This window comes from Electrophorus electricus, chromosome 15, assembly GCF_041902795.1.
Source record: "Electrophorus electricus isolate QZ-2024a chromosome 15, ASM4190279v1, whole genome shotgun sequence".
NCBI classification, from domain to species: domain Eukaryota; kingdom Metazoa; phylum Chordata; class Actinopteri; order Gymnotiformes; family Gymnotidae; genus Electrophorus; species Electrophorus electricus.
Window position 1 is genome coordinate 19,348,546 of NC_137511.1, and position 69,395 is coordinate 19,417,940.

The 69,395-nt window shown below is 43.1% G+C and overlaps 5 protein-coding genes across 13 annotated transcripts in view; 4 read left to right on the forward strand and 1 right to left on the reverse strand.

The window, feature by feature from the left end:
* Positions 1-4,196: 4,196 nt before the first annotated feature.
* On the forward strand, positions 4,197-6,031 carry pnmt (phenylethanolamine N-methyltransferase). The gene is made up of 3 exons (XM_027009226.2): positions 4,197-4,409; positions 4,677-4,884; positions 5,461-6,031. The coding sequence occupies exons 1-3, from the start codon at positions 4,226-4,228 to the stop codon at positions 5,897-5,899; spliced, it is 831 nt and encodes a 276-aa protein (XP_026865027.1). The 5' UTR covers positions 4,197-4,225; the 3' UTR covers positions 5,900-6,031.
* An 11,520-nt stretch (positions 6,032-17,551) lies between these two features.
* LOC113576889 (uncharacterized) lies at positions 17,552-31,143 on the forward strand. Its single transcript, XM_035533777.2, has 22 exons — positions 17,552-17,802; positions 18,431-19,640; positions 19,730-20,135; positions 22,751-22,833; positions 23,263-23,320; positions 25,552-25,620; positions 26,042-26,098; positions 26,413-26,469; positions 26,752-26,808; positions 27,009-27,065; positions 27,345-27,401; positions 27,602-27,658; positions 27,861-27,917; positions 28,118-28,174; positions 28,454-28,510; positions 28,711-28,767; positions 28,970-29,026; positions 29,227-29,283; positions 29,484-29,540; positions 29,741-29,797; positions 30,010-30,066; positions 30,714-31,143. The coding sequence occupies exons 4-21, from the start codon at positions 22,762-22,764 to the stop codon at positions 30,054-30,056; spliced, it is 1,044 nt and encodes a 347-aa protein (XP_035389670.1). The 5' UTR covers positions 17,552-17,802; positions 18,431-19,640; positions 19,730-20,135; positions 22,751-22,761; the 3' UTR covers positions 30,057-30,066; positions 30,714-31,143.
* Positions 31,144-37,548: 6,405 nt separating this feature from the next.
* LOC113576844 (serine/threonine-protein kinase tousled-like 2) lies at positions 37,549-47,145 on the forward strand. Of its 2 annotated transcripts, none has more exons than XM_081697196.1 (21): positions 37,549-38,583; positions 39,345-39,489; positions 39,857-39,928; positions 40,168-40,231; positions 40,733-40,776; positions 40,887-40,979; positions 41,544-41,636; positions 41,787-41,879; positions 42,477-42,587; positions 42,728-42,864; positions 42,988-43,140; positions 43,225-43,291; positions 43,475-43,572; positions 43,702-43,783; positions 44,134-44,177; positions 44,282-44,371; positions 44,907-45,076; positions 45,179-45,317; positions 45,449-45,560; positions 45,641-45,748; positions 45,850-47,145. In XM_081697196.1, exons 2-21 carry the CDS (start codon positions 39,397-39,399, stop codon positions 46,021-46,023), a joined length of 2,037 nt encoding a protein of 678 aa, XP_081553322.1. In that variant the 5' UTR covers positions 37,549-38,583; positions 39,345-39,396; the 3' UTR covers positions 46,024-47,145. The 2 variants fall into 2 exon arrangements, with proteins under 2 accessions (XP_081553322.1, XP_026864979.2); XM_027009178.3 differs by having other exon boundaries at positions 37,550-38,583; positions 44,086-44,177.
* A 310-nt stretch (positions 47,146-47,455) lies between these two features.
* On the reverse strand, positions 47,456-52,552 carry becn1 (beclin 1, autophagy related). Of its 5 annotated transcripts, none has more exons than XM_027009177.3 (12): positions 52,484-52,552; positions 51,903-52,033; positions 51,612-51,676; positions 51,471-51,529; positions 51,233-51,323; positions 50,843-50,979; positions 50,427-50,621; positions 49,793-49,939; positions 49,336-49,485; positions 49,016-49,076; positions 48,493-48,635; positions 47,456-48,292 (listed from the first exon to the last, which is right to left on the reverse strand). In XM_027009177.3, the coding sequence occupies exons 2-12, from the start codon at positions 52,027-52,029 to the stop codon at positions 48,124-48,126; spliced, it is 1,344 nt and encodes a 447-aa protein (XP_026864978.1). In that variant the 5' UTR covers positions 52,030-52,033; positions 52,484-52,552; the 3' UTR covers positions 47,456-48,123. The 5 variants fall into 5 exon arrangements, 3 of the variants coding, with proteins under 3 accessions (XP_026864978.1, XP_026864976.1, XP_026864975.1); XM_027009175.3 differs by lacking the exon at positions 52,484-52,552 and adding an exon at positions 52,349-52,477; XM_027009174.3 differs by lacking the exon at positions 52,484-52,552 and adding an exon at positions 52,219-52,477.
* LOC113589805 (uncharacterized) overlaps positions 52,537-69,395 on the forward strand; it is a 35,167-nt gene continuing 18,308 nt past the window's right edge. The window contains exons 1-9 of one of the 4 annotated variants that reach the window (XM_081697195.1): positions 52,537-52,916; positions 54,433-54,508; positions 54,627-54,680; positions 54,944-55,024; positions 55,222-55,310; positions 55,941-55,977; positions 56,106-56,206; positions 56,540-59,584; positions 59,680-59,762. In XM_081697195.1, the coding sequence (XP_081553321.1) occupies positions 54,435-54,508; positions 54,627-54,680; positions 54,944-55,024; positions 55,222-55,310; positions 55,941-55,977; positions 56,106-56,206; positions 56,540-59,584; positions 59,680-59,762 (3,564 nt within the window). In that variant the 5' untranslated portion in view covers positions 52,537-52,916; positions 54,433-54,434. The remainder of the gene's footprint in view (positions 52,917-54,432; positions 54,509-54,626; positions 54,681-54,943; positions 55,025-55,221; positions 55,311-55,940; positions 55,978-56,105; positions 56,207-56,539; positions 59,585-59,679; positions 59,763-69,395) is intronic. The other 3 variants (XM_035533876.2, XM_081697193.1, XM_081697194.1) reach the window with 3 other exon arrangements.

Consider the following 69,395-nt stretch of genomic DNA (forward strand, 5'->3'; position numbering starts at 1 on the left):
CATCCATGTCGTTTGTAATTTCTTATTTCTTATCACTATCTTAATAATAATAATAATTATTATCATAATAATAATAATACATGAGATTTATATAGTGCTTTTCAAGAACCCAAAAAGGTTAAAAAAATATAGATATACAATAAAAGAGGCATCGGAAAACACAATAGACATAATAATACCAGGATAAGGACGTTGAATAAGACATGGACAGAGCACAGTGGGAAGTCGGGGATAGATTCAGCTTGAGGAAGGTCATAGGGTGGAGAAGATGTGCTTTAAAGTTAGCTTTCAATATGGAGAGAGAAGTAGACAGATGGACACACGAGGGGAGAGAGTTCCAGAGGTGTGGAGCACATCTGGAAAATGCTCGGTCACCGAAGCTGTGAAGATTGGATGTAGGAACAGTGAGGAGTCCAGCAGAAGAAGACCTGAGACAGCCAGTGGGTTTGTAGTGAAGGTCAGACTGATAAGGTGGCGTGAGAATGTTGAGGGCTTTGTATGTGAGAAGGAGGATTTTGTGGTGGATGTTTGATGGATTTTAGTCCTGAGATAGATCTGAGCATCATCCATGTAGCAAAGAAAGTCCGATTTGAAATGACATATGATATGTCTGAAGGGGAGTATTTACATGACAAACAGGCGAAATCCCAGGACTGAGCCTTGTGTGACCCCTGGAATGACAACAGAGGTGGAGTAAGTGTATTGGGAAGAAGGTGAACCAGTCCAGAGCAGATCCATCAATGCCCAGTTCATGGAGGCTTTACAGGAGCAGAAAAAGGATATTACGCGCACCCTCATCTGCAGACAGGAGAATGTCTTTGATGACCATAACCAGGACAGTTTCTGTGATCTGGAAAGGAAGGAATTAGGACTTGAGTAGGTCAAAAAGATTGTTAGTTTGAAGGTAAGCTTGGAGTTGATTGGTAACAGCTCAATCAATAATTTTGGAAAGACATGGAAGATTAGAAATGGGGCAGTGGTTGTTAAGATTAGAGTTAATTTAAAAAAATATATATATATAACAAGGATGACCAGAAGTTTTAAAAAAGAGGAAAGATTAATGTAGATATTACATTATTCATGCAATATTACACAGATTTTATTTCATAAGGAAGCCTTAGTGAATTTGCAATGCAAAGTTTAAGAATTTAAATCTCAAGGTTTGCTCAACTCATAAATCTGACTGCAGCACAACTTTTTTTTTTAACAGTGACAATATCAAAAGCCCATGATGGAGATACGAGATACGAGTATTCTACAATCAAATTGATTACGGACACAATGTAAACTGATTGCTGATAAAATGCAAACTGAAATGATATTCTGATGCAAAAGGTTTGCTCATCTCATATAAAAACATAGAGAAGCTTCTGAATGCAACACAATCTTTTGAACTGTAACAAAAGTCAATGGAAAAACATAAAGTCTTAAAGTGTGCTACAACTAAACTGATTAATGACACAAAGTAGAATGATTTTAATTATTTAATGAATTCATTTAATGTTTCTAAGAAATGGCTTTAGATATTTAAGCTACTGATTTTAATTATTCAATCTAAATGCTCCTCCACATATTTTACATACTGACCTCTTCTGTAAGTAACATCTGTCAAGTGCTTGTGGTCCAGTCATAATTCACAAAATCTGGCCATCATTATAGCAACAAATATCAACTCATAGGCCTGGCCAAAATAATTTATTGGTACCATTCTGCATGGATTTCACTTTAACGCTGTTTTCAGCAACATCCATTATTATACTAGGGTATCTTTTTTCCATCCTAATTAACTGCACACCACTCCCTAATGTGTTCTGGCTGGATGGCATCAGGTCTCCATGGGTTACCTTTGGGTCATCTCTCCGGACTCCTGCGCCGGGGAGGGCACCTCCTGCTCATCGGGGCCCTAGGAGAGAGCTTCTACCTGGGGGCCCCCGGCCTGCGGATCCCCGTGGTGTCCCTGGAGGAGTCACAGGTGTGCTCCAGCCTGAGGGTCTGTGGCTATAACCTGCTTCGGCTCAGCGTCTATCACCTGCCACCAGACATGAAGCTAGGGGTGGATGATGTCACTGGGGTGTTTTTCGCTGAGGCCAGAAAACCATAGCAATCCCCTGTGAGGATTGACAGCATGTGGAGAGGATGACCTTGGCGCTATATTTTTTTTAATCGTCGTAGTTTCATTAATAGTGTGTCCATAATAAATGCTTAATGCTAGTCCTTCCTTAGCATCCCAACTGAGTGTTTTATTGCAGATAAATACAGTGAGTTTTCTGCCTTCTTTAGCCACAAAACTACTGCTACAAGAGAAAACATTACAAGTAGTTTAGCCCATTGCTTGGTCACACTGCCATCACATGTCAGTTTGAGGAAGTTATGATGACGTTTTATTAAGTGTTTGTTGCATGGGCTTACCTTGATGTTGTAGTTGACTTGTAACTACATTACACATGGTTTAGCTGATTATTACTTGGGTTAGAAGGCAAGGCAAGTTTAGTTATCTAGCATGTTTTAGATGCAGTGGCATTTCAAAGTGCAGAAGGCACTGTCATCGCATTGTTGCATGTTGTTTATTATACATGTTACTCTTTTGGAGAATTGCTGAGATAGCTTGGTAACCCACAGCATTACCCCATCACTTCTAATGGCATCCTGTTCTTCCTGTGTGTTTAACCTCCTTCCTGCATCACACATTATACATACAGTAATTATGTGCAGGTATCATTTTTCAAACCAGCTAAATCACGCATGTCCAGCATCTCTTAGGTTTAATGAGACAAGGTGAAGTTAACTATATTAACTCCGACCGGCTGAAACCTTTAGCTAGCTAACTAGGTTATCTAGGTCATTATCATTAGCGAGCGTTCTGGTCAAGCATTGTGTATGCACTGTAGTATTCTGCATCAGTTCATCAGTGACAAAACCAGAGTCTAGGGATGTTGGTGCTCAGGAAGGAATCAAATAACAATAACACAGAAAACGAACAAAAGATGAACACAAACAGGAAAACTAAACACAAGATGTAAACTAAGAGCGGGTAGTTAAAAGGTGCAATGACGGCAAGAAACTAGTGACAGGCACTAGTACTCATGGTAGGCAGAGCACTGAGGATGCGCACATGAGACGAGTTTATTGAAAAGTTCAGTGCGCTTATATTTTTAAGTAGATCGTGTCACGCAGCCCTCTGCCTCTGTAACCCTAGCCAGAATGTACAGCCCTCAGGGTCCACAGCCTACTTCCCAATACTATATGCTATACTTTATTTATGATGGGCAAATTAAATCACCATATTTTACATCGGGTTCAAGTGTCAAATATGTGTCAAATGAAGCAAGATTGACATTTACTGTAATGAATCTCATAGACTTGAAGCTTACAAAATGACAACACCATAGCTGTTCTTAAAAGACAAGGCCACACTGAAAATGCACTTACTTGCCTAAATTACATTTCATTTGTATAGACCCTTTTGTTCCATTGTGTCACTGTTCGGCAGGAACAATGGCTAATGCATTAATGACATTAGCAATCTGCCAGACTAGTTTTTGGTTGTGTTTATAGTGGAGTGGAAGTTAAAGTTGTCAGAAAAGGTGGCAGGGTTTCCATGAGTAGCAGAGCCTCCATTTAGTATACAAATCAGGTAAAAGAGCATGTCTTCCTTATTAATGTTCTCATTGTTCCCACCGTAGCATTAGGATGTGAACATCTGGCGCATTATTGCTGTCTTGGGGCACTCTCCGCCCAGAGTGCTGCTCTCTACTTAATAACTTGGGTAGAAAAAACAAAGCTAATGGGCAGCGATGGGTCCTTTTGTTGCCTGAACTGAAGAAGGCCAGTGGACAGATGGGGCAGATAGAAATCCAGGAGGACCAGGAGCAGGAACGGCTTGGCTTGGCTGGCTGGAGTAAAAAGCCCCCCACATGATGCCATCAGTGCCTGGGGTCAGGCAGGCAGGCAGGCAGGCAGGCAGGGGGGTCTGAGAGCTCACAGGTTGGCGGCCGCTCAAACCCGGTTCTCTATCTCCATCTCAGGAGATAAGGATAAGAGACAGGGAGACCACAGCTTGGCCTTGGGCAGCGAGCAGCAGATGCATGACAGGCTAATCTTAGCTCCACAGACAGGAAAACCATAGGGAGGGTGCTCACACGCAAGTATAAATGTGACCATAAGCTGTGTGGGCCTGCGGTGCACAGACGAAGAGATGGAAGGAGAGACGGGAGAAGAGCAAGGGATGAAGGGATCGCATGGAGGAGAGAGTGGGATGGAGGGAGTAGCTGCCATGGAGGCTTGCTACCAGGGTTTCAACCCTGCAGCTTACCTGCAGTACAACTACACAGCACCCCGTGCTGACTTCCACCGCCGAGACAGCATTGTGCCCTGGAAACTCAGCTGCCTGCATAAAGCTTTTACAGAAGGTGTGCCTACGTGTGTGTGTGTGTGTGTGTGTGTGTGTGTTTGCAGTTCATACCTTGCTTAGCAAATTCTCAGATCTGTAGTTTCTCTGTTTGTACCTCTCAGTTAAAATATGTTTGGTTAGATAAGGCAGCTGAAAAACCAGAGTGTGCTCCTCAGTGTGGGAAACGGGAAAACATTGTTTTTCCGTTTTTTTCTCCTTGTGTTGCAACTGTTTTGTTTTAGCATTAATCATCCCCACCGTTATTTATTCTGTACGGTCCCTCCAGAGGGATTGAGAGGAGAGGTTCTGGTGGATGTGGGGTCTGGCCCCACACTGTACCAGGTGATGAGTGCTTGCGAGCACTTTGATCGGATCATCCTGTCTGACTTCCTGGAGGTGAACCGGAATGAGCTGCTGAAGTGGCTCCAGGGTGGTGAGGGCAGTTTAGACTGGACGCCATACCTACAGCATGTGTGTGAGCTGGAGGGACGAAGGTGAGGCTGGCCGAACACACTGACAGAATAGCAAATAATACACTCGGTTTCACAGTCAGGAAGGATTTCTGGATACTTACATCGTTTCAATGACAGGAGGGCGATAAAGCAGCATTATTGTGGTACCGTAAAAACACTCACCCTGTAAAACGTTTAACTGGCCAATCATTCCATGGTTGGTTATTATCTGTTCTCAGACTGATGGTGTGTGTTCAATTCTTGTTTTCCAAATGCCATGTCTTCTTCAAGAATAGGCTAAAGACCAATTTCATTTTTCTATATGGACTGTGAATTATTAGGATGTTTAATGATAAAGCATGCATGTTTTAAGTGTTTGTAGCTAGTGTTTGTAACATGTTTTAAGTGTTTGTGACCTGGTGATCCACTGTGCTGCATGCTTTCGAGTGTACACTGCTCCAAAACACCAGATCCAGCTAATAAGATCGTTATCAAGCCCTTTGTGAGCCGATTCAGGTGTTTTGAGGCAGGAAGAGCTTGAACCCATGAGCAGCAGGTTGCTGGGTCCCTGGGGCTGGACTCGAGGACTTTAAGGAATCTCATTGTGCTGGTGCCCAGTCCTACTGCCTGGAGGGAGAAAGCCGAGCGACTTCGCTCAGTGGTGACCGATGTGCTTCCCGTTGATGTACATCAGCCCCACCCTCTGCCCCCTGGAACCCTGCCCCACTCCGGAGCCGACTGCCTCGTCTCTTCCTTCTGCCTCGAGAGTGTGAGCCCCGATCTGGCCTCCTTCACTCGGGCCCTGGGTCATCTCTCCAGACTCCTGCGCCGGGGAGGGCACCTCCTGCTCATCGGGGCCCTAGGAGAGAGCTTCTACCTGGGGGCCCCAGGCCTGCGGATCCCCGTGGTGTCCCTGGAGGAGTCACAGGTGTGCTCCAGCCTGAGGGTCTGTGGCTATAACCTGCTTCGGCTCAGCGTCTATCACCTGCCACCAGACATGAAGCTAGGGGTGGATGATGTCACTGGGGTGTTTTTTGCTGAAGCCAGAAAACCATAGCAATCCCCTGTGAGGATTGACAGCATGTGGAGAGGACGACCTTGGCGCTATATTTTTTTAATCGCTGTGTGTCTATTGATATAATGGTTAAACAGTCTATTGGTTTAATTCAGTTTGAATAAAATCTAAATGTTCGTGAGACTGTGTTTAATAAAGAATTAATAAAGCTAACCTTTTACACAGGTGTCAGATCCTTTTTGAATATGCATGAAACATTTTGTTGTACATCCTCTTAAGCTGCTTCTAGCTCTAGGAAATGTGATATTTTGCAAAGAAGCACCACTTTGTTTGGATGGTCTATTTTTCATGATAAACTAACTATTCACTAACTGTCAATCAAATTTCAGGCGTCAACCATGAAATGTATCATTGATATACAATAATATACAGATGAGGCAAATGTTCCAATAAGGCAAGAAAGCTGTATATCTAAGTTATCTGTGTATGTTCTCAGCTACATGTACTTCTAATCTATATAGTAATTATCAACTACTATCAACTACAATAACAATTTTATGAAACATATACTGCCTAGAGAAATTTAAGGTGGGGATTATTGACATTTTGTCCATGGATTGTATAATTTATACTTGGTAATAAGGGTTAATATTAATAGATGAACAGAATAAGGTAGTCTTATTGGTTTCACCAGGTCTGAACAGACAGGCTGTGGAATGGAGCTTTACTTTAATGAGCATATTGGGTTTCTCAAAAAAAAAAGAAAAAGAAAAATGGAAGAACTTGGGGCAATTTTGTCTAAATGATTCTGTAAAACAATACAACCAGACACAATATTTTGCAACTGTAACGAGAGTAGTGGAATTCTACATATGAAAGGAAGGTCTTCATATAGAACTAACCAAAAACAGAAAATACAAAGCCCAATGGCAAAGGCATAAATACTGAGTTGAAGCAATTAGGCATGAGGTAGTACTTTCACTTCACCCTGCAAGAGTGAAGAAAAGGAAAGAAAAACCTAGGGGTTTTATTCCGTACTAAATTTCTAGAGGATCCTTTGTAAACACCTAAGGCTTCAAGACTTTTTTTTGGGACTGGGAAAGTGATACTGAGAATTACAAGATTACATTATAGCATTTTGTGAGATTTTTGCAAATCACCGAATCTACCTGTCCCACACTGGGACACCCAGCCAAACCAATTCCTGCACTTCCACCAATTGAAGCAACCAAGTACTTCCCAGGTCATCATGTCCCACATTTTAGCTATTTCCTTAACTTGCGTCTCTTTGCTCCTGCCCTCTGGCTGGCCAGAGATCTTGAAGTGCAGATGCTGCTGAATCTCATTGTCCTGAGTGTCACAGAATGCTCCAACCCATGAGTCACGTGGTACGGCTTGCCGTGTGCAGGGGGTTCATTTGTTTGTAGCCTCACCCTCCACGAGGGCACACACCTGTACAGGGTTTAGACGTTAAATGTTTGTATGTCTATTTAACCCGCTGTCAGTGTGCACCTCGTCATTGGTCATTGTTCGTGTTGATATTTACCCATGTTAAATGTCTATGTTCGTGGCGCCTTGTTAATATCCACATCATTCGATATTATATGTATCCGTACGAGTTATATGTATCCATGTTCACTTATTACGTTATGTGAGTGCCACCGTTTTCTGTGTTATATGTAAATAAACGTCTGTCTGCGTCGCAGGAGTCTGTGTGTCCTGCTCCGTGCCCTGCGGCACTCAGGCTGTTACAGTGAGAGCACTGGATTGAACACCTGTGGGGAGAGGGCATGTCACTCATCAGGCCCCCCTCCTAACCCTACAGACTAACTTCCTTCACAAAGAGCACGTCATTACTTCTAGACTCCCCCACATCTTCCTTCACTCTAGGTCTCCTTTGACTCATTTCCTAACCAGCTCAGTTTTTGGTCTGCCTCTCAAATAGTCCACCGGTCATCCTTCTGCTATTCACACTGCCTTGGGTTCCTAGTCCAGCCCTCCAGTATATTTCCACTGAAAGTCCTAAAATTTATGCTGACATACCTGTTCCTGTGCCATACCTAGACCTGGGTGATGTGTTCTCTTCCATCAAAGCCACCTGCTGACCTGTTTTATTGACAGGTTACTCCACATGGATAGTTCAAGTTCGATTGCTTTTAGAGCTGCACTCACTGTTAACTTATCTTTATTATTGTTATTTTTGTTTGGAATTGTAAGCATGGGCACCATTTTCAGTGTTGTCTATTTCCTCAGTTTTTCCTATTAGGGAAGATCTCTTTTTGTTTTTCATTATTGTTTTGTACAATATACTCCATCATCGGACATGATTTTTTTTTGTATGCCTTTGTGTCTCCATATTTTGTTATGCCACATCCTTTCTGGGTGTGCAAATAAGGTTGTGGCCTTCGAGGCACTCAAGATCACCTTCACTACTGCTCCTGTCCTCCAACACCCAGATCTAAGAGTGGAGCATTCAAAGAACGGAGACACTTGAAGGTACTCAGCACCCATTTGTGATTATCACAGACCACAAGAACTTACAGTACTTGCAGACTGCCACAAGGCTCAAAGTCAGACAGGTATGATTTTCTTCTACTGCTTTAATTTCTCTGTTACTTACATGCCAGGTTCTAAGAATATAATGGCAGAAGTCTTTTTTATCAAGTCAGCCCCTAGGCCAGACCCACATGCCAGGAGCCTATCCTTCCCCCCTGCTGATTGCTGGGGTCCATCGACTGGGATCTGGACCATGCAATCACCCAGGCCAACCCATGTCCACCCTGTATGTACCACCTTAGTGTCGTCCCTCCCTCATAACCTGGGCACACACATTTCTGGGGATGCCCAGGGTCAATGCATACAGGTGAGCTGTTGCTAGCATGGTATTGGTGGTCATCCAAGCAGAGGGAATCGTGAGATACATTGCATCATGTGCCATCTGTGCACAGAGCAAGACACTCCATACCCATCCTGCAGGCTACTACTACCTGACCCCGAAAGACTATGATTACCATCGTGTTTTTGCAACTGTTTCATATGAGCTGTTCCATGTGAGCTGTCAAACGACAGGCCAATCTCAATTCTTCCATTTATTACCAAGATCCTAGAAAAAGCTGTAGCTCTGCAGCTAAGCTCATACCTGAATCAGAACCAGATACATCAAGTCTTTCAGGCAGGGTTTAGGCCTAATCACAGTACAGAAACTGCACTAATTAAAGTAGTTAATGACCTGTTGTTGGCTTCTGATCAGGGTTATGTCTCTTTGCTTATATTGCTTGATCTGAGTGAAGCATTTCACACTATAGAGCACAACATTTTACTAGATAGACTCAAAAATGTTGTTGGGATTAAGTGAACAGTCCTTTCCTTGTTTAAATCTTATCTAGCTGGCCACTACCAGTTTGTTAACATGAATGGAGACTTCTCAGCATACAACAAGGTTAGCTATGGTGTCCCACAAGGATCTGTTCTAGGGCCTTTGCTTTTTTCTTTATATATGCTATCTCTGGGTGACATTATACATAAACACTGTTGTCATTTCAACTGCTACACTGATGATACTCAGCTATATGTCTCAGCGAAACTAGAGGACATATATCTTCTTAGTATTATTGACGAATGCATAAAGGACATTAGACAGTGGATATTGAGGTACTTTCTCTCACTTAATCATGACAAAGCAGATGTGCTTCTATTAGTCCCAGAGACACCTAGGTCCTCACTCTCTAATTACTCAATGAACCTCAATGGTCTCACTATCACATATTCCATAACAGTTAAAGATCTTGGAGTTATTATGCATCTCAGTCTCTCGTTCAAAGCGCATGTAAATATTCTAGAACTGCCTTTCTCCACCTTAGGAACATTTCAAAGATTAGGAACATGCTCTCCTCACATGATGCAGAAAAGCTAGTCCATGCATTTATTACTTCAAGATTGTACTACTGGAATGTCTTACTATCTGGCTGCACCGCTAAGTGCCTAAACAAGTTCCAGCTAGTTTAAAATTCTGCAACCAGAGTTCTTATTAGAAATAGAAAATGCTATCCTCTCACTCCTATCTTATCTACTTTACATTGGCTCCTAGTAAAATTTTATATTGATTATAAAATACTTGTAAGAACCTACAAAGCACTGAATGGTCTTGCACCACAGTACCGTAGAGAACTCTTAGTGCATTATGAACCACCTCATCTGCTTGGATCAAAAGGTGCAGGCTCTTTACTAGTACCAAGAATAAGAAAGTCTACTGCAGGGGGTAGATGTTCGAGACTCAGACACAGTCTCAATATTTAAGGCTGGCTGAAAACCTATCTGTACAGTCAGGCATTTTATTAACTACTTCCCATCTTAGGTAAAGGTGTAGATCCGGGGGTCCAGGGGCATAGAGTTATGGTAAACTGGGATGTTATGATGCTGTCACTTCACTTCTCTTTTGTCACTCAAGTTTGTGGACTGAGAGTGGTGGAATGCTGACGTTCCAGGGTGTCATGCCCACAGACCTGAGTGTTTCCCGTTTCCTGGGCAACCTCGTCACTTCCGGGTTTTCGTCAGTCTCCATGGTTCTGTGTCTCCTCCCCTTTGTCTCTAGCTGTTCTGAATTTGTCCCTAATTGTAGTTCTATATAAATCTTTTTTCTGCATCTCTTGTTTGTTGGTCAGTGTGTTTTTGGTAAGATCCCGTTTGTCCTTGCTCCTCGCTCATATGTGTTTAATAATTTCCCATTCGGTTTTCTCTTGTCTCTTCGCTCTGTTTAGGTTTCCTTTCCCCTGTTCATGTATGCAAGTGTTGTCTGGCTTTCCTATTTAGTTCTGTTACCTGTGCCTTCGTCTTGGATATTGTTTGTTTATCTTACGTTGCCTGGTTCTGTGTATTCCCCACTAGTTCTAGTTATAGTCCTCATCGTTATTCTTATGTTCACCTATCTGTTCTTTGTTTTGTTTTGTGCTGGTCTGTTTCTGTTATTAAATTTATTATTCATTTATTCTATCCTGTCTGTCTGTTGTTCATATTATGGCATCCTTAGTTAGTTCCGTGAATCATAACATCCAAGGCACCAGCAGTTCGCACGTGTGTTCGCTCATCACCCCTCCCATGTTACAGAATGACTGACCAACTAAGAACACAGTGAGTGCGTGCCTCTCCGGTCAGTGGTCAGTTTGCTGTGATGATGAGTTCTCTCAGAGGACCACCCTGGACAGAATAAATCCCCTGGTGCTGCGGGTACACAGGCATCTCATCGTTCCCGGAAAAAGCAGGATCACATTTATTTTGATGATGACGAGATCCCAGGTAAGTGCTAAGAGTCTGCCATTCTTGACCAATGCAGGGGGGAGCAGCCTGCAGCACAAGACATGAGTAGGCGGAGTGAATGCACAGACCATCCATGGCTAGGCACTTGGTGTGCACTAAAGCGCAACTGCAAGCTCCATATCGCTCGAATGAGCCTTAGGAGCCACCAAGAGGGTTCTGTGTCTGTGCGCTCCTCCAGGGTCACCCATCCCGTAGCTGTGGCTATCGCGCAAGCCACCCTGTCTGTTCCGGATCCTGTTCCCGGCATGACAGATGCTGCATATTCTGTTCCTGTGACTAAGCATCTGGAGCCATTGGACCTGCCGGCGCACCCACCATTGACCATCTCAGCTGTGCCCTCAGAACTCTGGGACCAGCTATGGGCCAAAGTTGCTGCACTACTGGACATCCAGTCAGGCTCTCTTCCCGGCGTGGAGGACGCCTCCCAGCCAGGTCCAGTTCCCAGCACGAGACGCCGCCCGTCCTGATGCAGTTCCCGGTGCGAGAGATGCCGCCCATCCTGTTCCAGTTCCCAGCGCGAGAGATGCCACCTGTCCTGTTCCAGGTCCCAGCATGATGGACACCACCAGTCTTGCTCCTGATCCCAGCATAGTGGATGCCACTCGTCTTGCTACGGTTCCTGGCCTAGTGGAGGCTGCCCGAGATGTCCCTCAGCCTATTCATGTTTTTTCTATCAGGTCTGTTCCTGCAGCTGTGCTCCTGGACCCGCCGCTGACTGGTGTAGCCCAGCCTCCGGACTTCCCGTACCTGCCGCTGACTGGCGCAGCACCACATCCAGACCTCCCTGTGCCGCTGCTGAACAGCACTGCTGTGCTCCCAGACCCGCCGGAGACTGTTGCAGCAGTGCATCCGGACCTCCCGGATCCGCAGCAGGACGCAGTAGCTGCACCCCTGGTTCCACCACTGATGGCTGCGCACCCGGACCCGCCGCTGGACGCTGTGGACCCACCATGGAGCCACCGCTGACTGCTGCGCTCCCGGACTTGCCGCAGAATGTTGCAGCAGTACCTCCGGACCAGTCCGGTCCTGCTTCTGGTGCCAAGGACACCTCACTGCTTGTTCCTCCTTCTGGAGTGGAAGACGCTAGGACAGTTTCCATACCTCGTGTTGGTCCCAGCACTCTGGTTAATTCGCATGACTCTCTTGTGCCCAAGAAGGCTGCTACAGGTGTGCTCCCTGAGACAATTAGGACTCCTTCGGTCACACCTTGCAGTTGACCAGTGACTCCTACGACCTCTCGGTCTCGTGTGACTTCTCTGCTTCCTGAGGCTGTTGTGTCTACCCCAGTGACTGCTTCTCCTGTTACCTTAGCTCCTGTGTCACCGTGGTTGCCTGTTCCTGGTTTTGTCCATGTTCCTGTCCATACATTCATGCCTGTTGTTGTTGTTACCATGTATAAACTCGTTACCCTGCCTTGTGGCATTAGTGTACCCCTACTTGTCCCAGTTCCTGTAGCCATGCCGGTTGTATGTTTTGTTTCCTGTACTTGTCAGTCATGGTTCGCATAATTGTCCCTCTACCCATTCCCGCAGTTATGCCCCAGACCAGCAATTCTCCTCTCCGTTCCTCTCGTGTCTCTGTGCCCATGTCCAGTCCAGACCAGGTCTCAGTGCCCATCTCCAGTCCCAGCCATGTCTCCGATCCCAGTTCTTATCCCCATCCAGCTCTTGTCCCTCCTCTTTCCACAACCCCTGTTCCTGTCCAGAGTTTTGTCCCGAGTCCCATACATGCCCCTGGTCTCGTCACAAACCCTGCCCGTAGTCGTGCCCCAGGACCTGCCCCTACTCCTGTGTCTGCCCCCCCGCTTTGTCTTAGCCCCTATGTCTACTTCTAGTGTTGGTCCTTCGTTTGTCCCTCGTTTTTGTTCCGGCTTCTGGTTTCTTTTCTGGCCCCTCCTCTTTGGATTGTTTTGCACTTCAGGAGTCGCACGTTAAGGGGGAGGAGGTACTGTCACTCCCGCAGACTTGAGCATTTCCCGTTAACCGGGCAACCTAGTCGCGTCCAGGTTTTCGTCAGTCTCCATAATTCCGTGTCTCCTCCCCTTTTTCTCCAGCTGTTCCGAGTTTGTCCCTAATTGTAGTTCTATTTAAACCTTGTTTCTGCATCTCTTGTTTGTAGGTCAGTGTTGGATATTGTCTTGGATGTTGTTTGTTTATCGTACGTTGCCCAGTTTTGCGTATTCCCCGCTAGTTCTAGTTCTAGTCCTCATCGTTATTCTTATGTTCACCTATCTGTTCTTTGTTTTGTGCTGGTCTGTTTCTGTTAAATTCATTATTCATTTATTCTGTCTTGTCTGTTGTTCACATTATGGCATCCTTAGTTAGTTCCGTGCATCATAACATCCAAGGCACTGGCAGTTCGCATGTGTGTTCACTCATCACCCCTCCCACCCCCTGATCTTTCATCTCAAAAGACTTAAAAGTTTAGAAGACCATTCAGATGCTTAACCAATGGGTTTGGATAATTATTTAGATCATTATTATGCTTCACCAGTGACTAGGTAGTGTTTATGGGGTGATGGGTTAGGATTGTTTGTCTTAGGTTTTTCATAACAATGGTATATCTGATGCCACAGAAATATTTCTCAGTAAAAAATATATAAACATTAAACCTGAAATATTGAGTTCTTCAGTCATAGTGAATCAGTCATTCTTTCACTGGGTGGCAGAGGTTAAAGAATGTCTTCAAAAGTAACAAACTGAGCATCATACAATTTCTTTTTTTTAAATCAAGTGTAAAATGTTCTAGGGGCCACTGTTGCTATGTACTAATGTTTAGCTTGATAATGACCTGGAAATGCTCTATTCAGTCTACTTGGAACTTGTGACTGGAAATTCTTCTGCTTTGCCACATATAGATGGCTTGTTTGTTAAATTTTAGTGACTCTTGTTCTAATTGTCTAAAAGCCAGCATGCGAGATGTGCACTGCATGAATGTGGTACGTGTGTCCTCTTTGGTACATTATTTGGTATTGTGATGATATCCCCTCACATGCAACCTCTTTGGTACATTCTTTGATTCTGTGATGCCTCCCTGCCAACAGGCTATTAGGTACCTTCTGCCAATCCAGCAAAATGAAAGTCACCATCCTGATTTCTTGCCTCTGCTTCTTGACAGGCCTTTGGTATAAAATAAGAATTAGGCAACATTCAGGTGCAGGCGCCTTATTGTTGGCTCAGTCTGCCACACACAGGCCCATGTAGCACTCATTGCAGTGTGTAAGATCTGTTGGTTAAAAAAGAAGTATAGAATATCTTCTGACCCTGGAAGAAATAGGTAGTGTTAGTACAAACTTCTATGCATGCTATAAACTAAACAGAGGTGGAGGAAGAGGCTGATATTTTACTTGTAGCATCTGCAGGGGATTTGGTATTTGCCTCATTTACGGGGCTGGCACCTGGAATGTTTAATTTCTTGGCCGCATGCATCATAAGGACTGTTCCATTTAAAAAGAATGCGGATAATCCTTAAAACGTGGCGGAGAAATGCGTAATTCTTTTAACCAAACTCCGAGGAAGCGCCAACATATCATTCTCATGCTCTAATTTCCCAGATGTCTGTGCGTCGCGCACGAAGCTGCTACCACAACATTGGAGCATCCCCGGCAAGCGGGCCAGCGGGGGCTCGTTTATGAATGCAGCCTAACACAGCGTTTGGCTTAAATGTCGTCTATGTTTCCAGCGTTTGACTTAAATGCCGTCTATGCTTCCAGCGTTGTCATGGGATGTCATGAACGAATTAACTGTCATTAAATGTAAAACGATCAGTGTTACGAGTGCCTTAACTATAGTTAGTATAGTGTTTGACTTAAATGTAGCCCATGTTTCCTGCATTTGGCTTAAATGTAGCCTGTATCCAGCGATTGACTTAAATGTAGCCTGTTTTCAGTGTTTGCCTTAAATGTAGTCTATGCGTCCAGCGTATGACAAATGTAACCCATATTTCCTTCAATTCACTTAAATGTAACCCATGTTTCCTGTGTTTGTTGTAAAGGGATATCATAAATGAATGAACTGTCATTAAATGTAATATCGTTATGAGCGCCTTAACTATATTGTTAGTATAGCGATCTCAATAGCCAAACACATCAGCTAACTAGCTAGTTCATGTACATTTAATTAGCTGTCTAATGTCAAGTTTATTAACTAGATTAATCTTAGGTGGGGATTCATGGAAAAGACTCATACTATAGGGCTGTACTGGGCCCTAGCAGTAACCCTCAAACATACGTAGCTAGCCTAGCAGTTTAAAAATCACCTGAAGGGTGACCGTTTCTTAAAGGAGCAGCTGTAGATGAAACGGGTAGGAATTGTAATTTGATCTTGTGCCTTTAACATAAGTAAGTAATTGGTGACGGATTACGTAGTGAACATGGTCTTTTAACGGGGTGTTGTTCCCGAGTAAGTAGCCTCATAGGACTTTTATAATGTTAATGTGGCACATCTTTGAAAAGAAAGATGTGCCCAAGGTAAATGTCAAGCAGAAATTTGATACATGGCAAAGGAACAGCGGATAATCTGTCCTGAAATACAGCCAAGTCTTTGATATATGTGTGGTATCATATAATAGCATTTTAAAGATTTAATTTCATGCATTGATTGGCATAGTCCACATTAATGTTGCATAGCAACTAACTGGATACATAACCAATCTATGACCACATAGGAAAGTGACTCAAATCTGAATTTAAAAGATTGCATTCGTACAGCCCAGAAAAAAAAATCAGATCTGTGTCAGTCACAATAAGGCAATAAATAAATAGATCACTTCTGGGTGTCACTTCAGCCTAGCAATATGAACATAGCCAAAATTAAACAAATTGCAAGTATATCTGCATATCTGACAGCTCAGAAGTTAAAATGAGCAAACTATATAGCTGATGAGCACATGTAATATGAATTTAAAAAGAGCATGGTGTGTTTTGTTTTGAGAAGCTGAAAATACCAGGATTTTTATTGTTTCTTTGGAGTTTGTGTTTGTGTGTGCTTTCTTCTACACTGTTTTCATATTTCGTCAATTAACATTATACCTCTTACATTAGTCCTGGTGTCACTGTCAAAATGATATAAGTAGCTATTGCTACTTGTTCACAGGCCATCAAATAGTGTTAATGGTGGACTCTTTTCTTTGCCTGTTTTAGGGGAGGTAATTGTGTTATAGTCTATATACAAAATTTCTTACATTAAGTACTGCCTTCTTCCATAGCTTCATTATATTTATAATTTGTTTCATTATATTTATTTTTGATGAGATCTTCTTAGTAGACTGAGCTGACTTTAACACCTGCCATGTTGGCTTACTGACTGTTATGATGTATGACAATTGATAAGCATAAATCATTGCCATTATTTCTTTGGGAAACCAAGCTCACACGAGAATCCACCCAATCTTTAGGCTTAAATAGCCTAAAGACCAACTAGTGCACCATGCATTCTAGACATTGTCTTATTCAATTTAAAGTTATATGTAAACTTCATTCCAAGACTAGTTTACACAGGATATTCCCAGATATCTGACCAGTCCATGACACATGCAACAAGCATGAAGGTACATCCTACATTCTTCTACAGCGATGTCACATGAAATATTACATAGAATCAGATTCACCTATAAAGGTGGATGGCATTACAGAGCTCAGAGGTGTGTGTTTTTCTTCTCCAATCCAATTGCACACCTGTCCCCGCTAATTGTGTGTCTATTTAAAACCCACAGGTACATGAAGACAGCACTGCACATTAACTGACGAGCCCTCAATTTTGCTGTTGAACGTCACTGGGCTGCCTTAGACCCTTCGATTACTGTGTGTTTTTTGTTTATTTAGTGCTTCTGGTTCTTTATTATCTATGGATAATAAAATGCACTTCCCTGCAACCCTGCCTCTCGCTTCCTCTGAGCTGCCTGTGTCACAAGCAGATGTGTTCATAACCTCCACATTAGCAGATGTGTTCATAACATCTACATTAGAATACTGCAACCTAGAATACTGCTGTTTAATAAACTTTCTTATGAGGAATTAAAAGGTGAGCGTGCATTACTCTTATTCATTCCTCTTAAATTTTGTAGCAACAAAGATATTTTAAAACATTTAAATATGAAATGAAGGGGACAGACACAAGTTAGAAGGATCCTTATGGAGGCTTTATTACAGTTCAAAATATAATCCAAAAAATGAGTCATGGTGAAAGCAGAGATCAAAAACCCAGGAATCCAGAATCAGCACAGGCAGAAGTACACAAGTCACAGTCCAAGGAGCACCAGAAGGAGGAACAAGTGAGAGTAACAAAAATTCAAGATAAAACCCCCCAGAAAGAGCTGTTATTATATAAGTCAGAGGCCAGAAGAGAAAGTCAAAAACACCATGGATAACAATCAGAGAAGCAACGCTCAGGATCACAGTAGAGGAGCATCCAGCAAAGCTTCATGTTTCTGGGGAGATGAAATCATATAGGGAATGTATTAAGAGGTAAGGGGAATCTGGTCTGGGAGAGGAGTGTTGCTATGGGAACAGCGAGATTTCGAGGTATGAGGACCTCTGGTGTCTGAAAACAGGAGTTCTACTGACAACCCCTGACAACTGCCTTTCATAGTGGAAGGACTTACTTTCATAGAGCACTTACTTTCCATACAGCAAGGTGAGAATTCTCTCTGTGCTAGGAATTTCTCTCCCAGGTGAAGCATATTTCGCTGTTCTCCCAATGACGCACGATGCATGATCTGTGCCACTGCTTCCTGTTTTCCTGTTTCGCGTGAATGCCATTGTTTAGCCATACTAGCCCTTACTGTTCTCTTACTGCTCTCTAACTGTTTAGCAGTTTTTTCTCTTAAACTTAACTGCATTCTACCTGAAAATTGGCAACTTCCTCTAGACATCGAAGACTACCCTATATACATTAACATTTTCCATCATTCCGTTCTTCTTCAGTGTGCAGAGTGCAACATGTTTAGCTATTCTTCATCCACCATTTTCTGTCGTTGTCACGATATTGCCCCTCCCCCTCGAAGTCTTCGTGGGTGTGTGTGTGTGTGTGTGTGTGTGTGTGTGTTTGCATGGTCACGCTCTCTCATGTATCTCACCCGATCCTTGTTCTGTGTCATTATCGTGTATGTATATAAGTCTCTTGTCTAGCCGTGGATGTGGTCGATGTTTAACCATACGCTCAGCAGCGAGCTATGACATCTTTGTTGAGTGTTCTAATAAACGTATGTCTCTGTTTTACGCAACTGGTCCCCGCAACCTGCTCTACCTCCTTAATGTGACAGAAACATCGACTGCCGAAGGATGTCTGGGACAAAAGGCAAAAAGAGGAAGGGGAAGAAAGGGCATAAATGCCCTCCAGCAGCCCTCGCAGGGAAACCCTCCATACTCCTGGCCACACTCCAGACACAGCATGGGAGAGTGCCGGAAGAGGATGTTTGGGGGGCCCTGAGTGTGGTCCAGGGTCAGACTCTGCAGAGTCCTACAGACCTACGTCAGACTACCAGGACTGGTATGGTACCGGAACTAGTAGCCAGAGTTGGACTCAGCAGGGTCCTATGATCCCTATATGGACAACCAGTTCCACGAGTTGGACTCAGCAGGGACCTACAATCCCTATATGGACTACCAGGAGGGCTATGCGGATCATGGAGAGAGTAGAGAGTATAGCGACGTTAGTTTCCAGTCGGACTCCGAATTCAACCATGTGGGGGATCCATTGATGGAGGTAGAGGAGATCCTCCATAAGGATCCTCCCTCTGTTATGGACACCGCGTCAGCAGACTCCAAGAGCGACAAGCCTTCGACACCCAAGGCTCCGCCCAGGGTGTCCCGCTCTGGAGCCAGTAAGTTACCACATATGACTCACAGAGAGGCAGCGTCATCGTCTCATCAGAACACTCCCTTACCTAAGGAGCACAGCCCCAGAGCTCATGCACCTATGGCTAAGCCTCGTAGAGGCAAGAGGGAAGTGTCACCGCTGCCCGCCCCAGAGAGAGAAGCAAAACAGCTGGTGCGCCTCCTGGCCAGTTCACGCCTAAGCCGGAAAGCCTATGCCACCCGATCCATCGAGGGGCGGTCCCCCACAGGCCAGTCGGATTTCAACCCAGCCGACAACTGGGGGACAGGCTGTTGATTCAGGTCGCTCAGTCCTCCTGCCTCACTGTTTGGCGTCGGTTTCAGGGCCATAGGCTGGCATGCCGGGAGTTGCGCCGCTGGGTAGGGGCTCTGTCATGATGCAGTCCCTCCCCCTCGAAGTCTTTGTGTGTGTGTCTCATGGATCTCACCTGATCTTTGCTCTGTTTCATTATCGTGCACGTATATAAGTCTCTTGTCTAGTCGTGGATGTGGTCGGTGTTTAACCATACGCTATTCTGCGAGCATCTTTGTTGAATGTTCTAATAAACGCATATCTCTGTTTTACGTAACTTGTCCCTGCATCCTGCTCTGCCTCCTCAACTTTACAGTCATCCTTCGGATTCTAGAAAGGACCTAGTAAGACTCAGACACAGTTTCAATATTTAAGGGTAGGCTGAAAACCTCTCTGTGCAGTCAGACATATTATTAACTACTTCCTATCTCAGGTAAAGGTGTAGATCTGGCAGTCCATGGGCATTGAGAGTTCTGGTAAACTGGGACATTATGATGCTGCCACTTCACCTCTCTTTTGCCACTCAAGTTTGTTGACCGAGAGCAGTGGAGTGCTGATGTTTCAGGGTACCTTCATGCCTCTGCCCATCTTTGCACATTATAGTTCCCCAAATTACACAACACCGTACCTGGACATGCCTAATATTCTAGTCTCTCTTTCTGCCGAGGTACACCTACCCCTGATATCATGTTGTCAACCCGTCTCAGCTGCCATGGCTCCTCCCACCACCCCCTGATGCCCCCTGCTGTAGCCCACCACACCTCTACCCCAGCCATCTACTTCTCTGTTGCCCTTGACGGATGTTCCTGTGTTGGATGGGTTTCGGACACGCACACACTGTCAGGACCAGACTACCACTTCTAGAAAACCAGATTAGACATTGATTGTTTATTTTTTCACTTTTATTATTTATTTATTTTTCTCCTTATTGTTTATATTGTTACTATTGTGGTGTCTGATGAAGATGCACCAACAACTTTGAGTCTTGGCTCCTCTCCAGGTTTCTTCCTCATGCTCTATAGGGAATTTTTCCATGCCACTTGCCCTTGGCTTGCTCACTGGGCACTTGGACTTGGAAATTTATAAAAATTCTTTGTGACAACAACTATATAAAGGACTATATAAATAAGCTCTTTGTGATATTGAATGAGGCTAGTGTCACAAAGGTCTTGCAGCTGGAGGCAGAGGGCAAAATCTGTAATATTCCTTACTGATAAAGGAGGGGGCAGGCAGACAATTGCAGAAACACATTTAGGCTGAGAAAATAATTTTGTCAGTCACTAAGAAAGCACCTGCTATGACAATGTGAGATTCCTTTGGGTGAATGAATGGCTCTGATAGGGCAATCAAGATCCAAAGCTCTGGCATTTGTAAAGGTGTAGTGTGTGGTTACGAGGAAGAATGTGGAATCCCGATGGACCAGTCCTGATGCATGCTTAACGTAATTAGTGTAAAACACATGATTAGTAATTTGGATGATTTGCTGCCAGCCCTTTCTTATAAGCCGGACATTAAGGAAATGCTTATTTGGTAACAGTTTATTGAAGGGCTCTGTTTAGAAGGCTATATGTCAGCTACATAAGCCGTTCCTGACAACTGACTTAAACATACCTAAACATTTAGAAATGCTTAATCCAAAAACTACAAAAGCAATTTTTGTGATCTTTGATATCCAGTTGACATTACAGCTGTGTCGAGTGACAGATATTTTTTTAGAGTATGCTTAAATAATTTGTGTGAAAAACATCAGTTCAACCTTTACATTACAGCATTACCTTACTTGCCTTACCTTATTTACCTTACCTTTACATTACAGTATTACTTTACTTTCCACTAGTAGTTAAACAGTGTCAGAGACTTAGGGGGCCCCTGGTGGAAAGTCGGAGTATGAGGTGGCAGCAATTTACACTTCACAGCCTCATGTGGTCACTTCTTTGTTATTTTTCCCACTAACCCTAACCCTAACCCTAACCCTAACAGGAAGGAACAGAGGAACACATTTTTACAACTCAGGAGGAAATTCACCAACTGTTAAACTTTACAGCCACCAAGCTTTGAAGGCAGACAATGTGGGGCAGTTCGTGCTCAGTGGTTAATGTACTGGACTAGTGATTAAGTGGTTATGGTGCTGGACTAGTGGTTAAGATACTGCTCTATTGGTTAAGATACTGGACTAGTGGTTATGCGGTTAAGGTACTGGACTAGTTTTTAATTGGTTAATGTGCTGCACTAGTGATTAAGGTACTGGACTAGTAATCAGAAAGTTGTCAGTAAGTTGCCACTGTTGGGCCCTTGAGCAAGGCCCTTAACCCTTAATTATTTGAATTGTATTTAGTCATAATTGTAAGTTGCTCTGGATAGAAGCGTCTGCAAAATGCTGTAAATGTAAAACCTTAAAGAGGAAATTCAGCATCTGCCAAAACCTTTCCATGCAGCTGAACTGATGACACCCTTCAGAGTGGAGAAACGTTTTCAGGAAAATAGAACATATTCAGTCACCTTAACATACTACAGCTAGATGGTTCCAGCAGACCTGGATGATAGAAACAGTGAATACTCAGATTTGTGATCTGTAATGGTGTAATGCTGCAGTGTACTGGATCAAATCTCTAATGACCCACTATATGGTCTGAATTGGATAACAGCATCATCGAGTCACACAAGAGACTAAAAACAAAAACAAAAAAATAAATAAAAATGACAGTACAAATAAAAATGACAACCAAGGGTTATGAGCTGTGTAGCATGGTCCCTAAAGCCAGGAGCAATATAACTGAGGACCGGCACTGGGTGTAGAAGTCACGCTCTCAGACCCAGAGCTACAACCTCTTGGGTGTAGAAGTCATGCTTTCAGACCCAGAGCTACAACCTCTTGGGTGTAGAAGTCACGCTCTCAGACTCAGAGCTACAACCTCTTGGGTGTAGACTCAGAGCTACAACCTCTTGGGTGTAGAAGTCATGCTCTCAGACCCAGAGCTACAACCTCTTGGGTGTAGAAGTCACGCTCTCAGACCCAGAGCTACAACCTCTTGGGTGTAGAAGTCACGCTCTCAGACTCAGAGCTACAACCTCTTGGGTGTAGAAGTCACGCTCTCAGACTCAGAGCTACAACCTCTTGGGTGTAGAAGTCACGCTCTCAGACTCAGAGCTACAACCTCTTGGGTGTAGAAGTCACGCTCTCAGACCCAGAGCTACAACCTCTTGGCATCATTCTGTTTACTGAGCCATTCATTATCTCATTTACTCCTTTGTCATCTCTCTACATATAAGCAATTATGTGTAAGAACTGTTTTTCTAATGTAATCTATTCTGGATTATCTAATGGGGGATTAGCATGTAAAACACCTGCATACTAGTGTAAACCAGACCCATTTAAAAGGAATGAGGAACCTTTTTAGGATTAATAATGTGTCTCAGATTTCCAAGTAGATCCACCCATATCTCCTTATAAAAGGTACACTTGTGATGCTGAGAGCCAGTGGAAGTGGCCTTGCTGGAAGACTCTGTGTACCTGCCTGCAGTGACTTTAAACTACAGGTAAGGATCAGCCCACCACATATACTTATGCAACCTACCGCACAAGATTTTAGTGGATGTACACTACCACACAAGCTTTTAGTGGACATACACTAACACACAAGCTTTTAGTAGACATACACTACCACACAAGCTTTTATTAGTAGTTCACTACCACAAAAGCTTTTAAAATTACATGATTACTTTATTTTATTTTATTCAGCAATAACTAACACCTTGAGATTTGATCACTGATTTACAGATCATTCAAGATATTTCATACATTTATTATTTTGTTCAGTTATGTTGAAACAATACAATTATTAATTAACTGGTTATAAGATGTGTGTCCTGACCCTTTCCTTCATGCATGAAAAACATTTAGCATGAATATATCAGCATATGGTGTCATTTTTGTAAAAGCCTGTGTCTTTTATTATGGGTCGGCAGTTTGTTGACATGCAGAATTTAATCCTTCTGAGGGTGAGTCTGCTGCTGCTAATAAATGGTGAGTTGTTTCTTGCTCCACCATATCAGTCTGACCTTCTTCACTACAAACCCACTGGCTCTCTCAGGTCTTCTTCTGCTGGACTCCTCACTGTTCCTACGTCCAATCTTCACAGCTTCGGTGACCGAGCATTTTCCAGATGTGCTCCACACCTCTGGAACTCTCTCCCCTCGTGTGTCCATCTGTCTACTTCTCTCTCCATATTGAAAGCTAACTTTAAAGCACATCTTCTCCACCCTATGACCTTCCTCAAGCTGAATCTATCCCCGACTTCCCACTGTGCTCTGTCCATGTCTTATTCAACGTCCTTATCCTGGTATTATTATGTCTATTAATACATCTATTAATATGTCTCAAGCATTTGGGGTTAAAAGTTTAAAATGAGGCAAAAAGCAAAACCTTTCGAATTAGGATATTTCTGGAGAGGTGTTTTATACTGGACTTTGTTCAAGAACGGTGTCACATGTATTTTGTCCCTCATTTTAGGCGATCATAAGCATTTCTACATACTTAATCCAAAATTCACTTTAATATGATAGAATATAATATTCCACCCCATATGCATTGAAGTCTAAACATATAAAGTATGTCATCTGTCCTGATTTGAGATGCTTTGTGAAGCTTTCTCTACATGCATTGTCAGTTTTGCTTTGTGTTTGGTCTGATAAGGAGAACTCTGGAAAGTGTGATCTGTGTGAAATGACATGTTTTAATGTGCCAAATACAATATAATAATAATAATAATAATAATAATAATAATAATAAACTTTATTTGTATAGCACATTCTTAAACATTGTGTACAAAATGCTTTACAGAGAATAGAATGAATGGAGGAGTTATACGTCTTATTAAATCCTGAGATCTATTGCCTCAGAAAGGTGTTCGCCACAGTAGAGAGAAGAGAATGAAAGGCTTTAAAGAAGACAGGAAAATAACTAATATAATTTAAAATTAAGTTTTAAACTTTAATTAATGAGTACCTTTATTTAAAGGTCATTTAAAACCACATTTCTGCCTATCAAGAAGGTAAGAGTGCAGAAGCATTGAAAACAGTCACACAGTTAAAAAGAGCAAAGGCTTTTGGGTAAGGGGTTTACTCTTTTTAACTGTGCAACTGTTTTTAATGCTTCTGTCACTCTTATCTGCAATAATTCTGCACTAATTATCTGCAATAATTAAGATGCTTTGCATCCTCTCAGGGATTAAGTAGAGACTGATATCCTTTCTGACTGAGAGGACGCAAAGCATCTTAATTATTGCATTTTTGATTTGCAACAACCACAAACACTTATAGCAACACAGTTTTATCTCAGTCCCTGAGAGGATATCAGACTTCTCACAGTCATTAACAGCTTTGGCAGCTCAGTCATCTCTCATTCCCTGAGAGGATGTCAGTATTTATTACTTCCCTGACATGATGCCAGTATTTACTTGTTCCCTGAGAGGATGTCAGTATTTATTCATTCCCTGACTGGAGGCAGGGCAGTTATGAAAAAAAGTCTTTGTAATTTGCTAATGTTAATGTACCATATATGATATGATATCATTATTACTGGACTATTGCACCTGAAATTTACCTGATAATGTGTCTCAGATGTCTATTCTGAACGGTGTATCTGATGATATTATTATCTGATATTTAAACTAGAAATATAAGATAAGGGAATTGTGTGATGTATGATCATTCTAAGTAAGTCTTTAAATGCAATTAATGCGCAGTCAGGCAGGGGTGGACACACAAAGTCAAAGATGGTTTATTAAAATCAGGAACAGAAACAGGACTTGACATAATCAACCAAAAGCCAATAACCAATGGAAACAAGACTTTAACCAAGGGAGGTACTCGATATGAAAACAAAGAACAAACCTAAGTAACAGGGCAACATGAAATATAAACAAGAAGCACAAAGAGGATGAAAACGACAAACCATTAAGGAACAGAAAAAAGAAGGCAGGAAGGTTAATAAGGATGACCAGCAATGCAAAACAGAAACCCAGAGGCATTATGTACACACACAAGGTAGCTAAGAGTCTGTCGCTAGAGGAGGGGCATTGATTATTAAATGAAACACTATGAGCTATGCTATGAGCTTTCATCACCATCCCTAATCCATGACCAAAAATATTAAAATATTATTTAAATTTTCATTTATTTTATAAGTATCTTATTGCTGGATAATTTAAGTTCTTGCACTTTTAATTAATTATGCTTGTTTTAATCAATTTCCAGACATCAGCACGGCTATAGTCCCCACTAATGGCACTATGTCTAGCGTTACGCAGTCCAGAAGCACTAACGGTAAGTAATCACCTCTGACTTGGTGGTCACATATGACTTGCATCATATGTATTCAGGCTCAGTCAAGTCTTCTGAATGTAATTCACTTCCAGCGTCAACTGTAAGAAAATAACTCTTCAGTCTTTTGTTTCAAAAGTCAGTACTGAAAAAAACATGGTGCTCATTAGAGAAGATCTCTGTTGCATGTTTTTATCAAAACATTGTGATTATCAAGACTATATATAAACTATATAGCATTAAAATCAGTGATTTTTATGAATTCTTTATAATCTCCTTTATGTCACCTGTATGTCAAAAATACACTAGGCTCAAACTGGGTTTAAACCATGCCAAACCTGAGGATCTCATGATTAAATCCAATGATTCATGAAGATTTATATTTGTTCATGCTTGCTAATGACTTTTAATAACTAATTTTCAGCTGTCAACACCATAACACCTACATTGAGGAGCACCACTATCACATCAATAAATAATGGTAAGTAAACAACTCTCATTTGAGGTGTTATGTATGACCCTGTAGTGTTTGTATTCATGTCTTGTGAACTTTGCACATATTATGAGTTCCTTGCAATCTTCAAAAGTCGTATTTCCATGGAATAAATTATTTTACAAGTCTTAAAACTGGGATTAAAATATTGTTTTCATGTCTTGTTTGTATGCAATAAATACACTAGGCTCAAACTGGGTTTAAACCATGCTACAGCTGAGGTTCTTGTGATTAAATGCATTGATTCATGAATATTTTTATTTATTCATTTTGACTAATAACTTTTAATAACTAATTTTCAGCTGCCAGCACCATAACACCTACATCCAGGGGCACCACTATGCCATCAGGAACCAATGGTAAGTAAACAATGTTCATTTGAGTTGTTCTATATGACTGTGTAGTGTTTATATTCATGTCTTGTATGTATTGTATTGTTGCTATTAAAGGTCTTGTCAACTTTGCATATATTATGAGTTCCTTATAATCTCATATATATCTCTTCTGTATGTAATAAATACACTAGCCTCAAATTGGGTTTAAACCATGCTACATCTGAGGTTCTCATGAATAAATGCATTGATGTATGAATATTTATATTTATTCATTTTGACTAATAACTTGTAACAACTAATTTTCAGCCATCAACACCATAACACCTACATCCAGGGGCACCACTATCCCATCAGGAACCAATGGTAAGTAAACAACCTTCATTTGAGTTGTTCTATATGACTGTGTAGTGTTTGTTTTCATGTCTTGTTTGTATGCTATAAATACACTAGGCTCAAACTGGGTTTAAACCATGCTACAGCTGAGGGTCTTGTGATTAAATGCATTGATTCATGAATATTTTTTTATTCATTTTGACTAATAACTTTTAATAACTCATTTTCAGCTGTCAACACCATAACACCTACATCCAAGGGCACCACTATCCCATCAGGAACCAATGGTAAGTAAACAACCTTCATTTAAATTGTACTATATGACTCTGTAGTGTTTGTATTCACATCTTGTATGTATTGCATTGTTACTATTAAGGTCTTGTCAACTTTGCATAAATTATGAGTTCCTTATAATCTCCTATATGTCTTATGTATGTAGTAAATACACTAGGCTCAAACTGGGTTTAAACCATGCTATAGCTGAGGGTCTCATGATTAAATGCATTGATTCATGAATATTTTTATATATTCATTTTGACTAATAACTTTTAATAACTCATTTTCAGCCATCAACACCATAACACCTACATCCAGGGGCACCACTATCCCATCCAGAAATAATGGTAAGTAAACAACTTTCATTTGAGTTGTTCTATATGACTGTGTAGTGTTTGTTTTCATGACTTGTTTGTATGCAATAAATACACTAGGCTCAAACTGGGTTTAAACCATGCTACAGCTGAGGGTTGTGTGATTAAATGCATCGATTCATGAATATTTTTTTATTCACTTTGACTAATAACTTTTAATAACTCATTTTCAGCTGCCAGCACCATAACACCTACATCCAGGGGCACCACTATCCCATCAGGAACTAATGGTAAGTAAACAACCTTCATTTGAGTTGTTCTATATGACTGTGTAGTGTTTGTTTTCATGTCTTGTTTGTATGCTATAAATACACTAGGCTCAAACTGGGTTTAAACCATGCTACAGCTAAGGGTCTTGTGATTAAATGCATTGATTCATGAATATTTTTATTTATTCATTTTGACTAATAACTTTTAATAACTCATTTTCAGCCATCAACACCATAACACCTACATGCAGGGGCCCCACTATCCCATCCAGAAATAATGGTAAGTAAACAACTTTCATTTGAGTTGTTCTATATGACTGTGTAGTGTTTGTTTTCATGACTTGTTTGTATGCAATAAATACACTAGGCTCAAACTAGGTTTAAACCATGCTACAGCTGAGGGTCTTGTGATTAAATGCATTGATTCATGAATATTTTTTTATTCATTTTGACTAATAACTTTTAATAACTCATTTTCAGCTGTCAACACCATAACACCTACATCCAAGGGCACCACTATCCCATCAGGAACCAATGGTAAGTAAACAACCTTCATTTAAATTGTACTATATGACTCTGTAGTGTTTGTATTCACATCTTGTATGTATTGCATTGTTACTATTAAGGTCTTGTCAACTTTGCATAAATTATGAGTTCCTTATAATCTCCTATATGTCTTATGTATGTAGTAAATACACTAGGCTCAAACTGGGTTTAAACCATGCTATAGCTGAGGGTCTCATGATTAAATGCATTGATTCATGAATATTTTTATTTATTCATTTTGACTAATAACTTTTAATAACTCATTTTCAGCCATCAACACCATAACACCTACATCCAGGGGCACCACTATCCCATCCAGAAATAATGGTAAGTAAACAACTTTCATTTGAGTTGTTCTATATGACTGTGTAGTGTTTGTTTTCATGACTTGTTTGTATGCAATAAATACACTAGGCTCAAACTGGGTTTAAACCATGCTACAGCTGAGGGTCGTGTGATTAAATGCATCGATTCATGAATATTTTTTTATTCACTTTGACTAATAACTTTTAATAACTCATTTTCAGCTGCCAGCACCATAACACCTACATCCAGGGGCACCACTATCCCATCAGGAACTAATGGTAAGTAAACAACCTTCATTTGAGTTGTTCTATATGACTGTGTAGTGTTTGTTTTCATGTCTTGTTTGTATGCTATAAATACACTAGGCTCAAACTGGGTTTAAACCATGCTACAGCTAACGGTCTTGTGATTAAATGCATTGATTCATGAATATTTTTATTTATTCATTTTGACTAATAACTTTTAATAACTCATTTTCAGCCATCAACACCATAACACCTACATGCAGGGGCCCCACTATCCCATCCAGAAATAATGGTAAGTAAACAACTTTCATTTGAGTTGTTCTATATGACTGTGTAGTGTTTGTTTTCATGACTTGTTTGTATGCAATAAATACACTAGGCTCAAACTAGGTTTAAACCATGCTACAGCTGAGGGTCTTGTGATTAAATGCATTGATTCATGAATATTTTTTTATTCATTTTGACTAATAACTTTTAATAACTCATTTTCAGCTGTCAACACCATAACACCTACATCCAGGGGCACCACTATCCCATCAGGAACTAATGGTAAGTAAACAACCTTCATTTGAGTTGTTCTATATGACTGTGTAGTGTTTGTTTTCATGTCTTGTTTGTATGCTATAAATACACTAGGCTCAAACTAGGTTTAAACCATGCTACAGCTGAGGGTCTTGTGATTAAATGCATTGATTCATGAATATTTTTTTATTCATTTTGACTAATAACTTTTAATAACTCATTTTCAGCTGTCAACACCATAACACCTACATCCAGGGGCACCACTATCCCATCAGGAACTAATGGTAAGTAAACAACCTTCATTTGAGTTGTTCTATATGACTGTGTAGTGTTTGTTTTCATGTCTTGTTTGTATGCTATAAATACACTAGGCTCAAACTGGGTTTAAACCATGCTACAGCTGAGGGTCTTGTGATTAAATGCATTGATTCATGAATATTTTTTTATTCAATTTGACTAATAACTTTTAATAACTCATTTTCAGCTGTCAACACCATAATACCTACATCCAGGGGCACCACTATGCCATCAGGAGCTAATGGTAAGTAAACAATGTTCATTTGAGTTGTTCTTTATGACCTTGTAGTGTTTGAGTTTATGTCTTGTCAACTTTGCACATATTATGAGTTATCTTCAGAAGTTTTATCTCTATGGAATAAATTATCTTATTACACTTAAAACTGGGATTAAAACATGTGACACCTAAGGGTCTTTATTTTTGAATGCTGACTAATAACCTTTAATCATTTTCAGCTGTCAACACCATAACACCTACATTCAGGGGCACCTCTACCACATAAATAAATAATGGTAGGTAAACAACTCTCATTTGAGTTGTTATATATGACCTTGTAGTTTTTGTATTCGTGTCGTGTCAACTTTGCACAATATTCAACAGTCTGTATGAAAAAAATACACTTGCCTGGACTTAAACTATGGTATGTCTAAACGTGTCATGATTAAATCTGGTGATTCATGAATATTTATATTTATCTTGTTGAGTAATAACTTCTAATAACTAATATTCATATGTCAGCACCACAGCCCATACATCTATGGACACCAGTACCACATCACATTTTTCTGTGATTATTTCAGTTTGTCATGAGCCTATAAGTGCACTTCTGTGTTGTGAGGTGTTATGTCTGTTGGTGTTTCAGGGTTAACACTTCTAGGTGGGGAGGTTTTATGTCTGCCGGTGTTTCAGGGTTCACTCTTCTTACTGAGGAGGTGTTATGTCTGCCAGTGTTTCAGGGTTAACACTTCTGGGTAGTGAAGGTTTATGTCTGCCTGTGTTTCCTGGTTCACACTTCTGGGTGAGGAGGTGTTATGTCTGCCAGTGTTTCTGGGTTCACACTTCTAGTCGGGGAGGTGTTATGTCTGCTGGTGTTTTGTGTGCTGTTATATGTTTTGTATTCATATGTTCTGTATTTATTTATATACCAACTCCGTTTCAGGAATCTGTAACGCCTACCCATGTGCCACTCCAGTGATGCCATCACTCCAGGAACATAAGAAACCTTAAGAGGAAGGATTCGATTGCTTCATGCTTACTTACTGAAAATTGTTTTCTGTCGTGTACTATCCTCTGTGTTTGTTTACCTCTGTTATGTACCCTTGATCCCTTTGGAATTTGGCTGCCCCTTTTTCTGTCTTGCTGATGTGTTTGTGTGCAGTTCAGTGTAGGCTGTGACCGCCGGCTGTGTTCGGGAGCGGGTGTGGCCATATTTTTGGTGTTAGTCAGGCAGTAAGGATAGTGCTGTGTCTCTGTTTGCCTGTCACAACAGTACAGGTAGATGTAGCTTTGGGGCTTTCTTTGGTTTGGCCTTGGTTCCACATGAAATTACAAATGTGAACGCTGTAAGTGTTGCTTCTAGTTTACATTATATAAATAAATATACACCAGTTACATTGACCCCAATGTTTTGTTTTTGACCTTTAGCCCTTCCACTTATTCTATTTACCCATCTTGCCTGTTAATACCACACACCAATCAGTTATGGCCTGAGACTAGACCAGGCAATAACAAGATGCTATAATAGCAAGATTTAAAACTCCTTTTTAGATGTCAATACGACAACGCTAACTACTAATAATATAAGTAGTTACAATGGCACAGAGTCACGTTGCAACCATCAAAATTTATTTGTATTTTATATTTTATAATATATAATAATCTAATATTTTATTTTATATATACAGTTAAATATTGTTAAATATTGTCATACATAAAATGTTATTCCCATTAACGACATTTGAACATTGGTAGAAAATTAAACAACAGCTGCAACACCTGAATAGTGCCTGTAGTCCATGTCACAGCTCTGGGTCTTAAAACCTGTTGCTCCACCATCAAGGCCGTACATAACCTCATCTACTGTTCTCACAACTAGAACCTCCACCTTTCAAATATAAGACGTTTACTGAGCCTTCTCTGAGCCATCTCTTTAGACTCTGTCTGTTTTTGGTCATTAGATTAATGTTGCATTTCGTAATTAAAAAAATACAAAATGCACTTTTTAATGTTCAAAGCTTAAAAAATTCATACAGAATAAAACACATTGCTCATCAAAGTACGTTACACAGATCTACTCAAACCTTGTGACATACTAAAAGATTGTATGTCATGTTCATGCATACTTTTAAACACTGATTTCAGATAGCAGTCCTATACTTCTATTTTAAAAAATTATATTTATTTAAAAATACAAAAATTGTATTTATACTAAATAGTTTAATCTTCAGTCAAGTGTTGATATGATGTAATCCTCAGAAAGATTATCTGAACAGAAAAAGATAAATTGAGGATTACGTCAGTTATAAATAAAACTCATGGGTAAGAAAGATTTGATAATATTTTGTAATGCTCTTTGCTCTGTTAAGTTAAATATACTCAGAAGCAACTTCATAGCAGTGAAAACATAGTTTATCTATATGAACCTGTAAACTCAACAATATTATATTTCCCGTATGCTTCTATTGCCTAATTATTAGAAATCATTTACATTTATGGCATTTAGTAGACACTCTTTTCCAGAGTGACTTACAAAGTGTTTTGTCATTTACTCATAGAACACATTCTAGCCAGTAAAGTAGGTTAGAGTCCAATATACCAATGAACTAGAATACTGTAGAAATACAGGGATCAATGCTGATGCCTGGAAGTACAAAATCTACAGCATCAGAGCTGTAACCGCTACTGGACTTTCTGTAACCTCTACTGGAGTTAATGGTAGATGACAGTCATTATTTGAGTTGTTCTATATGACCTTGTAGTGTGTTCAATCATGTCTTGTTTATATTGTGTTGTTTGTATTTATGTCTTGTCAGCTTTGCATATGAACCTATGGGTCTCATGATAAGGTCTCATGATTCATTAATACTTTCTATTTATTTATGTGGACTGATAGGGGTTTCTACATCCAAGGGCACCAATCAATAACTAGTGGCAGATAAAAAAAACAAAAACCTTTCATTTGTGTTTTAAAATATGACCTTTGGTTGTATTGGCTATATTTATGTCTTGTCAACACTATTTCCCAAATGCTGTTAATTCCAAGTTAGACATAAACTACAAGTTAGACATAACTTGTAATATGGGCAGACATAACACCTTCCCACCAAGAAGTGCCCCTATGGGCTCATGACAAACTGAAATAAACACAGAAAAATGTGATGTGGTACTGGTGTCCCTAGATGTATTGGTGTGGTGCTGACATATGAATAACTACTTGATTCAAGATGCAACCATGACATTTCTTTGTATTTTCAGGTGCATGTCGCTGTTGTACTTCTCACAGATAATGTAATTCTCTGGATTCATCATTAACCATAATAATAATGATGATGATGATGATGATGATGATGATGATGATGATGATGATGATGATGATAATAATAATAATAATAATAATAAAAGTGTTACCAGAAAATTAAATTTCTTTTTAATTCTATTATTAAGATATATTATTGTATTATTAAGGATTTGTAAAGGATCCTTAATTGGAAAATTAAGGTTTTGTTATTTCCAGTGGCATGGACAAATGATCTACACTCTCAGAACTTTAGAACCCCTGAGAATGAATGTTATGATTTAAACATATACTTTATCTGGTTCCTCCTGGTTCCTCCTCCAGCAAATTCACAGCCGATTGGGGGGATATATATATATATATATATACAGAGAGAGAGAGAGAGAGAGAGAGAGAGAGAGAGAGAGAGAGAGAGAGAGAGAGAGAGAGAGAGTGAAACACAATTAAGACACAGTTAAGTTCTGTCCACTTACAAAGACACTCACGCCCCCACCCAATATATGTTTTGTCCATTTATTTTGACTTTACATCATATGACTCCACTCAAAACTTGTGGTCCATCACATTCAATGTTTAACAGCGACTCAAACACCAGTATGACCCTTTCCACCACATTGAAATAAGCCTTGAAGCTATGGCAACACTCCAGCCCCTGTCTGTCTAGTGAGGATGAGGAGGAAAGTGAAGCTAAAGCTTATGCAGTGTTCAGAGTAGGTGAGCACAAAAATCTATGACAGAGCTCATTCTCTGTAGAATAGCAAATATGACTGTTTAATATTTTAATAAAACATAAAACTAAATATCTGAATAAATTGCTGGGTTCTGTTGATTCCAGAAGATATCAGGGATTATGCAGCTCCACTGTTAGCGCTAGAGGGATAGTCAGGATGAGAAAATGAAGTAGAGATTGTGAAATTATTATTTTGAGGATGACCTTTATGCTAACCTGATAAATACCATAATATGTGCAGTACACTCTATACTTCAGCCGTGGCCATGTGGGAAGATCCTATCTCAGAAATCACTTCAAATGTTACATTCTCCAAGATATGTATAAACTGATGACCACATTGACTAATGCCTATGCTGAACTGAACGTTTTTAGGGGCTATAAACTGTATCACTGAATTAATTCAAAGCCCTTGTTGGCTTATGCTTGGCAATGGGACTGTTGAAGTTTCCCAGAAGGCAGATGTATTGGGAATCAGACATAAATCTCAAACTGTTCAGAGATTCATTAAACTGCTATTTCTGATATTTTCAGCTTGGTTCCAACATGCATGTAAACAATTGTGAGAACCCTCCTGAAAATACAGATGTGTTTTATAAACTCAGACCTTTATACAACAAAAACAGTGCCTTTTACTATCCATGGAAGACAAATGCAGCATGAACAAGTTCTACTGTTCAGAAAAAAAGCTCTCCTGCCTTCAGTATGTCAGTAAAAATCCAGAGCTGTGGGGCATCAAAATTCAACAGTGGTGGAATTTGGCAGAAGCAGCCTGGCATAAGATTTCCCTCACACTGAGAGGGAAAGACTGCCTTAGGTCACTGGGGACTCTGTGGGAACCCTCCATGTTAATGACTGCACACTCCAAATCATAGGACCTTCTCAAATAACAGTTGATAACTGTGAATGGTTACTCATAGATTTGTTCTGGAAATTGCAAACAGGAAGAAATATAAATCTTAACCAGGTCATAGAGGTAAACTGGGGCTAAACCATGAATAAGTTTATATATTAAAACAAAAGTTTGGAATAAGAGCACAGGAAGCCACTGTAGTAATATGAGCATGTGATGAAGTGTGAGTGACAACCCTGGTAACACAGTGTTACATACACCGAAGCCTCTGGAGAGATTTAGAAGGTGACCCAGCAAAAAGAGCCCTACGATAGTTCAACCAGCAGGAAAAAAGGCATGTCCAAGATTCTCAGCATCAGAGGGTGAGAAAAGGCCTGAGTTTTGCCATATTACATAGATGGTGGTAATAGGATTTCGTGATGTTCTTGATGTGAGTGTTCAATGTTAACTGACTATTCAAAATGACACCTATGTTACATACATGTGCAGAAAGGAAAATTTGAGCAATGTGAAGACTAAAATAAACAAATTAAGGCTACATGACTGTTTGCCAGTTAATGTCATCTCAGTCTTAGAATAGTTAGTTGAATAAAATTCTGTTGCTACCAGGTTTTTATTTGATGAAGACAATTACAGATTAGAACAGATTAGAACAGTGTTGATATAAATTTGGTTGTCATCATCATAGAAATGAAGCTCAAATAAAATTTCCTAATAACTATTATACAATAATGGCTCAAGGAAAGACCTTTGAGGTACGCCTTGGCATGCGATCTATTGCTAGTTGACACAACAAACTGAATGGTCGGAAAGGTGAGATGTGAACCAAGCAGGCAGAGTTCCATAAATACCAGACATTGTTTCATGTGGTCAAAGAGGAGAGTTTGACATATTGTATCAAAGGCAGGGCTGTATACTATATCAAGGGCATGATCCAACAAAATAAGGATGGTAAGAGCGCCTGAGTCTGCAGACACAAGCTCATTCACAACGCTCACCAAGGCAGTTTCAGTGCTATGCCAAGCTTGACACCAGACTGAAATGGTTCATGACATATATACTGTATTTGATGTTTGTTAAGCTGATACTGTATCCAATGTTTGTGAAGTTGATACTGTAGCCAATGTTTGTGAAGTTGATACTGTAGCCAATGTTTGTGAAGTTGATAGAGTATCAGATGGTTGTGAAGTTGATACTATAGCAGATATTTAAGTTGTGATGAAACAACATGCTAATGGATTTTAACCAAAGAGAGAAGATTAGACTTCATGTTAGAGAAAATTAGACTTCATGTTAGAGATCAGATTGGAGACAAATTTTTAGGGTTACCTGAACCTTGATTAATGAATTGAGTGAAATATGATGCCCTTACTTATTTGCAAACTTTAGTGTATGGCACTTGATGCTGGCCATAGAATTGTTTGTGAACAGTGAGCTCAGATTGCTTTCGCTCAAGTTGCCTGCCCTGTGCATTAAGGGAGTTCTGTAGAAAACCAAGGTGGCAAACTGGTCTAACAAAGATGTGAATTCAGTGTTATATTTGTCCACTGATTGAGAGAAGCTTTCATAATATACAAATTTAAGATTCAGTAATTAATCACCCTCTTAACAAGAACAGAAGGAAAATGTATATTTAAATTAAAGGTAAAGAATTTATGATCAGAAAATTTCATGCAGGCACCCTCTAGATTTTAAAAACGTATGACAGAAGTGCAGACACATAATCCCAAATGTGGCCTTTGTTATGAGTAGGAAATAAAACCTGCTGAGTAAGACTCAGACAATCAATGAAACATGAAAACGGAAACATGCTGCAGTGTGACACAAGGGATCATCAACATGTACGTTAAAACCACCAATCAGAAGCCACGCTGAAGAGAGTTGCATTTTCCAGAACTTCAGAGAGGAACATAGGATTATATTCAGGAGGATGTTAAATGAAAACCACAAAAACAAAGTGATACAAGCAAATTGAAAAGTTAAGCATTCAAAAGATGATACACTAGGAGTAGCCATTTCAATAATTGGTAAGTCAGATCTATAAATCACAGGAAAGCTACCTCCCCAACCAGTGAGATGAGGTTTATCAAGGTATGAATATTGTATGTTTTGGCTGTGTTTATGTATTTTGTTTTGTTTCTTTTGAAAACTGTCCACATAAAAAGTTACAAATAAGGCAATACTGATATACGTATTCATGGCCCAATTTTATATTTCCTGAATTAAAATAAATTCTGTATTCATTCATATTTTATCTATAAATATATTTACCATTGTTAAAGACCCAGTCCATGGGAATAGACATAAAAATTGTGGATGTAAGTACACCTGACAGGTTTGGTAGTATGCTTCAGTCACATTAGTCTGAAATGTACTGGAACTGACGCGATGTGGGTGTAAGTACACAGGTTTGATAGTATGCTTCAGTCACATTAGTCTGAAATGTACTGGAACTGAAGCGGTGTGGGTGTAATTACACAGGTTTGGTAGTATACTTCATTCAGTTTAGTGTGATATGTGTTGGTGTTTTATTCTATTCTATTCTATTCTATTCTATTCTATTCTATTTATTTATTTATTGTTTTTTAAAGTTAAAAATTGAGCCATGACCACAGGGCTCCTGTAGAAATAAATTCATTGTTTAATATAACGGTAGTAATGCATCCATTTACCACTTTTTGTGAAAATCCTGCTTTGAACACTCCCCCTTCACCCGTATGCCAAAAGACTACATCCCTGCATCATCTGTTGCCTTGCAGAATTTGTGAGCCCAGGACCACTGCAGCCTGGGCAATGTTGAAGGGTGGAAATGAAGCCAGCAATGACACCAATGTGTGAAAACACCACAGGAAAGCTGCCGTCCTAGTGCAACACTCATTTACCCTCCGCGTTTGTGCCGGGGTCACTCTCGGGTTTTCCCTGGGCTGCAACCTGAGGAATATCCGATAAACACCTGCCCCGTCCTCAGTCTGAACGCTGGTGAATGATTCAGACCGCCTGGCATCAGAGGACTGCGGTCTGAATCAGAACAACCCTCGAATGCATCGAAATCGTCGCTTGAAATGCAAAAACTAAGACAATCCTGTTTGTTACCATAACTTGGGCTGTCCGAGCTGTTTTAACGAACACCGCTCAATCCTGGCAACCCGTCAACAAGTGTTACGGACAGGCAGACTGGGTGTGTCAGAGGGATGGTGCCAAGTTTAGGCAAATACCCAATTGGCTAAAACGTTAAGAAAACGCACGATTAGGGAGCATTACAGATGAGCACCACAGACAGTTCGTAACGGCGCTGCTTGTAGTAGGGGTAACTTCGTGGATCCCGGGCCTCTGGTGGGCCCCCTAACCACGCAGTCTAAACTAGTTAACGCTAGTTAACCAACCAGTTAGCTAGTTGTGAAGAAACATGGCTCCCATTGGATTGCAACCGTGTTAGCCAAGTTTTCACAAAAATATTTTCATTTTACGCGATATTTCATCTTCTAGTTGATTTTCAATTATTTGAAAACTAACTCGGTCTAAGCTGTTATTTGAGAAGCTCAAAATAGAAGGGCCGATAAAATACGGCTGCAGGTAATAAAGTAGTTTTACAGGGCTGGGCTAAAGTGAGCTAGCGTTAGCTACCTTACTCAACCCCGCTAAAATTAACGCTGGTTTAAAGTTAACCCAGTTTACATACGCTTGTTGGATTACATAACGTTTGAATATGTGTGAATGCCGTATGAACGTGTAAACACCTCGCAAACAACCTTTGGTTTTAAAGAGGTTTTTGAATTTTTTGAGTTTTGAATTTGTTGGTAGTTGGGTAACTAGCTAGGAGGCTAGCTGGTGGTTATGTGATTTCCTCACTCTCTGGTTAGCTAGATTAGCTAAACTATTTTAGCTAGCGTGCCTGCAAGTTGGACCTCTATGTCTCAGCTAAAAACATTTCGGTAAGAGAATTCCTCAACGACAGAGATGCATTTGTTCACCCGAAAGCTTGTGCAAATTAACAAGTCAGATAGATAACTAGCTAGCTAATTTAGGAAAGCATTAGAAAGAATCTTACAATTCTGGCTTGTCCAGTTGCCTTATTGAAAAGTGAACGTAGAAAGGAAGCTAGTCAGCTAACCTAGTTATCCAGCTAGGTTAACTTTGCATTTGATAACGATGAACAAAGACTATTTATGGAAAAATATTGTTAACTATAGCTGGAGAAAGCTGATTATCTACATTGGCTTTGATTATTTTGTCGAAATGTACATGTAAGTAGCTAGCTGGTAGCCTGAAATTAATTTGTCGTTTCGCTAATTACTGCTGTGTAGAGGAAATAAACTTAGCTTAGCTACATAAGATGGGAAAACTACATGTGAACCTTGAAGTGCTTGGCGTGCAACTGTTCTTTTCAACCTGTCGTATATATTGAGTCGAAAGCAATGGGAAAGTAGGCGTATTTCACGAACAAGTTTCTAAGTTAATGTAAATTGTGCTCAGTTAAATAGCTACATTGCAGACACGTCAGTGGGTTACTTTGTTGAAATTCTAGACAGTAAGTTGGCAAGTTAGTTCTCACGTTACTTAACGTACACAACTTGTGAAGCAGCTAGCCAAGTTTAAATGTATGTTGGTTGGCGAAATGACCATATTTTCGTTTTTAGCCTCTAGGAATTGTGTAAGGAATTGTTAGGCTATGTTTGTAAATTTGTTTCCTTAGAAATTTCTTTGCATTCTCTGAAATGAATTGCATCATAAGATGACTAGTTCTGATGCATGCAGAGATGATGGAAGAGTTGCATAGTTTGGATCCCCGGCGACAGGAGCTACTGGAAGCAAGATTCACAGGGACCGGAGTGACCAAGGTAAGATGATGATCAGACCCAGCCAAAGACATTTAATAATGCGCCATTATTAATGTGTGTGTGTTTTTTTTTTGTTTTTTTTTTAACCTTTATTTGTACTTTAAAAACCACATGCAGCCTGATCCAAGTTCTGCTTTTTTACAATTTCACTAAGCCAGCTAATGACACAAAACGTATGGTCATCAGGTATTGTACAGAGGGCAGACCGGGCGGAAGGCCGGGTCACCGTGGGTGTTTGACCTGGCAGAAGGCGGGGTCACCGTGGGTGTTTGACCTGGCAGAAGGCGGGGTCACCGCGGGTGTTTAACCTGGCAGAAGGCGGGGTCACCGTGGGTGGTATTCTGCTAATGTTTTATCCTTTTTCCAGGGCACTGGTCATAACGAGTCCTCCAATCAGAGCTTATGCAGTGGAGGGTCTCTTAGTGACAAAGAGCTTGAGGTGAGTGTGCATGTGTGTGTACACACACTACCACAGAATCGGTGCTGGATGTTTTTTTAGTCCAGGATTATGCTTAATCTGGGTCTGGGAAACGGGCATTTTCCTTCTGTTATCATATGGGCTTTCAAATTTAATTTATGATCTTATGTCATTCAGAATGAGATGGTTGGATAATGATTAACAAATTTGTACTACTAATAGTACAAAATACTAATAGTGTGTGTGTTTGCCACTCAAAGACACCAGAGAAGAAGTGCAGTGAGCAGCGAACAAGGAAGAGAAAAGGAGACAGTTCTGAACAAGGTAAAATGTTTTGTGTGTTTTAACCAGAGTGAAACTCTTTCGGTATGTATTTAATGACAGTTTTTGCCTTTGCTTACTAATTTGGGGGTCTGGGCACAGATTTGTTTAAAGCTGATTTGTGCGAGGGACTGTTGTAAAACGCATTATTCAAATAAGGTAAAAGGATAACCGCTGTAATTGTACAGATCTGTCTTCCACTCTATACAGAGTCCCTCCTCCAAAGGCATTCACACAGCGCTTATTTTTGTTCATTTGTGCCAAAGTGAGAACTGACAGACAGGGTGCACTGGCTCCTTGTAGAGATCCAACCTGATAGTGCAGTGGCAATAACCAATGTTGAAATTTTATCTGCTGATAATGGTCAAGACAATGGAACAGTTTTAGCAAGATGTAAAGACAGTTCAGTTGTAGTGTTGCAAATACATTATTTGCCGCGGCTTTAAATTGAATTATTTTTGGTAATTTCAGCTCCTTTTTGTTTTTGTCTCTTCTGTTTTGCAGTAAAAGGCGGAACACGAGGGCCTAAGATCAGCGATTACTTTGAGGTGAGTGAAGGATTGGTGTGTGGTGTGAGTTTTGTCTGCTGCGTGTCCTTTGTTCTCTGCACCTGCTCAACGTGTGCGTGGCTTCACCTGCGTCCTTTGTGCTTTTGCAGTTTGGTGGGGGTCCAGGGGCCAGTTCAGCTTCGGGCATCCCGACAGTGGCTCGCTCTTCTCCACAGCCCTCCCTCTCCAACCCTCCACCGCTGGTGAGCACCCAAAAAAAATAAAATAAACAAATAAATAAATATAATAATAAACACAACCCTCCTTCTCGAATGCCCCTCTACCGGTGAGTGCACACGCACATACACATCTATCCTTGAACTTGCTAACTCGCTCGCATTAGCCGCCCCTCCAACTCTAGAAACTAACTGGCTTGTGTAATATCTTGTTCAAAATGATCTCCTCCCTGAGTGAATAAGATAAGGACCTGTAAAGTTGAAATGAAATTAATATGGAATTATGAAATTACTTTGCTATTATTTCCTTTGGAATATCTCTGTGATGTATTGTTGAAAAGACCATAGATTAAAATGGCAGGTTTGAGAACTTACCATGCATAGCAATAGTAATCAAGGGGGACAGGTCTTGGTGAAGGGTGAAATGGATTCAGCTCCTTTAGTTTAAAGTGTTGCAGACCAGATACTGAAAGAGAAACAAACAACAAAAAATGCTTTTTTTTGTGCACTAGTGAACAGAAGCTGAGACAGTCCAGGTGATTAGTGTGGTGGTGTTTAGCGAACAGAACCTGAGGTGCGCTGCTCTTACAGGTGCAGCAGGCCAGTCCTCCCATGATTAGCTCCACTAACATGGACCTCACACCAAAAGCACTCTCCGTCAGCTCCTCGCACAAGGCTACACAGGTGAGCTCCTCGCATAAAGCTACACACGAGCTGCTGGCCTGCATGGCTGTGGTTGTGGTGAAGGCTGAGCGTGTGCATGCAGCGTTTGATGCTGTGTGCAGCGTGCCAGGGGTTTCGGTGTTGATCTAGATGTCCTCTCTCTGTGCGCAGACGGATCTGACACTGGACAAGCTCGCAGCTCTGGAGAACCATAAGAGCTCAGACTTGGAGAAGAAAGAGGGCAGAATAGATGACCTGTTACGGGTAAGACGGTTACAGGGTTAGACGATCAGGCTTGCTGCATCTCGAGGCATGTGCATCTGTGGAGTAGGTTAATGTTCGAAGCAGAGATGAACCAAAAAAAAAGCATTTGAAGACCATTAAGGGACTTTAAGACTATTAGAATATTTACATACAGTAGCCATTGCTGGTAAATTATATTTCTCTTTAGCATATGTTTTATTTAAAAAATATGGCCACCCAAACAGGAGCAACCAAGGGCAAAGGGCCATGCTCAAGGGCCCAACAGCAGCAACCCAGCTGAGGTGGGGCTTGAACCAGCAACCTCCCGATCACAAAACAAGCACTACAACCACCAAGCCACCACTGCCCTGTTAAAGTGGATTAAAATATCAGTTTTGGGGATTAGTAGAGGATTTAGCATTATTGTGTGAATAGGACTTCTTGGACAGTAAGACTATGTTCATTCTGTTTTGTTCTGGTGATGGTTTGCTTTTGTTTCAAACATTGAAAGCTGAATGCCATCTTAAATTGCACGATTGAAGGGGGTTTCATGAATTGTCTCAAAAATGGTCAAAATCCTCAAATCTGTTTTTGGAATTTTGCGATTAATGCATTCAGGCAAACTGTGATTTGAGGCGACAGCTTGAAGTACAGCAGAAGGCACTGGAACGCTACAAAGAGCGACTCAACAAATGTGTCACGATGAGCAAGAAGCTTCTCATAGAAAAGGTGTGTATTTGTGTCTACGTGCGTGTGTCCATGCATGTTGTCTGAGAATTGGTGCAGACTTGAATTTTGTACTGCCTTTGCTGAAGAAAATGTGAACCAGTATCCACCTGGTGGTGGTGATTGATTGTACGCGAGTGTAGTCTAAGCAGGAGAAGATGGCCTGTCGGGATAAGAGCATGCAGGACCGGCTCAGGCTGGGTCATTTTACGACAGTGAGACACGGCGCTTCCTTCACTGAGCAGTGGACCGACGGATACGCTTTTCAGAACCTCATCAGGTGAGTCTGCCTGTGGAGCACCTGTGACCCGTCGCAGCTGCTTTCCACCAGCACACGGCAACCTCTCACACTAGCTGAAAATGGACATGGCTCCGCCTCCTCACTTTGTTTCTGTGGCAACAGGCAGCAGGAACGAATCAACTCGGAGCGTGAGGACATCGAGCGGCAGAGGAAGCTGCTGGGGAAGCGGAAGCCGGCCCCTGTGGCCCAGGCCCCGCCCCCAAGCCTTGAGCCAAACAAACGCAAGAACAAGAGCAATGGGGCGGAGAGTGAAATGTAGGCAGGCGGGGCCTCTGGTCCTCTTTAATTAGAGCTCAGCTGCATGCCTGCTAAAGGGCTAACGCAGTGTTTCTTCCACAGGCTCTCTCTCGCCGAGTACCACGAGCAGGAGGAGATTTTCAAACTGAGGCTCGGTTATTTAAAAAAGGTATCTCATCTCTTCACTAATGCTATTAGCCACTCGTCTGTCTGTCTGTCTCTGCATGCCTGTCCATCTGTCTGTGCTTATTTTTCTGCATGTCTGTCTCTGACAGGTCTGTTTGTCTGTGTGCCAGTCTGTCTGACTGTGTTTGTGTGGTGTCTCCCCCCCCCCCCCCCCCCCCCCCCCCAGGAGGAAGCAGACGTTCAGGCGGAGTTGGAGCGCTTGGAGCGAGTACGGAATCTTCACATCCGCGAGCTAAAGAGAATACACAATGAGGACAACTCCCAGTATGTTACACACCCCGTTGTTTTTTAAATTTATATATATATATATATATATATATATATATATATATAAAAATGTATTCAACTGATGGCTATCATGCCATTAAGGGCAGTCTGTATCTCCCCCTACAGGTTCAAGGATCACCCTACGCTGAATGACCGCTACCTGCTGCTGCACCTGCTGGGTCGAGGGGGCTTCAGTGAGGTCTACAAAGTGAGGCCCCTAACCCTTCAATATTGTCTTTATCAGCTCTATATTGCAATTATATACACTTCACATGTATGATAACATCCTCACTGTTAGTCAGGATGGTATACGTGCTGCTAATTTCAGTAGTCAGAAACAGTGTTTGAAAATGAGTGGCAGGCCAGTAGTTAGAAGGGGTATGAAGAGGACTTGCAGAATTCTTAAATTTGACAGTGCCGGGTGCTATAGCTATGGCTCATTCAGAGGGTTACTGGTTTGTCGCAGTGAGGTTGGTTTACAATTTTATTCTTAACGCTTACCTGCACCAGGCCTTTGACCTCACAGAACAGAGATATGTGGCTGTTAAAATCCACCAGCTCAACAAGAACTGGAGAGATGAGAAGAAGGAGAACTATCACAAGTGAGTGATGTCTACAATATGAAGAATGGCTTGGGGCATTGTGTACCCATCAGTAGCTTTCAACAGCCAGTCTGAATTGAGAGTCGTCTTTGTCTGCTCCCCAGACATGCGTGCAGAGAATACCGAATCCACAAACAGCTGGACCATCCCAGAATAGTCCAGCTTTATGACTACTTCTCTCTGGACACAGACTCGTGAGTGTGCTCCCTTCCCTACTGGGTAGTGTAGTGTCTCTGTCTCTCCCTCCCTCCCCCGTGAGGCTGGTTTCAGACGTTTACATATGCATATGCTCCAGATTTCAATGTATACGTCAAGGTTTAATATATGTAGAGCTGGGCTCCATAGTCTACCAGTAATTACTACATTGCATTTCGTTTGTACAGATGTTAAATACACACACACACGCTCTGACACTCACAGAGTAAAATTATAAAGATCACAATTTCCTCAGTAAATGATAATAGTAAGCCAAATATCATAGAACTCGGTGTGTTTGTGAGCTGGGTTTACTGACCAGATTTAGCTCTGCTGATCATGTTTGAATGGCAGACAGGTTTATTTACGTTAACATTTCCCACTCCTGATGGCCCATGCAGGATGTGTTTAAGTGCTGTTTGTGGGAAACCCAAGCCATCTGTCAGATTGTGCTTTCACGAGGACGTGCTGCCACGCAGCAGACGTCCGCAGCAGTGGCCTGGTGTGAAGGCGTGTTGCTGCCGGCTGCTGTAGGTTCTGCACGGTTCTGGAATTCTGTGAGGGGAACGATCTGGACTTCTACCTGAAGCAGCACAAGCTGATGTCCGAGAAAGAGGCACGATCCATCGTCATGCAGATAGTGAACGCCCTGAAGTACCTGAACGAGATTCACCCTCCAGTCATCCACTATGACCTCAAACCAGGTGAGATCAGCTCAGCTGATCAAAGCATGCACAAATATTAATGTAATTTTATCTTTTTCCCCTGCTGTTTTAAACCTAATTTGTCGTCTCCACCCCCCCCAGGTAATATATTGCTGGTTAACGGCACGGCCTGTGGGGAGATAAAGATCACCGACTTTGGCCTGTCTAAGATCATGGATGATGACAGTTATAATTCTGTGGATGGTATGGAACTCACATCACAAGGAGCAGGAACCTACTGGTAAACCTTCTCTAACATGCTTCACATGTCAGTTCATTTGAATTGGTTTAAAGTTCTCTAAATATGGCAGAAATGTTTTGAGCATATTTGAATATACCTGCTACAGATAATGGGATGTCTCACCATTTCAGGTACCTGCCTCCAGAGTGTTTTGTAGTGGGTAAAGAGCCACCCAAAATCTCAAATAAAGTGGATGTGTGGTCAGTCGGAGTCATCTTCTACCAGAGTATCTATGGGAGAAAGGTAACACGCACGTTCTCAAGTGCACGCACATAGTGTCCTGTTTTCTGTCTCTCATTTGGACTTTTCTCTGCATTGTCTAGCCATTTGGCCATAACCAGTCTCAGCAGGACATTCTGCAGGAGAACACCATTCTCAAAGCCACGGACGTGCAGTTTCCAGTGAAGCCCGTGGTGTCTCCGGAGACCAAGGTACCCATGAGTGAATGCCTTGGAAACAGATTACATCAGGGCTCCAGGCTGAGGTCACTGCTCTGGTTTCCCTCTTGACCTCGGGGGTGCTTGTTTTGCAGGCTTTCATCCGTCGCTGTCTGGCGTACAGGAAGGAGGATCGCATCGATGTACACCAGCTCTCCAGCGACCCCTACCTCATGCCCCATGTCCGCAAGTCGGTGGGCGTGTGCCCTCCGCTGGGGCTGCCTGGCCCATCTACCTCCAGCACCCTCAACAGCAGTGCCTCCAACTGACTGGCCCACGCAACTGTCCCAGATGCAGGGTGGGCGAGGTGGCATGTGTGAACTGCACCAGGGTGGAAGCGTGACACACTGACGTCGGTTAAGCATATGATTAGCGTGCGTGTGGAAGTGAAGGGTTGGGGTTGGTTGGGGGGGATCTAGACAACCAACACCCAACACTGGAAGAAATGTGAAGTGTATAAAGGGAAGCACCTGAAGGAAATGTTAGAAACTGGAGGAAGCACTGGGGTGGGTGGTCAAACAGATTTTTGTTGGGGTTTTTTTTTTTTTTTGTAGCCTTGACCAGATAACTTTCCATTTACCTGAAGGTTGGGGAGTGAGTTTGAGAGTTCTGGATTTCCCCGAGTCGAGGACTAAAGCAGCAGGGCTGTCCCTTAGCTGTAACTTGGGGATGAATTGCAGTGCTTTACACCCTGTCCCTCCAGTTCTGAGGCAGCCTGACACCAGGCTGGGGAGTGGGGCCCCGGGGCCAACGTACCTGTGGATAGCCTGGTCACACGGTAACTTTTAGCCCTGTATTCAGCAGCAGCAGGTGCCAAAGCTCTGGAGTCCATTGTCAGTGGCCAGTTTAAATTCTGTTAGCTTTGTGCAATTAATTAGAATTAAAAAAAAAAAAAAAAAAAAAAAAAAATTAGGAACAGTATAATGGCTTATTTTATGAAACCCTTTTTTAAAATTCTTAAACTTTATTTAAAATGACAGCTTAATTTTGTAGCCTATTTTCAATGCTTGTTTTTTTTTTTACAGTGATTTAAGTTAAAGCAGAATGCTGTTCAGTTTTACATAAACCCTTTTAGCCGTTTAAAACATTTCTATTCAGTCATTTCTATTCCTCATGTCTTTACTTTTGTCTTTTTTAATACCAAGGTTCAGTGTATAAATAAGTAAAGTTATGGGGAAGGGAATAAACACCATAAAGATGTTTTTCTCAAATGTATATTTTTATAAATGTTAAACATTTTAGGAAACAATGTTTTTAATCCATTGTCCAGCCTTTATGAAAAGCTGTTTATGCATGTTTCGATAAGGAACTGCCTTAAAAAAAAAAAGACTTTGGACACATTAAATCAGTGTTTTTGTCATTAGTAAAATAAATGTGTAGTATATATTAAATGCTCAAATGTCAGTGGTAGAAACTTTAAGAATTGTTTCCAGCTGCTTCTGCTTGACATGGACAATACAGAATTGACAGGCAGTCTGTTCTGTGTGATATTTCCTGGGGGTGTTAAACTACCCCAGTAATCTCAGAACACTTGAGTTAGTTGACTGGATCGCTGCCTTGAACTACAGAAATGACAAAGCACTTTGACGACAGGAAATCTAAGCATTTGTTAATGGGTCTACTTTCTTGTCTGTGAAGCCTCTGCACAGTGTCAGCATAGTCACAAATGAGAAAGATTAGAAAATATTAAAAAAGGCCAACTGAAGCAGACACACATTTGTATTTATTTGGTTCCTGCCCACCACAGCAAAACTGCAACATCCACTGTAATGTGCTATGCTCGGGTTTTGAAGGATCCTGGTGTGACGAAGGAAAATGGCAATAAATGTTCATCTTTGGAAGATGGGTCACTGTACTTTAAACAATTTCAAAACCAGGTATACCCACACCCCTACACCAGCTTAATAGTCATGTTTGAAGTGAGCGCCAATACCGATCTGCTGTGCAGACATTAACGTACAATGCACCATGTAAATGTCACCCTGGAGCATCCGAATAGAATAGCTATCATATAATTAGTTTTCATCCCTAATTATAGTATTATAGCTAATTATAGTTTTGCAGCAAATTAAGTAGGCAGAATCAGGCTGGGCTGGTCCTGCTCTTGGCAAACTTGTTCAAATCCTCTAGATCACTACTTGATTTCTCTAGTGAGCTGTCACTCATAGCAAGTAGAATAATTACTGTGTTGGTCCAGTCTGTGTGGTTATAGAGGGCATCCATGCACTTGTGTGTAATTATGCCCTTTCCAAAGAGCTCAAAGCTCCTCAGAATTTCCCATCAGATGTCCATAGAGTAGATCACATGCCTATAATGTAGATCGTACGGAGAGCTGTGGATCTGAGATCAGACCTGTGCTTAGGACTCTATTAGCGGTTGTAGAACTGGGAGGAGACCCAGGCCAGACCCCATTTGAGGTTGGTGAGCATGAACTTGAGGGCTTTGGTCCACTGCTCCTCTGAGTTAAACTGAGTCTTGATGGAGTAAGACCCTCCAGTCCCACCTGTGTCTTCAATCTTGCCCTTGTCCACGTCCATTCTGCATCCGTAAGATACACATGGTGTTAGCGACTTGTGCAGAGCGAGAACAGTGCAGATGTGCAGCACTGCTGAGCTTATATTATCAGGTCCCAGGCTGCAAGTGACCCTTGTGGGCTGGCAGATAACCAGAAGCCAACTGGGAAAGCACTAACTGGATTTTGAAATCTTTTGGAAAATTAAAGACTCTGCTTCTCTTACCTGTACGGCAGACAGAATCCAGTGTCCCCCTTCTCAACCTCCTCTTTAAACTGCTGTACACAGTCTAAGAAGGCCACCATTGCGTGGTCAAACTTATTATCCCAGAAGAACCGCAGGCCACCTGAGCAGTAGAGCGGTAACTCCTATGGCAAGCAGCACAGGACACAATTAGACAAACGACAGTCAGATACTGGCTTTTGTAAAGTAAAACAAAAAGGTACTGCAGTTAATGGCCTACATCAGAAGTGCGTCCTGCAGGCTATGAGCTGACCTTCCTGGCTATGGTTTTCCAGACACATACACTAGTTCAAGTTCAAGTTCGGTTTATTTGTCACATACATAGTCATACACAGTACAACACGCAGTGAAATGGTGGAGAGTGCTCTGTCCAAACTGAGGAAGAGAACCAGGGGTGCATAGAGAAAAAAAAATATATACAGATAAATATATATATTCTCGAACTGCTGCCAACTAGGGTAACTTTCAATCTTAACCGCCAGTACATGAAATTGCCTGTGCTCACCTTGGACTTGTCTGTAAGGGACTCCAGGTATGAGTGGTTTCCATATGGAACTAGACGGTATCTGACAAGGGACCGCAAACAATTTGAAAACTGAATAAAACGTCGAAATTCAATACTGAATTACCATTTTGTGCCATTAAGTTGATGTTTGGTTGTTCCATTTCGGTTTTTGTATTTGTTAGTAGAAGAGAGATTCTGCAGGCTGTGCACAGGAAAAAGACACGTGAAAGGACATGTGAAAACTCCACATCTCTGTGAACGAGCCCCTGAGCCTGTGTTTGCTGTGCGTGTGCTGTGCGAGTGGGGTGGGTGTGCTCTACCTCTGGAAACGCAGGCCCATCTTGTTGGCTAGCGCATGCAGAAGGAGCACAGTCTGTCCCCAGGCTGCGTTAATCTCGTTCCACTCCACAGGTACGCTGGGTAAACGTCCGAGACGGAAGTTATTTATGGTCCCAAACTGTCCACTGTGCCTGAAAATGATAATATAACAGACACATATAACAGTAGAAAGAGAAGCAGAGAAAGACAAATAACACTAGAAAGAAAGAGAATGAGACATAACAGGAGAGAGAGAGAGAGAGAGAGAGAGAGAGAGAGAGAGAGAGAGAGAGAGAGAGAGAGACACAATAGGCCATAGAACCCTGACTGGGGCTTCTGTTATGAGATTCTATTAAAATATTCAGGTATTGGTTCAGAAAATACTACTATGTGGACTTGTTACATAATGGAAACTAGAAGAGATACGTGACGAAAGAGAAGTCTGGGGAGAGCCATTACCAGATATGGAAGGTGGCGTTGAAGACGTTGGTCTTCTTCAGTCTGTCCAGCTGGGTCTGACAGTAGCGCATCTGGTTGTCCACACTCTTCAGCTCATCATCCAGGTCCAGCTGCTGCCGTTTGAACTCGCAGTACTCCTTCTGATACCTGAGCACAGGGGCAGAGAGAGGCCCAACGGGGTCGTCACGGCAAGAAAGGCTGTGGTTTGAAATTTTGCGCCTATAAAATGCCCTTAATAAATATACATAGTAAAATTGCCACCCAGTGCAGGAACCAGGTACGTGTCTAACAAAGTCTGCAGTAGTTAACATGTTTTCTTCCTTGCCAACAATTGCTTCTGTCTAGGTAAGACAAAGCTGTCTGACAAAATGCAGATTACTTAGGAGAAAGTAGGAGGTGCCAGTGAGTATGCTTCCTCTGCACAGCCCAACCCACTTTTGTTCCTTATCCGCTACGGCCGATCCCATCAAGGGTTGAATTTGAACACTAATTTACATAACGATCTTAAATTGTCCTCTGTAAACTGAAGATGTTCTTTCTGGTGGAACCATTTTTCAGCTGCTTCTAACTAACTTTCATGAACTGTCTCCCTGGGACCACCTCCTCCCCACTCTTCCAGTATTCCATCACGCACTGTAGCTCCTCGGCGTCCAGCTGCTGGGCGTGGCTCCGTGCCTCCCCCAGCTCCATTGCAACGGCCTCACGCTGCTTCTCGATGGCCTCCAGCTCCTGGATGAGCTGGTCCTCTTCCTGCCGCAGCTGCTGCAGCTGAGACAGCAGGGTGCCCTTGTCCTCCTCCTGCAGCTGGGACAGCAGCTCCAGACAGTTCCTGTCAAAGAAACGCACACGCCTGTCAATCAAACGTGCTGACCAATCCAACTGCAAGCAAGCCTGGTCAATCCTGGGCAATCATTCTCCTAGCATCAAACCAGCTATCATCAGGATCATGGGGAGACCTTTTTAATAAAGAACGCTTTTCGATGTTTGTAAGCATATGCATATTTTTCAGTTGCAATTTGCAGGTCTTCTGCATGCGTCAGAGAATCTTACTTGTAGTTCTGGCACTCATTTTCAGTGATGTTGAGCTGGGTGTCCAGGTGGTCCAGCAGCGTGTCGGTGCACTCTTCACACAGCGGGTGGTCCACGTCTGTCTGCCCTGACATAATGTCAAACAGGTCACTTGTGACCTACAGCAGAGAGGAGGAGCAATGAGAAGAAAGTTATTAGCCAGTTTAACTTATGATAGAGTCATCTACCCACTCAGAACACTGGTTAACCAGATATTCCACCTCTGCCCTGCTGAACTCAACAGGTGTCAGTTTGGTGCTAGTCACCTACATGGATGTTAACAACATTTGGCAGACGCTCTGATCCAGAGGGACTTGCATGTTTATCAGTCTGACAGTACGTGTGCTCTGCCCCAGACAACTGCATCTGTACCTTCAGCCTACGGCTCAGGTTCTCCATGGTGCCCCCATCTGACGCTTCGCCAATAAGAGTGAAGCTGTTTGCACTTTCTGTGGACATCATCCTGCACATGGAGAAGGAGGAGAGTAAAGCTCCATCCAAGGCAACCTACGTACTTATCACTTTACTGCTCCAACGTCTTTATTACACATGTATTAGAAAGGCATAAAGCCATAAATGCCCAAGCAAGTGATGGAAGCAAGAAACATACCTTGCAGGAGGGATGTATTTCCTGGAGACGCCATCATGCTTATTCTCCACAAATGTCTCCTATTGAAGATGTGAAAGCTATGTGAAAACCCACTCATGAGACTCAGTGATCAAACTAATGGCTCAAAAGCCAGGCACTCACCTCAGGCGGACTGTCAGCATCACTGCTTTCTGCCTGTTTACTCGGGGTCACTGAGACCAGTGGAGCTAAACAAATGTTAAAACAATCACTCAAAATTAGTTCCAAACTACAGTGCCGCTTTTTGATTTCACGATCAGCTAAAAATGAATAGAAACGATCAGAAGCTCCACTCCACTGCCCGTTAAAAGCATGAACGTATCCAACAGGGGGCCAATGCGGATTTGATGTCTAAAATTTGTTTTCCTGTTACACTCAATTAAGTCGGGGTATACATGTTCGTTACAAACATACCGATAAGTTCATGAATGGTGACCCGGTCCAGGACGTTGAATGAGGTGTCAAGTTTCAGCGGTTGGCTACAACGCTGACACACGAAGCTCACCTGCATGGTGGTGCTCGAAGATTTGGAGCCTTCCATGGCACTGGGGTACACACACGTACGTACACACGTGTGTACACACACACACCCACACACACACACACACACACACACACACACACACACACACACACACACACAGTGCGTCACTGTGCACAGCTAGCGTTGGAGAGCATCGCTACAACTGGACATTGACTCTGGAAATCATACTGTGTCAAATCTACTTACCTCTCTGTCGAGCTAAACACTTTAGTTACGTGTATTTTCGGCAGCTAATTAGCTAACATTATACGCTGGACAGCCAACTAGCCAACGCTAGCTAGCCAAGTTTTTTTAAGACAAAAATAATCTACATTACCTTAGCCAGACTATTCAACTGCAAATGAAATGCACATTACACAGTTACACACTACGTAAATGTGTCATGGAAAATCTTTAATTGTCCGTTATATTTGATATTTAGCGTTAGCCAGTGTGCTATTATGTTTCTCACCCGAGCGTTTCCTGTTTTGTTTTACTTAGGGGAAGTGACGTGACATTGATGCACGTACACAAATATTTGCCGCGCTCGCGAAAGGGAAATGCTCTGCGCGAGCCACACCGATGTCTTGTTTAGTGTTTAATGTTACATTTTTGCTACTAGCGGAGTTTTCGACCCAGACATTATAAGTTCATTTGCTCACTTTTTGATCCAAATCTGCACGGGTGACATATAAAAGTGAAGTCGTGTGCAGACAGTCGCTCACGTGACAGAAATAGTTGCGGGAAAACCGGACGGATCTTTTGAAACATTAATAACAGGTTGGCGACGCGATTATATTTCTACGTTTATTACCGAATCGTCCGTTATTGACGAACTGTCGGAAGTTTCAGTACGGGGCGTCAGTAAAGAACAACTATCCCTACATAACGTAAGGAGCATTTAGGTATGTTCTCTGTATTTTATCATTTGTTTATCAGATCGCAGTACAAAGATGAATATTGATTTCCTACTCCCCTAACGTTAACCAGATTACCAAACCTAACGTTAGCCACCAAAAATATAGCGTTACGTTAGCTGGGTGTTATCACAGGTGTCCATAACGTTAGCTAAAATAGGTTTATCACAGGTGTCCATAACGTTAGCTAAAATAGGTTTATCACAGGTGTCCGTAACGTTAGCTAAAATAGGTTTATCACAGGTGTCCGTAACGTTAGCTGGGTTAGTCGTTCATGCTGATTAGTCCAACAAGTTGTCATGTGGCTTGCTAGTTAGTTGAGAAAACCACCGGTGTTTTTTTCCAGTAGATCGAGAGATAGATAGGCTAGCTAGGTTAACTTCTAGAAAGTTACCAATTTTCTTCTGAATTACTGACAACTTTAAATATGAATGAAAATGGGAGGGAAAAAACCTTGTTGATAGATTGATCTTACACTGAAAAAGTTGTTAAAATCTAACCATAACATCATTGTGAATTGAAGAAAAGTCCCCATCAAAGAACTAAATGTGTGTGTTATAGCTAACAACTAACTAGAGCACTAGGCATTTTTACAAACAAGAATGTAATTCCGTCTAGGGGTGTTCCGATTTAGAAATTCCAAGGTAAGGCTTAGTCCAAATATAAGCTAACTCTCATATCAAACTGTCAGTGTACCTTCTGCTGTATGCAGTACATTTCTTCATGCAAAAGGGGTTTTGTATGGCCGTTTTATGCTTTTACCCACTTCATTAGACATTGGCCTAGAGAACTATTTGTTGTTCTCAAAGCAAAGAGAACTAAAGCCTGAGAGGCCTGTAATTGTAACATTTGTTGACACCATAGCATAGTAATGACTGTTGGTGTTTTCTTTTTTCTCTAAGCAGTACAGTCAAGTGGAAAAAAAAAAGTTCTTGTTACTGAGCATGGAGAGCATTCCGCACTTTCCCCCTACCAGATCATCCATATGATGATTCTCTTTTAGTTTTTTGCTTTTATGTCTACTTTTCACCTAATTAAAAACACATTCCTCCCTTCACTTTGTCTTACAGGTTAATTTTATAGGTGTACTAATGTATTTGGCTACATATGGGCTAGTCTACTAATTAGTCAGCCACCCTGTATTCTGTTTATCACTGGTCAGTTTCTGACCAGAGGACCACTGTTTACATGATGTTATTTGGGTGGTGGACCATTCTCAGCACAGACATGGCAAAGACATGGTTGTACTTGTGGACCTGATTATCATTTATCAGACACAGCATGTTGGTGTCACTGCTGCCAAAGGTATTCATCCTATTCATTCCTACTGTGGCTGTGTTGAGGAACTGACCATAGCTGAAGGGTTAACACAAATTGGGGCAAGCAAAGGGCTGAAGTTTCTAACTGGACATCTGCAAGATGTTTCTGATAAATAATTGTTTCATAAATGATCAGTGCATGCACTGTTTGACACTTCATATGAGGCTGTGGCTTATGTTTAAAGAAATGACTGCACCAAATCCCGGAGAAGTGAAAAGAGGCATATGTGTGATCTGGGAGAATTTACAGTGTCCAATATGGTGAGTGACTACTGCTGAATGTACATCACAGACACCACAAAAAGTAATCCTCAAAGTCTCATTTCTTTTGAATAAATCTTTGTGTGGAGTTTTTTTTTTAATCACTTGTTGTTTCCAGTTTGGATTTGATGAGCACACCAGTGTCAACCAGGTGTGACCACCAATTTTGCAAGTGAGATGCATTTTAGAATACATATCACACACTGTGTCATTGTTACTGTTGAAACAGGGCTTGTGATGCGCAGATAATTTGCCACTCCACCTTAATTGTTAATGTAGTTGCTGAGTTATTAGAATGTATTTGAAAGTTTTTATTTTCTTCCATGATTTGGTTAACTGAATGGCTGTTTTCCTAAGCCCAAGATGATTATTAATAGTTTCTAAATAAATCATGTCTGTGGCTAATAATGTGAGTTATTAAAACTCTTCATGCAGATTCTGCATTATGAAGCTACTGGAAAGGAGTAAAAGGAAAGAAGCCTGTTGTCCTGTGTGCAAGATGACAGTTACCAAAAGGTCATACAAATGTCACAGAACGTCCCAGTTTATTCATATTACTGTTAATTTTACTCATTACAGGTTGCTGTGTACCTATATGATGAGTGTTTTTGTGAGTGTGTGCGCTATGGTGTTATATTGATGATATGTCTAATAATTGTAACATGGGTGTCCAGCAGTCAACTTCTGCTCATTGTTTGATGTTTCTCCAACAGGAGTTTACAGGAAAGTCCAGGGTTCCAGAGGCTGGTAGAAGGATTACAGAATTTAATCCAGTCTTATGAATTTGACACATGCACAAACTGTAAGTGCTTTTTTTTTTCATAGTTCACGTGTATTTTAATTGTGATGTGTAAATGTTATCTGCACTTTGGTCAGAATGTTTATCCTCTACTGCTGTAAATTCCACACAGTCTAATCACCAAAAGATGCAGTCCAGCATGAGAATAGCTCAGTGATATTACTCAAAACCCTACAGTACCTGCATTTCAGATTTTGCGGGCTCAAGAAGCTAAAGAATATGAAAATAGATTATTCCTTTGGACATGTTCATTGCCCTCTCCATTGACACTGAAGCAGATTTTATTAATGCAAGAAAGCTGTTTTATTAGATCTGTGTTAATGTTTATTACAAACACGTTCTCATATATTCTCATGTAACACGGTGAGTGGTTTTCAGAAGGAGTAAAGCAAGGTTAATGTAAGATCACATCGATTTATTTATTTAAACCATTTGTTGAAGTCTTGTCACCTTTGTGATTCTGTACCATGACAAAGCATCATATTTCAGTACATGATGAATCTTTTGAAGCAGGTGGTTAGAGCTTCTTGAGCCCCGCCACATTCGTGAATGATGTATTGAGATTTTTTTTTCAGCATGCGCACAAATGCCCTTTTCCCCTCAGATTCATAATTTTTATGTGCATTCTCTTAGATTTTACAGGCATGCCACAGAAAAGGAAAGTAGCCAGGCGAGTATACCAGCCTTTGCCACCTGAATTATATCGTCACACCATTCACATTAATGATATTGGGAGCTTGAGCTAATTACATTTTCTTCTTGCTGTTGTTAAGTGCATCTCCACTGGTCTGTGATTAGTGTTGAAACAGAGTCGAGGGATCAGAATAGCATCGAGGAGAACAAGGCCCCGGAGGATGATGGGATGGAGAAAGCACAGTCTCCTTCCTCCTCAGCAGCAGGTGAGAGAAGCTGTGGGTTTTGAAGCACTATTATTTATAATAGAGTAGTAAGAGCAGGCTGCATTAAGAGCGTCCCTGTGTTTCAGAGTGTAGAGCTTGGAGCAGACAGTAAGACCCATGTTCTTATACAGGCGCTTAAGCTGTCTGCCAGTGACTTGTACAGATATAAATTCAGCAGAGAATGAACAGCCAGTGCTATCATACTTCTTGGCTTTTTATTGCAGTGCAAACGTCCCTCTCATTATAGCAACATTCTTATGCCTCTTTTATTGTGTGTGTGTGTGTGTGTGTGTGTGTGTGTGTGTGTGTGTGTGTGTTTTAACTCATTTACAGCTAAGGATGCCTTTGCTAGACTGATGGGTCTTGAGGATTCATGTAGTGCTGATCCACAGCAGGACTGCTCTGATAGCGATCTGGGTTATCTGCCTCGAGACTGTGAGAAGAAACAAACAGAACCTGAAGACTTCCTTTCAGAAAGAGAGGACAGGCTAAGTAATTCACCAATAGGTCTAAACGATGGAACCAGTAAATGCAAAAAGCCATCAGGCCTCAGATCCCAATCAAGGGTTGGCTTGGAATCAGACAGAATTGTGGACAAAAGGCAGAAGAAGAGTCTGGAAAAGGTTTCTGAGTGGCTGATGAAAATTTCCCCCTCTTCCCACACCCAGATGGGAGATAACCGCACATTTCTTTCCATTTGTAATGACAGTGATTCTGAGAAAGACAGCATATGCTCATCTGCTCCTACAGAGGTCGTTGTGAAAGCTAACGATAAGGTAAATCCGTCCAGGGAGGCACCAGGACAGTGTCTGGAGAAGCAGATTTTTGGCGCAGTATATAAACGCGAGCGCACAGCTGCCAAGACCAGAGTGAGCAGAGCTTACTCTCCTGAGAGAGAGATTATGACTACCCCTTGTCCTCTTAATGTAGTAGAAAAGGAAAGAAGGATTAGGAGACATGTGTCTAAAAAGCAGCCAAGCGGTAAGTTGAGTCCAGCAGATTTCATAAAGAAACTGTCCTCTGATGATAAAGCAGACGTTGTTCATGAGGAACCCATGGAATCTGCTGTACAGAACATTGAAGAAGCAAAGAAACAAGGAAACTGTGCTGAATTGAACAGTAACATGCTACTGAAACGTTCAGAAGAGAATGAGAAGTTGATGGAGAACTGTACAGATGGAAATGGTGTTGGTACGATGGAAAACAGTCCTGAGTTTTATGTACCAGTTAAGAGAAAGGGGAGACAGTCAAAGGTGAAGATGAAAGATGCTTGGCAAAATGTGGACTGTGACTTGAAGGTGAACAATAGTGACAATGTAAAAGATCGCAAGAGACGCATGAGAAGGAACAACTGTGAGAGTACAGAAGATGAAGAATTGGAGGAAAGCAAGAATGTAAAGTACACTAGGCCCCTTGCCCTGGTCAGTGCTGGAACTGAGACTGATGGTTTTATCCCTAAGTTGACAAGTAAACCGAAGATAACCGAGGCAGAGGTTACTATTGAAAGTTATCCGAGCAGTGCAGAACAACAGTTACCTGATTCCAGGAAAACCAGACGAAGTTTAAGGCTGCAGGCATTCACGGCAGAAGTGCAGGGCCCTCGGGAGAGGAGGCGATCTGTACGGGTGCCGCCAAAACCTGCTGACAAACCTGCAAGTGATCCGTCATCTTCTTTCATCCCACCCGGAGTGAATGCTACAAATACGCGTGTAGATAACGATGCAAATCAAGGAAAAGCAAGCCCTGCACAGTTTCAGAGTAGGACAGCTGATGAGCAGTCTGTAAAGAGAAATGGATGTGTTTACAACAGTGACTTTCAAATAATCGAGACGGTTCAGTCAAGTGAGGAAGCAGCTCCTTTGAATTGCATAACTGGGGAAATTATTCTTGATGAAAATTCGTCCGTTTCTGCTGTCCTGGACACGATGGATTTTGATAGACAACATGTCCCTGCTTCTGCCACGGTTGTCAGCTTGCCTGATCCCTTAGCGGCTGGCTCGCCTCGTGCATCTGTACCAGACAAACATCAGGAGTCTCCATCTGCAGCTGTTGTTGCTCCACCAGCTGTACAGGCAGCACCAGCTGCTGCTTTGATGCCTGCTGGGCAGAGCAGATGTGTAGACGAAGAGGGCGAGACTAATGATAGTGAACTTGACACGGAGCAACTCTTGAAAACCTTCAAGGCTACAAAGAGGAAGTCCTTCTGCCTACGGAGTCCTACAGCATCCCTATCTAAAGGCCAGGAGAGTGCTCTGGGTAGGGTCGTAGAGGATAAGCTGCTTGAGGGACAGGGCCCAGACACTGCCTGTCGGAGCAATGGCCATAATACAGGTCCTGCAAATGTTTCCCATAGTGACCTGCTTCCACTTTCAAACCAAGGTGAGCTTTCACCCTCTGAGAAATCATCTCAAATGTCTCATGGCAGTCTTGGAAATGCAGGTGTTGTGAGTGTCACACAGTATCAGGCATCATCATCTGCTCTTGCCTTGGGTAGTGAAGAGCATGCTCTCCTGAGGAACTCGGGGGTGAGTTCGAGCCCTGCATTGAGTCCCAACAAGGTCACAAAGCCTTCTCAAGATTCCAGGCATCCTGGGAACTCTGAAATGGTTTATCATTTCCAACTTTTCTCTGCTAGTGTCACTGAGGAGGAGACACAGATCTGTAGTGATAAGAGCACCAGAAAGGATCAGTCTCCAGGAGCTTGTCTACCAAAGAGACTTGACATCTCCCAGGAAAACCAGGGGGATAATTTGCAATCAAAAAGTTACTTGAACTCAAACAAAGCTTCAGATATTTCGGTAGGGAGCATGACAAACTCTGGAGTTCACAGTAACCACTGGGAGTCCTCCACCACCCCAGATGGGCTCGTACCGGGTGTTACTGAGCCTCTCGTGCATCAGATCGTAGAACCTGCAGCCCATCACAGCTCAGAGATGGAGGAGGAGGGGGATGTGGGCATCCTGTCTCAGCCATGTGTGCGCAGGAAGAGGAAGGCTCAGCGGCTGAACTCCTCAGAGTCCGAGCTCAGTGCCGAGGACGATTACCTCCCATCGTTGGCCCAGATATTCAGGTCTCGCCGTGCGCCCTTTCCATCTGCCAGAAGGCCACTGCAAGAGTCAGATTTTTCAAACCAACTCAAAGAACAAAGGCCAAAGGCAGGATTAGACTCTGCAAGTCATCAAAGTCATCCTCTCGGTGAAGCAGAGCCTGAAGTGCTGTCGGGTCACGTGAGCCCTGCTCACAAACAGGACGCGCCTGAGAATGTAAATGCCACAGCAACTATATCAGCGGGACAACATGTGCTTCCCCATTCCTGCAGAGATGAATGCATTACTTCTAGCCAAGGATCTGTGGATCTTTTCGGGACACCAGAAGAATGTAAGTCTCACACTTGCTGTACACATTAAAATAAATATACCGTCATTGTTTACCTTAATTTTAATTACATTTTTTTTGTTTGTTAATTGTTTTAGCTGAAGCTGTTGATGATGGGTTTGGCAATGCAGGACCTTCCATGGATTTATCTCAATACTCAAGTGAAATTATTAATACGCAGGTGAGAGCAGATTTTTACATTTATATGTCTTCAAAACTTTTTTTCTGATGAAAATAATGTATGCGTATAATTCTGCAATTGTGGGTAGGAATGTTTTTAACCTGATGATCTTCACTTGTGGTTTTTCCTTTAATTATTCAGATGATTCTTGCAAAATTAGAAACTTTAGGAATATTTATTGTGTAGCAAACACAAGCTTCATATGCTGATTTAACAAGTGCTGATTCAATCTTACTGCAGCCACCAGATGGCAGTAAATGCATATTCAGTGCCTTGCAATTGTCAGAAGTAAGATGTTCTGCACTCATGGCACTACACATTTTAATTTGGCTATTCAGGACTGAAAGCTCACAGGACTATGAGGTAGATAAAATGGAGGTTAGGCTACACATGTTTAACATCGATACAGTGTTGTACCTAAGTAACAAAGCATCTTTATTTGCATAGGAAAAGCATGAGGCAGAAAGACAATGTCATGTCATTATTTTGGGAGTATTTTACGTGCCTGTGTCTTGAAGAAAACTTCAGGTTAAGGGCCCCTGTTGATCACATGTGCCTGTTGTGGGCTGTGAATATGTGATCAAATCAAGAGTGTGTTGCGGAGCTGACGAGTGAGTGTGTGTGTGGGGCGGAGCTGACAGTGAATGAGTGTGTGTGTGTGTGTGTGGGGCGGAGCTGATGGTGAATGAGTGTGTGTGTGTGTGGGGCGGAGCTGACGGTGAATGAGTGTGTGTGTGTGGGGCGGAGCTGACGGTGAATGAGTGTGTGTGTGTTTGGGGCGGAGCTGACGGTGAATGAGTGTGTGTGTGTGGGGCGGAGCTGACGGTGAATGAGTGTGTGTGTGTGGGGCGGAGCTGACGGTGAATGAGTGTGTGTGTGTGTGGGGCGGAGCTGACGGTGAATGAGTGTGTGTGTGTGGGGCGGAGCTGACGGTGAATGAGTGTGTGTGTGTGTGGGGCGGAGCTGACGGTGAAAGAGTGTGTGTGGGGCGGAGCTGACGGTGAACGAGTGTGTGTGGGGCGGAGCTGACGGTGAACGAGTGTGTGTGGGGCGGAGCTGACGGTGAACGAGTGTGTGGGGCGGAGCTGACGGTGAACGAGTGTGTGTGTGTGTGGGGCGGAGCTGACAGTGAACGAGTGTGTGTGGGGCGGAGCTGACGGTGAACGAGTGTGTGTGGGGCGGAGCTGACGGTGAACGAGTGTGTGTGGGGCGGAGCTGACGGTGAACGAGTGTGTGTGGGGCGGAGCTGACGGTGAACGAGTGTGTGTGTGTGGGGCGGAGCTGACGGTGAACGAGTGTGTGTGTGTGGGGCGGAGCTGACGGTGAACGAGTGTGTGTGTGTGTGGGGCGGAGCTGACGGTGAACGAGTGTGTGTGTGTGGGGCGGAGCTGACGGTGAACGAGTGTGTGTGTCTGGGGCGGAGCTGACGGTGAACGAGTGTGTGTGTGTCTGGGGCGGAGCTGACGGTGAACGAGTGTGTGTGTGTGTGGGGCGGAGCTGACGGTGAACGAGTGTGTGTGTGTGTGGGGCGGAGCTGACGGTGAATGAGTGTGTGTGTGTGGGGGGCGGAGCTGACGGTGAATGAGTGTGTGTGTGTGTGGGGCGCGGAGCTGACGGTGAATGAGTGTGTGTGTGTGGGGGGCGGAGCTGACGGTGAATGAGTGTGTGTGTGTGGGGGGCGGAGCTGACGGTGAACGAGTGTGTGTGTGTGTGGGGGGCGGAGCTGACGGTGAACGAGTGTGTGTGTGTGGGGGGCGGAGCTGACGGTGAACGAGTGTGTGTGTGTGTGGGGCGGAGCTGACGGTGAACGAGTGTGTGTGTGTGTGTGTGGGGCGGAGCTGACGGTGAACGAGTGTGTGTGTGTGTGTGTGTGTGGGGCGGAGCTGACGGTGAACGAGTGTGTGTGTGTGGGGCGGAGCTGACGGTGAACGAGTGTGTGTGTGTGTGTGTGTGGGGCGGAGCTGACGGTGAACGAGTGTGTGTGTGTGTGTGTGTGGGGCGGAGCTGACGGTGAACGAGTGTGTGTGTGTGGGGCGGAGCTGACGGTGAACGAGTGTGTGTGTGTGGGGCGGAGCTGACGGTGAACGAGTGTGTGTGTGTGGGGCGGAGCTGACGGTGAACGAGTGTGTGTGTGTGGGGCGGAGCTGACGGTGAACGAGTGTGTGTGGGGCGGAGCTGACGGTGAACGAGTGTGTGTGGGGCGGAGCTGACGGTGAACGAGTGTGTGTGGGGCGGAGCTGACGGTGAACGAGTGTGTGTGTGTGGGGCGGAGCTGACGGTGAACGAGTGTGTGTGTGTGGGGCGGAGCTGACGGTGAACGAGTGTGTGTGTGTGTGTGGGGCGGAGCTGACGGTGAACGAGTGTGTGTGTGTGGGGCGGAGCTGACGGTGAACGAGTGTGTGTGTCTGGGGCGGAGCTGACGGTGAACGAGTGTGTGTGTGTCTGGGGCGGAGCTGACGGTGAACGAGTGTGTGTGTGTGTGGGGCGGAGCTGACGGTGAACGAGTGTGTGTGTGTGTGGGGCGGAGCTGACGGTGAACGAGTGTGTGTGTGTGGGGGGCGGAGCTGACGGTGAATGAGTGTGTGTGTGTGTGGGGCGCGGAGCTGACGGTGAATGAGTGTGTGTGTGTGGGGGGCGGAGCTGACGGTGAATGAGTGTGTGTGTGTGGGGGGCGGAGCTGACGGTGAACGAGTGTGTGTGTGTGGGGGGCGGAGCTGACGGTGAACGAGTGTGTGTGTGTGTGGGGGGCGGAGCTGACGGTGAACGAGTGTGTGTGTGTGGGGGGCGGAGCTGACGGTGAACGAGTGTGTGTGTGTGTGTGGGGCGGAGCTGACGGTGAACGAGTGTGTGTGTGTGTGTGTGTGTGTGGGGCGGAGCTGACGGTGAACGAGTGTGTGTGTGTGGGGCGGAGCTGACGGTGAACGAGTGTGTGTGTGTGTGTGTGTGGGGCGGAGCTGACGGTGAACGAGTGTGTGTGTGTGTGTGTGGGGCGGAGCTGACGGTGAACGAGTGTGTGTGTGTGGGGCGGAGCTGACGGTGAACGAGTGTGTGTGTGTGGGGCGGAGCTGACGGTGAACGAGTGTGTGTGTGTGGGGCGGAGCTGACGGTGAACGAGTGTGTGTGTGTGTGTGGGGCGGAGCTGACGGTGAACGAGTGTGTGTGTGTGGGGCGGAGCTGACGGTGAAAGAGTGTGTGTGTGTGGGGCGGAGCTGACGGTGAAGGAGTGTGTGTGTGGGGCGGAGCTGACGGTGAACGTGTGTGTGTGGGGCGGAGCTGACGGTGAACGAGTGTGTGTGGGGCGGAGCTGACGTGAACGAGTGTGTGTGTGTGGGGCGGAGCTGACGGTGAACGAGTGTGTGTGTGTGTGTGGGGCGGAGCTGACGGTGAACGAGTGTGTGTGTGTGGGGCGGAGCTGACGGTGAACGAGTGTGTGTGTGTGTGTGTGTGGGGCAGAGCTGACGGTGAACGAGTGTGTGTGTGTGTGTGGGGCGGAGCTGACGGTGAACGAGTGTGTGTGTGTGTGTGGGGCGGAGCTGACGGTGAACGAGTGTGTGTGTGTGTGTGGGGCGGAGCTGACGGTGAACGAGTGTGTGTGTGTGTGTGGGGCGGAGCTGACGGTGAACGAGTGTGTGTGTGTGGGGCGGAGCTGACGGTGAACGAGTGTGTGTGTGTGTGTGTGTGGGGCGGAGCTGACGGTGAACGAGTGTGTGTGGGGCGGAGCTGACGGTGAACGAGTGTGTGTGTGTGTGGGGCGGAGCTGACGGTGAACGAGTGTGTGTGTGTGTGGGGCGGAGCTGACGGTGAACGAGTGTGTGTGTGTGTGTGTGGGGCGGAGCTGACGGTGAACGAGTGTGTGTGTGTGTGTGGGGCGGAGCTGACGGTGAACGAGTGTGTGTGTGTGGGGCGGAGCTGACGGTGAACGTGTGTGTGTGGGGCGGAGCTGACGGTGAACGAGTGTGTGTGGGGCGGAGCTGACGGTGAATGAGTGTGTGTGTGTGGGGCGGAGCTGACGGTGAACGAGTGTGTGTGTGTGGGGCGGAGCTGACGGTGAACGAGTGTGTGTGTGTGGGGCGGAGCTGACGGTGAACGAGTGTGTGTGTGTGGGGCGGAGCTGACGGTGAACGAGTGTGTGTGTGTGTGTGTGTGTGGGGCGGAGCTGACGGTGAACGAGTGTGTGTGTGTGTGTGGGGCGGAGCTGACGGTGAACGAGTGTGTGTGTGTGTGTGGGGCGGAGCTGACGGTGAACGAGTGTGTGTGTGTGTGTGTGTGTGGGGCGGAGCTGACGGTGAACGAGTGTGTGTGTGTGTGTGTGTGTGGGGCGGAGCTGACGGTGAACGAGTGTGTGTGTGTGTGTGTGGGGCGGAGCTGACGGTGAACGAGTGTGTGTGTGTGGGGCGGAGCTGACGGTGAACGAGTGTGTGTGTGTGTGTGTGTGTGTGTGGGGCGGAGCTGACGGTGAACAAGTGTGTGTGTGTGTGTGGGGCGGAGCTGACGGTGAACGAGTGTGTGTGTGTGTGTGGGGCGGAGCTGACGGTGAACGAGTGTGTGTGTGTGTGTGGGGCGGAGCTGACGGTGAACGAGTGTGTGTGTGTGTGTGTGTGTGGGGCGGAGCTGACGGTGAACGAGTGTGTGTGTGTGGGGCGGAGCTGACGGTGAACGAGTGTGTGTGTGTGTGGGGCGGAGCTGACGGTGAACGAGTGTGTGTGTGTGTGGGGCGGAGCTGACGGTGAACGAGTGTGTGTGTGTGTGGGGCGGAGCTGACGGTGAACGAGTGTGTGTGTGTGTGGGGCGGAGCTGACGGTGAACGAGTGTGTGTGTGTGTGTGGGGCGGAGCTGACGGTGAACGAGTGTGTGTGTGTGGGGCGGAGCTGACGGTGAACGAGTGTGTGTGTGTGGGGCGGAGCTGACGGTGAACGAGTGTGTGTGTGTGTGTGGGGCGGAGCTGACGGTGAACGAGTGTGTGTGGGGCGGAGCTGACGGTGAACGAGTGTGTGTGTGTGTGTGTGGGGCGGAGCTGACGGTGAACGAGTGTGTGTGTGTGTGGGGCGGAGCTGACGGTGAACGAGTGTGTGTGTGTGGGGCGGAGCTGACGGTGAACGAGTGTGTGTGTGTGGGGCGGAGCTGACGGTGAACGAGTGTGTGTGTGTGTGTGTGGGGCGGAGCTGACGGTGAACGAGTGTGTGTGGGGCGGAGCTGACGGTGAACGAGTGTGTGTGGGGCGGAGCTGACGGTGAACGAGTGTGTGTGTGTGTGGGGCGGAGCTGACGGTGAACGAGTGTGTGTGTGTGTGTGTGGGGCGGAGCTGACGGTGAACGAGTGTGTGTGTGTGTGTGTGGGGCGGAGCTGACGGTGAACGAGTGTGTGTGTGTGGGGCGGAGCTGACGGTGAATGAGTGTGTGTGGCAGGGGGTGGAGCTGACGGTGAATGAGTGTGTGTGGCAGGGGGTGGAGCTGACGGTGAATGAGTGTGTGTGGCAGGGGGTGGAGCTGACGGTGAGTGAGTGAGTGTGTGTGTGTGGGGCCGAGCTGACGGTGAGTGTAGTGGTGGATTTGCCCGTTTAGACTGGTTTGCATCTTGTGACTCACGTCATTGATGTTAAAAAAAAATTTTTTTTAAATAAAAAAGCATTGTGGAAAGCAATTTGGATGGTGACATCAGAGAGGGATCCAATCAAAACATCATAATCGGAGACACACTGAGTTGTGAAATGAACCTTTTGCAATGTTTTGACAAAGAAAGGAACCATTGATTACATGACAATAAGCAACAACCAAGCAGCCATGAAATTTACTGCAGATGATGAGAGAACATTGATAAGAGTTGTAAGAAAATATTTCTTAAACATCTATCATTGAAATGATCAACTTTCAAAATGCAGGAGTGGTAACTATAATTAAACACTAATTCTTTTACAAATAAATACTCACCAAAGTGTTGAAATCTGGAACCGATGAGACATATATAGACCTGGTCTAAAGTAAAGGAGGGGGCAGGTGTCAACTATACATTTTCTAAACAGAATGGAGGCGCAGTCCTGGCAGTGGCATCTGTTAGACCAACAGAGTGATGTACATGAGCATCTGTGGACAGTAATTGGACAACAGATTGACATACATAAACATCTTTGTACAATGATTGGACCTACACAGTGACGTACATAAACATCTTTGTACAATGATTGGACCTACACAGTGACGTACATAAACATCTTTGGACAATGATTGGACCTACACAGTGACGTACATAAACGTCTTTGGACAATGATTGGACCTACACAGTGATGTGCAGAAACATCTTGGACAATGATTGGACCTACACAGTGACGTGCAGAAACATCTTGGACAATGATTGGACCAACAGATTGACGTACATAAACATCTTTGGACAATGATTGGACCAACAGATTGACGTGCAGAAACATCTTGGACAATGATAGGACCTACACAGTGACGTACATAAACATCTTGGACAATGATAGGACCTACACAGTGACGTACATAAACATCTTGGACAATGATTGGACCAACAGATTGACGTATATAAACATCTTTGGACAATGATTGGACCTACACAGTGATGTGCAGAAACATCTTGCACAATGATTGGACCTACACAGTGATGTGCAGAAACATCTTGCACAATGATTGGACCTACACAGTGACGTGCAGAAACATCTTGGACAATGATTGGACCAACACATTGACGTGCAGAAACATCTTGGACAATGATTGGACCAACACATTGAGGTACATAAACATCTGTGGACAATGATTGGACCAACACATTGAGGTGCATAAATATCTGTGGACAGTGATTGGACCTACACAGTGACGTACATAAACATCTTTTGTTAATGATTGGACCAACAGATGAACATCTGAACATGAACATCTTATCTGCCTCTCTGCACGAGAGCTCGTTCAGATGCACTGTCCAGGGCTTGGTTACCAACAAACCTGGCAGAGATGCTGCTCACATGCCAAATGCCATGTTTTACAATTTAAGATGTATCAACATACTTTTGCCCACCCATTTTATTATCTGAAAAGATTGACATTTAAATATATAAATACCCAGAAATAAAATAGTACCGGTCTTGCATTCATTTTTTTTTTGCTCCTTTCACCATTTAACATGCAGGTAAAATAAAATCTCTGGCCACTGATGAGCACTTGATTTGATCCTTAGTTGTCCTGGATCTCCCGAGCCCCTTTGAGTCATGTGCACACTGTCTAGCCTGATTAAAATGACGTTTTCACTCATAATGCACCAGATTTGCCCTCTTTCACTCATTACTAGGTTCCGCTCAGCACGTTAATAAGATGACCGGGAACTTTTGTCTTTCAAACCCACAGTGATGTTCCACGTACCACCCCAACGTCCTGTTCCACTGAAGCTGTATCTAGGAAATGGCACCAACCAGAGCACCGGCGGTTGGAGTGGAGAGGACAGGATGTAGCGGTTGTTGCACTGTCATGGTTTCACAGTTGGTCATGTATGTGTGACTGGGCAGTTATCTCACTGCTAACTTGTCCAAAATACCATTCAAAACAAATTTCTGTCTGTTATTGTCTGCACTTTCTTTTTCCAGTAGCTCTCATCCCATTTGTGTTGAGAGACTTCCTAGAAATGTAGGTAGGAGTTTGTGACCCCCTCTGTTTTGATTGCCCATAAGTCATACTAGACCACTCGGCATCGTCAACGTAAACATGCTACACTGCTACTTCTCCTGCCTCATGCCACGTGTTACTTTAGCATACGTGATGACTATTTAATGCACTGAAGAACATAAAAATATGTTATCAAAAATACAGGATTATGGACCTTTTCCACTTTTTACCTGCAGATATTCTCATACCTCTCAGTTTGAAAACCAGGGCCTGGCCAACGCCGTGACCAAGACACACATTACAGAAAAGCACTAAACCATTAAAAACGCGTATTTTTCTCTTATGCAATTTAGTAGCTATTTCAAGTGGTAATGCAAACCAAATATTTACTTGTTCAACTAATATCCAAAGTCAAATTACAGTTATGGCCTGTAGGTGTGTTTAGCTAGACCTGTTCAAGTTGTGACAATGTAGAATTTCACAAAAAACAACTGGCCACTCAGTAGCTGTTCTGCTTTTAACTAATAAGAACATGATTAAAAATATGCCATGGAGCTCTATCTCTCTCTCTCTCTCTCTCTCTCTCTCTCTCTCTCTCTCTCTCTCTCTCTCTCTCTCTCTCTCTCTCTCTCATCCAAATCATTGAATTGAGGGGTTGCAATTACTTCCATGGCCACAGGTATATAAAATCAAACATCTAGGCATGCAGACTGCTTCTACAAACATTTGTGAAAGAATGGGTTGCTCTCAGGAGCTCAGTGTGGTACTGTGATAGAATGCCACCTGTGCAACAAATCTAGTCGTGAAATTTCCTTGCTACTAAATATTCTACAGTCAACTGTCAGTGGTATATCAAAGTGGAAGCGATTGGGAACGACAGCAACTCAGCCACAAAGTGGTCAGTGGATGCTGAGGTGCATAGCGCACAGAGTTCGCCAGCTTTCTGTAGAGTCAGTCGCTACAGACCTTCAAACTTCGTGACCTTCAGATTAGCTCAAGAACAGTGCGTAGAGAGCTTCATGGAATGGGTTTCCATGGCCGAGCACCTGCATCCAAGCTTTACGTCACCAAGCGCAGGGTAGTGCGTCAGATGTAATGGTGTAAAGCATGCCACCACTGGACTCTAGAGCAGTGGAGACCTGTTCTCTGGAGTGGCGAATCACAGTTCTCCATCTGGCAAGCCGATGGACGAGTCTGGGTTTGGTGGTTTCCAGGAGAACGGTACTTGGCTGACTGCATTGTGCCAAGTGTAAAGTTGGTAGGGGGGGATTATGGTGTGGAGATGTTTTTCAGGAGTTGGGCTCGGCCTCTTAGTTCCAGTGAAAGGAACTGTTACTGCTTCAGCATACCAAGAGATTTTGGACAATTTCATGTTCCCAACTTAGTGGGAACAGTTTGGGGATGGCCCCTTCCTGTTCCAACTTGACTGTGCACCAGTGTACAAAACAAGGTCGATAAAGACATGAATGAGCGAGTTTGGTGTGGAGGAACTTGACTGGCCTGCACCTCAACCTGAGAGAACACTTGGGATGAATTAGAGCAGAGAATTGGAGCCAGGCCGTCTCGTCCAACATCAGTGTCGGACCTCACAAATGCGCTTCTGGAAGAATGGTAAAGAATTCCCATAAACAATCTCCCAATCCTTGTGGAAAGCCTTCCCAGAAGAGTTGAAGCTGTTAGAGCTGCAAAGGGTGGGCCGACAGTTCGAATACTTTTGGCAATATTTTGTGTGTGTGTGTGTGTGTGTGTGTGTATGTATATGTGTGTATGTATATATGTGTGTGTGTGTGTGTGTGTGTGTGTGTGTAATATATATATATATATATATATATATATATATATATATATATATATATATATATATATTAAAAAAATCTCTCCATAGAGGAACCATGGGTTTACATTCATTGTAGGGGCACATTTAACATCAGGAATGGCACAGCTGTGCAGAGGCTTGGTCAGCAGTGGATAATGGCTGTAAAACACTTTTTTTTTTTCTGTTTTAAAAGTGCCTGTCGTTGTA

What these genes read in the sequence shown, in the direction of transcription:
- LOC113576889 (XM_035533777.2), top strand. Translation starts at nt 22,762, where the DNA reads ATGCTGAGAGCCAGTGGAAGTGGCCTTGCTGGAAGACTCTGTGTACCT. An exon ending in TATGCCATCAGGAACCAATG is followed by an intron (nt 26,470 to 26,751) that starts GTAAGTAAACAA and finishes ACTAATTTTCAG; the next exon opens with CCATCAACACCATAACACCT. An exon ending in TATCCCATCAGGAACTAATG is followed by an intron (nt 29,541 to 29,740) that starts GTAAGTAAACAA and finishes ACTCATTTTCAG; the next exon opens with CTGTCAACACCATAATACCT.
- pnmt (XM_027009226.2), top strand. Translation starts at nt 4,226, where the DNA reads ATGAAGGGATCGCATGGAGGAGAGAGTGGGATGGAGGGAGTAGCTGCC. An exon ending in GCATAAAGCTTTTACAGAAG is followed by an intron (nt 4,410 to 4,676) that starts GTGTGCCTACGT and finishes CGGTCCCTCCAG; the next exon opens with AGGGATTGAGAGGAGAGGTT. An exon ending in TGTGAGCTGGAGGGACGAAG is followed by an intron (nt 4,885 to 5,460) that starts GTGAGGCTGGCC and finishes GCTGGTGCCCAG; the next exon opens with TCCTACTGCCTGGAGGGAGA.
- LOC113576844 (XM_027009178.3), top strand. Translation starts at nt 39,397, where the DNA reads ATGCATGCAGAGATGATGGAAGAGTTGCATAGTTTGGATCCCCGGCGA. An exon ending in AGATCAGCGATTACTTTGAG is followed by an intron (nt 40,777 to 40,886) that starts GTGAGTGAAGGA and finishes GTGCTTTTGCAG; the next exon opens with TTTGGTGGGGGTCCAGGGGC. An exon ending in AGAGTATCTATGGGAGAAAG is followed by an intron (nt 45,561 to 45,640) that starts GTAACACGCACG and finishes TGCATTGTCTAG; the next exon opens with CCATTTGGCCATAACCAGTC.
- becn1 (XM_027009177.3), bottom strand. Translation starts at nt 52,029, where the DNA reads ATGGAAGGCTCCAAATCTTCGAGCACCACCATGCAGGTGAGCTTCGTG. An exon ending in ATGCTGACAGTCCGCCTGAG is followed by an intron (nt 51,530 to 51,611) that starts GTGAGTGCCTGG and finishes CATCTTCAATAG; the next exon opens with GAGACATTTGTGGAGAATAA. An exon ending in CTGGACGCCGAGGAGCTACA is followed by an intron (nt 49,940 to 50,426) that starts GTGCGTGATGGA and finishes CCCTGTGCTCAG; the next exon opens with GTATCAGAAGGAGTACTGCG.